General features: G+C 42.4%; 3 protein-coding genes across 3 annotated transcripts in view; 2 read left to right on the top strand and 1 right to left on the bottom strand.

The window, feature by feature from the left end:
- Positions 1-39,395: 39,395 nt before the first annotated feature.
- SRD5A3 (steroid 5 alpha-reductase 3) lies at positions 39,396-46,025 on the top strand. Its single transcript, XM_088524791.1, has 5 exons — positions 39,396-39,580; positions 43,071-43,226; positions 43,647-43,837; positions 45,073-45,195; positions 45,725-46,025. The coding sequence occupies exons 1-5, from the start codon at positions 39,396-39,398 to the stop codon at positions 45,982-45,984; spliced, it is 915 nt and encodes a 304-aa protein (XP_088380917.1). The 3' UTR covers positions 45,985-46,025.
- A 1,853-nt stretch (positions 46,026-47,878) lies between these two features.
- On the top strand, positions 47,879-58,696 carry TMEM165 (transmembrane protein 165). The gene is made up of 6 exons (XM_088524790.1): positions 47,879-48,061; positions 50,666-50,891; positions 53,446-53,621; positions 54,561-54,743; positions 57,215-57,320; positions 58,272-58,696. Exons 1-6 carry the CDS (start codon positions 47,879-47,881, stop codon positions 58,346-58,348), a joined length of 951 nt encoding a protein of 316 aa, XP_088380916.1. The 3' UTR covers positions 58,349-58,696.
- A 9,594-nt stretch (positions 58,697-68,290) lies between these two features.
- CLOCK (clock circadian regulator) overlaps positions 68,291-71,567 on the bottom strand; it is a 23,247-nt gene continuing 19,970 nt past the window's right edge. The window contains exons 19-21 of the mRNA XM_088524700.1: positions 69,921-70,129; positions 69,436-69,700; positions 68,291-68,539 (exon numbers count right to left, since the gene is read on the bottom strand). Coding sequence (XP_088380826.1) covers positions 68,360-68,539; positions 69,436-69,700; positions 69,921-70,129 — 654 coding nt within the window. The 3' untranslated portion in view covers positions 68,291-68,359. The remainder of the gene's footprint in view (positions 68,540-69,435; positions 69,701-69,920; positions 70,130-71,567) is intronic.

Here is a 71,567-nt window from a genome sequence, read left to right as displayed (position 1 = left end):
GCTGCAGGATGAGCCACTGGAACAGGGAATTTTGCCCAGTATTAGAAAGCTGGGAATTTACACAAGAGTCAGACTGCCCAGAAATGACTGGTGCCTTCCAGCAGCATATGGAAGCTACAGTTCTGGCATGAGGAGCCATGGATTAGGAGCAGAATTAGGCACCTTAGAGCTATGCAGTGAGGGGCGCAGAGTACCTGCCTAGAGGTGAGGGGTGCAAACTGGGTCGCAGAGACATTTGTGTCCCCAGGTCGGTCACACCAGTTTGGGGGGCTCTGTACTGTGCCCCTGGTGAGCACACAGTGGTCTCTGCGGTTTTGTAACATCCTTCCTTAAATGCCTTGCTAAGGTAAGCTGCTTTAGAAAGGAGCAAGAGTTCATTTAAAGAGGAGAAGTGGAAAAAGTCAGTGTAATTTCTCCAAAATTGCTAGAATTATCATCATTTCTACCAACTCATTTGGCCTTTCAGGGATAATAGATGTTAGCAATTAAGCAGCAGTTCAGTTAGAAGAACCCACCACTGCCAAGAGAACATACAAGAAGACTTAAAACCACATCTACCTGGTTGTGGAATAGCCATTTTATATGAGATTCTCCTAATGGTTTGTGAGCATCAATGAGAAATCCAGCACAAACTGACAGTGTTGACAGCTTTCCTTGGCCCTACCCATGCCATAACGCAGAAAGGCAGAGGCAAGCAAAGGCTGATGTTTCTGGTGCACAAGCCCCTGGAGAGCTCGGTCCAGGCTGAACCTCCTCCTTTACTCTGCAAGCCCTTTGCCAGTCAACAGGCATTTTGGAACTGCGCAGTTTGTTCATGCTAGAGAGGTGCAGATGCTCTGGTAGACACTTCATAAATATTTGGCATTTGAATTTGATAACCTTGGCTCCCCAAGCACCTTGGATCGTAAGTGCTATTCATAACGTTACTGTCCCCAAGTGAAACCGTAGCCTTCTTTAGAACAAGGTGTTGCTTTCATAGTTTTTTCTTCCACCTCCAGGAAAATAAGTTTGTGTTCAGTTGCACCAAAAAATAGCTGCTGTGTGGGTGATACTGCACCAAAGAAAAAGCCATTAAGCAGGACTCTGGAAAAGGCTATTACCAAAAGATTTTTATCTATCTATCTCCACTGCGTGCCCTTTTCCACAAGGGTCAGAGCTGCACACCGAGGGCTGGGGACACAGCGCAAGCCTCAGCAGAGTCTTCAGGCCCCTCACATTAATGCCTTGGTCTTTCCTACCAGCTATGTGCTTGCCTCTTGGATAACCCTAGCATCAGTGTAGGAGGAGAGGACACAGGAAATCACCCGGAGTCTGCTCCATCCAAGAGCAGCCCCGTCCTTGGCTGGCAATTTCTCTGGCTGGGTGGACGACCCTCCTGCCTTCCCCTGCCTGCCCTGGAGTTCTGCTCCAGCACCCCTTGCAGAATTATGCTCCATATGGGATCACTGAACTGAAGAATACAACAAAAGAAAAATCAGTATAAATCAAGTGAAAGGCACTGAGTTTTTCAAAAATCATTGCAAATTAAGCAAAAAATTCTTGCAGACAGAATGGAGTTGAGGTAGATTCATACCCCAAGGGGAGCCTGTGGCACTCATGATCAGTGTTTTGCTAACTTCTCTTATACAAACTACTGAAGCGAGAGCAGATTTTTTAATATATATTTCATCCTTCAAACTTTATAAAACAGAACAGTGCAGCAGTTATTCGATCAGCACCAGTTTGGCCATTAAGGTCACAGGCAGATTTTTCTCCCAAGGTTTCAGTGCAGATTGATGCCCTGAACTTAATCGGCTGGTGCTGTCCATCTTCTCATCAGACACTGAGCTGTGAGGAAGCAAAATAAAAAATAGGAAAAGATTCCTATCTAGCTCAGCAATTTCTGCTCTCAAGCATTTCCTACCCTCAAAGCTTCTCACTAGAAAATAAGATCTTGCACACACTCAGGAAAGCAAGCAAAAATGTCCTGTATTTTCTACAGACAATTACAACACCAGTTTTCGTGAGCACATCAAAAGCATTAGGCATCTTTCAGTTCAGTCTGTGCTAACTATCTATTAGAAAAAAAATAAACAGTCTGTTAGATTTCCAAGACAAAGAGCGGACATACATTTTTTCATGGTCATAGAATTCTGAACCACCTTTACTGCTTTTTCTCTTACCCATGTTTTTTAATTTTGGCCTGACTTCAGGCTAACTAATCTAGTCTTTAAAGTTAAGCACAGGTGTTAGTGCTTCTTTGGAGCAGGGACAGTGTGCTAAGCCCCTGGCATGATCAGACTTACAGTACAAAAAAATAGTAGCAAGTGAATATGGATTCTGTACGCACAGCAATTCCTACAAGGAAGAGTTTGAGGAGCTATATTCATCCAGCCAAGAAAGCAGAAATTTCTCAGGCAACCTATAGCAAATCATTAAAAATCTTCACTATTAAATGCAAACTATTTGCAAACACTCTGTAGCCAGAAATTATCTGCAGAAATCACTCAGAATCATTTATGCCAAGTAAAATTTGTTTACCAGTCATTTCTCTGAGAAAGAGGAGGCCAAGTTCAAGACGCCTCTCCTATGAATTCATCTAGCTTTGGTTCTGAACAAAGCTGTTTGCTGCCATTCTGGGAGCATTAGATTAGTACCTGGAGCAGTCAGCTACGCGCGGTTAACCACCCCTCTGCACAGACACAACTAGAAGTGTGGAAGAGCCCTTGACACTTAATAAAATTAACAAAAATTGAGTCAGGAAGAAAAGCCAAGACTTGGACTGACAAAACAAACTTGGATTTTCATATTTAAACTACTTCATCCTTTATGATGCCAAAAGAACCTTTTACTCAGCTGTCCTTAACTGATTAAACTTAAATTATTCCGATTAGGATCTCTGTCCCAGCACGTATTCTATTTTAAACTTCCACAGCAATGAATGTACCCAGGTTTGCCCAAATTTGCCTCGTGTCACTTTTGAAAAACACCACCTGTACCCTGGGCCGGAGATCCTGCTTTCCTTCTAATGCTTGCCGAATCCCAGCTTCCTGGTGCCAGTTCCCACACTCACAGAGCTCTCATGCCCTTGAGACTTTTTTCCTCACAAAAGCCACAATGATGCTGTGTCCAGCCCACAGCCAGTATCTGCTCCAGTCTGGAGAAAAAGAGGCCTTCAGGTTCCAGCATGGGCCCATTAAGCACTTAGCAAGATGATATTCTCCAGGCATACTGCCCGTAATCTCACATTTATTTTACTAAGTGAAAGCCGTGGATGCTTTTAGGCTCAGAGTGCAGGTCACCTGTGGTAAAGCTGCCTGAACCAAGGCCCAGATCACAGAGCGGCCTGGGACAAGGGATTGGCTTGCCGGCCGTGGCAGGCTCCAGCGCGCGTGCTGTGACCGGGGGGTTCTGCTGCTGCCCAAGAGCTGAGGTGAGAAGGCAGCAGGATGGGCCACGGAGGGGCTGTCTAAACCGCTCCACCAGTACGTCCAACAGGATTGATACGAAAGGCCCAGTTGTTTTTCCACTTCATCATTTGAAATGCAGTTGGGGAACAGCTGCACAGGTGACTTGGGCCATGTTGGGGGTATAATTTATTACTAAATAAACTATCTGCCCTTTACCAGCAACAACTGTGCATGCGGGCCTTGTAGTCACTTTTTCCTTCTTGGAATATGACGCGACATTTTAATAAATGCTGCAGAATTTCACCATCTTTCTCAGCAGCTGTCCTTAGGCTCAGCACAGACCCATTCTCCCGTTTGTCCATAAGTGACGTGGCTTATTGTCCAGCCACCGAGCGCTTGTTTAGTCATCACTTTGGTGACACTTTCAGGAAGGAGCTATTGTTCCTCTGCTTCCTAGCCCTTACCGAAGTTCCTGCCGTTCTACGTGCTGCCTATTAAAGAAAACAACTCTGAAGCAAGCAATTGGCTCTGATTCATGACTAGCCACATTTTCTGACTAAAATCAGTATGGATTTGTTTAACTTTGAGCTCACGGCTGCTGAAGAAGAAACAGGAGGTTAAGCCCACCTCTTTGCACAGGGTTGCAGTGCACTGCACAGAAAGAAATATGCCAAAGAAACAGCAACTGGCAGACCCATGTCACAACCCAGGGATTGCTGTTCAGCTGTAAGAAGTGTCTACCCCACATCAGTGTTTGGAAGAAGAGCGCAAGATGTTTGTTATGCGACATAATGGGATGTTTTCTTAATGCGGCCAGCAGTTTTATCAGTAAAGTTCATAGGAAAGCAACACGAGCAACAAATAGATCACGTTAATCAACCAAATCAGTAAACATTACGCTTCCTAGTTCAACATAATATGGGACATCAATCATTCAGCCACCAGACAGTACTCTTAGGTACTGTTGTCTTGTTAATAAGGCTATTGCTAGCATTGTATTTGCTAGCATTATATTAGCTATTGCTAGTTCAACTAGGAAGCAGAAGAGGGTACATCCTGGAAGTGAGCGATGAAAGATGAAGATAAAGGATGGATAGAAACCTAGGGGAGCATCACTCAGAAGCTCACAAGAATTCACAAAATTAGATAGCAACATGAAAAAGTGGAGCAAGAATGAATCATTTTTATAAAGCTAACAGAGTGCCACCTTCTTCAATATCTGTCAAGAATTTTTCTGCATGCTATACAGACTTTTAAGATACAATCAACATTAGAAAATGATGCGAACCAAAGCTAAATTACTCTTCTAATATTTGCACATCTCCAAGAACTTTTAAATAATAAGTAGCAGCTGAATGCTGTTAAATTGTTTGGTTGTTAAAATGTGATTTACATGACATCTACATGAACTTATAGACTCACATGCATTCCTGCCAAGCAAGAAACAGCAATAATATTATAAAATGGCTAGCTATTTTGGCAGTGCTTTGCGAGTTTTCTCTAATGTCGGTTAGCAGTTCCAGAGAAATGAAGATGTTACTATTATCCAGGTTCGTTATATTAAGACTTTTAGAGACGCTGGTCATGGTTCTGGATTATCCTCTCAGAGAGATAAACTGCCTCTGTACAGCCCTGTGCACACACAAATTGACAGCATAGCACAGACATGGTAGGGGTGGTGCAGACAGCACAACTTATCTGTGCATGTGCAATAGCCTTTCTCCAGACACGCATCTGCCTGGACTCCCAAGCATCAGGAAGAGGGACTGGTTACTACAAAAATACAGGAAAAGATATCCCATATGCTTGTCATATGGAGCATGGGATTTGGCCATGCAGTACAGGAAATCCTCTGCATTATAAGCAGTCCAGCAATCCTGACACTGGTTCATGAGTCCTGGGAGTGTGTTTGTATGGAGGGGGACTACTCCGAGTCCCAGTTGCCAGCCTGTGAGCTTTCAGATGGCACTGCCTCTGCCTGCTTGGGGTCTGGTCATACCAGGTCCCAAGCATCCTGCTCCCTGAGCCCGCAGTTTACTCCACCACTCTCGTTGACTTGAAAGAAGCTACTCATATGCTTAAAATTAACCCTGGATTTGGGCCAGACTTCTCAGCACATTATGGGACTGAGCTGTTGACAGATGATCTTAATCTCTGGCTTGTGAGAATTTTGTACACATATTCAGCTGAGTTGTAAGACCAAGGTCTTGGCCTCAAGTTCTTACTGAAGTGCCCATGGCACTTTTCACAAGAATAAAGGTATCAGGCTCATCAATCTGATCAAACGCCACCGCAAACAAAGCGGAGCAGAGGTCTCCCTTGAATTCCATGGCTCAGAATTTCCTCTGCATTTGTCCTCATTCCCTGTCCTATCATCCCTGAATACTTGTAAATAGCTGCAGTGAATGCTTTGTCTCTCCTCATCCCAAAGCTGCCTGACTTTAAAACAATCTGGCATTAATTTACTTTTAATACAGAAAAATCTAGCCATATGATCGATACTGCCATCTGCTATCTGAGTTTACACATTCTCCATTTGCATTGTAAGGACACAGGCTACAGAGTACAGCACTGGCATTTGTGTAAAACAAGTTGTTTATCTAATGTGATTATGCCAGCAAGCAAATAGTTGAGCTGGAGAGTTAAACAAACAGAGGTAATATTTCATGGATTGGTTGGCAGATCTTCTACTGTTATTAATTTGGGCTTAATGAGGAGAAGAAAAGCGGAGCGAAGAGAAGAGGAGAGCCAGGGCATTGGGGATTCTGCAAAATATGTGCAGAGCTGAGCTGTTGCAGCCACTCTTCGTGCAGAACCACCTTGCAAGTGGGATTTCAAAGTCTGTTTTATTCTTCTTCTTCAAGAATGCATCTTATATGTGGCTGCCAGAAAATTGATTCCTAAATGCTTCTCACAGATAGATGATAAGGCATTAAATGATATGGTATCTAGTGATATGGGAGAAAACATCGATGACAAAATGTGGGCCAACACATACAGCAGAATCTACATTTACCGGATCCAACACAGAAAGGGGAGAGCCTGAGCCAGTATCAGTCAAGAAAATAAGAATTTTGTCATATGGAAAACAGCAGATTGTACAGAAAGTAAGGACAGAAAGTAGTAAAGACAAGGAGAAAAATGTAAATAAGAAATATGAACCAGAAGCTTTGGCAATGAAAATTAGTGAAACCAGTTAAGCCATTTTATGCTGGCTGAAAAGAGGTGCCATTGAGTCAAACAAGAAGCTCCTTCTGGTGGAAATGTGCAGTTTTCATTTCCTTTGAGTAGAAATCAGCGAAGTGCTTATCTTGACATTACTTTTGCCAAGTCCATGATCCCCTGCAGTGTTATCCTGCTTCCATAGAGCTATGCTCCAGCTAGGAAATCTGTCTTGGGAAGACAAAAAAGCCAGCAGCTTCTCACCTGGGTACCCTTTCAGATTCACTACGACACAACAGCAAGCCGAGGCAGAAGCACTGCACAAGGCAGCCCTAAGAAATAAGGCTGTCTGAATTAGCAGTATGAGGAGGGCTTCGTTTCCTGGGCTGTTCGTTATCTGCATCTTACTGTTTTATTTTGATCTACAGCTGAGTGGGTCAGGAAGTGGCCTGCAGACACCCCTTCTCCCTCATGCGTGGAAATCCTCTAATTATAGGTCTGCATTGACAGGCTCCCACTCTTGTCATGACACTCCACGTTGTTTATGCAGTTTAAACAAAAGAAAGAAAGAATCCTCCTCTCAAAAACAGTGAAATAATGAGGAACAAAACACACTCTTTCATCTTTCTGTCAAGTGAGGCAAGTCTATTATCTGCTCCAGCCTGTGGCTGGAATCACTGTCTCCCCCAGACCACTTTTACAGTCTGATTAGTGTATAACTTCCTGTAGTAAACTACCAGCAGGAACCAGAACACAAAGGGGAAATATAAATTCAAGGACAAGATTTAAGCTCTGACCTTAGTTTTTATTGCCTTTACTGTATGTCAATACATATTTAACTGATAATCTACACATATTATATACTCACACCTACATGCAAACACAAGGTACCCTCCATGGGCCTCCAAAGCTCCAGTAGTCACTGCTAGCTTTGCACACAGAATTATACTAAATCAGGACAGATTGAAGCAGCTCACCTGAAACAAGGCACCCCTGGAGCATGGCCCAGGTTTTCTGCTTTGCCTCTTGGCTAGGCCAGTGGAAATACCAGATAAGTTTGTAGGATGGTGCTGGAGTTGTGTGGGCTCCAGGAGTTTCTGCTGCTCTAAGAAACAACAGCTTTAATATAGGACATTCTTCTTGACCAATTGTGCAGCTTCGATTTTGTACAGAATAACTTTGTTATTACTCTACTGGAAGTATCTGCTAGGTAATAGCTAGATGCAACGAGACAGACATATATGTGGTAACCAAAATCCATTTGCTAAGTATCTAATTCATATGACAGAGGGTTATTTGACAGTAATTTTCTTAAACCTCCAAACTGCTCCATTACACTTTCTCAGTCTTGGAGACTTCACATAGATTTTTTCAAGTAATTGCATTAAACTGAAAGCATCACCTGTAGATTTGGGGGATAAAATATCTGACTGTCTGCTAAGTAAGATAATACAGAGAACTGTCTGCACAAACGCCAGTCTGAAGTGGATAAGGGAGGACTCAATAAAGAGACAAGATGCTGGAATGATCATTTCTAAAGCTCACTTAACCCTGCCACTATAGGCAGATACAGAGACTGTATTGTGTAAGACAAGACAGAGTATAAAGCTCCTCAGATTCTTTCAGCTTGAAAACATGATTCTTTGACAGACTAGGAAACGATAGTCAGTGCCAGACTCCTGACTGCATGGGCGATATAAGCACCATCTAAAGAAGGAGTGAACCATCTAAAGAAGAGCTAGAAGGTGGCACTATTACCTAGAGAAAAAAAAATGAGTAAGCCTTAGCAATGGAAAAAAATGACTTGACTAGCAAATATCTCTGTGTATGAACCCTTGAAAAGCATGCTCAAATAAGCATTATTTTTGTGAACGCATCTTCTGCAAAGATTTAGCAGGAGATTTGGAAAAAAAAAAAAAGAAAAGAAAAGGCATCTAAAAATCTTCATTTTTTTTCTTCTGTGGCCACTAGGTGTCAGAGCGCTGTGCGTGGGGATGTCCCACGGGCTCTGCGGCAGGTGGGGTGTGAGCTCCTGCAACACAGGTACTGGGCAGCCGCTTTGAGCTGTGGTGACTAACAAGCAAAACCTGAGCAGAGTTAAAGAGAGGAGGTCTGGTACCTCCTGATAGCCGCGACCGTCTGTTCATGTCCCTGGCTCCAGAAGATCAGGTCCCACGGAGGTGTTGGCCTGCCTAACATTTTGCCAATTGCTGTGTACAATGGAAAGCACAATCCCCAACATCTTGTCTGATTCCAAATTCATGCTCAGAAATGCACACGTTTTTTTCTACCCAGGTGCTTACACTGACATCCATCAAGGTTGTAGTTAATTGTTGCTGTCCGCTTCACCTCTGCGTCATACTCCGTTTGGATTAGAAACTAGAAATGTTTTCTCAAGAAAATCCCTATCTTCATTGGGATTTCTGCCCTTTTGTCCTTCCTCTTTTTTTTTTTTTTTTTTGTAAACTGCTCTTATGCTTAGATCTGACAATGGGAAGGGTGCAGGATCCTTCTTAAAAAATAATAATAATAATTTAAGTCCAACACGAGGAGCTTAACTATTCAAGAGTCTGTATATGGGTGATTTTCCTTCTGTGTACAGCTGAGTGTACTTCCAGAGCTCTTGAGCGTCCATCACACTGAAGACAAATACAAAACGTATCCCACCTTGAAAGTCATTCCCAAGGCAGAAGGAAGGCAAGAAAAATATAAGTGGCTCAAACGATCACAAGACGCAGGGAGAGGGCTCTTCCTTCCACCGAATGCAAACGTGCATTGTTTCATAGCACTGCTGTGCATCTATTTCCAATATTTTCTGCAGCTGTTAAAACTAACCTACAGAAGCATGAAATCACAGAATAATTTGGGTTAGAAGGGACTTCTCAAGATCACCTAGTTTCCTGCTCAGAGTTTGGCCACCTTAAAGCTGGATCACATGTTGAGGTTGGATCAGATTGCTCAGGGCTTTTGCGGTTCAATTTTTAGTATCTCCAAGGATGGCAATTTCCTGGCCTTTCTGGAGAACTCGTTCCAGTGACCAAGAGGCCATGTAGTGAAAAACTGACTGCTTTTGCAAAGCATTTTCACTTGTATCAAAGCAAAGGTGTAACAGTGCAACAGCTGGAAAATATGGTTATTCATGTTATTAGTACAAATGAAATTAATATTATCAAGACACTTCATTATCATTTAGAAGGAGTTAAAGAACTTAGAGAGTTTTTTTTTATGCTCAAATGAAGTATAACAAAGAAAGACTGATTTAAATATAAATAAACCACTAAGTACCATATAGAAAAGAAGGGGTTTTTGCCTCCTCAAGAATGTAGCAATGCTAAGGACCTCCAAGAGGAAATTTAGTGTTGTCAGCAGCATGGAATTGTAACTTCTATAATATTAAAAAAAAAATCATTCAGCACATACTCATGTTTCTGTTCTTCTTGACTGCTCGCTCTTTTGATCCAGCCAAATAGTTCTAGAGAATGAAATTTAGAGTCTTCAGTGGTAATACTTTAAAAGTCCTAATGCCTTAACAAATCTTCCCATTCTCTTGAAAAAAAAATCACCCTTTAGAAAGCAATGTTCCAGAAAAGCAAAACAGTCCAACTTTGCTTAAATTGGTTCAATTTTAAGCTCTGATTTTAATTCTTGTCTTTGTGGCTATGGTTTTATATATGTCAAAGTGTAGTTGCTTGCGCAACAAACAGGAGGACACAGCAGAATATGTGTAAACCTTGGAGTTTATTATTTGAGATTTCCACGAGACCTTCAAAATCAGTCAAGCATCAAGTAAGAATATAAAATAGTATTACATTGACGAACGTATGAAAATCAGAGGCCAAAATATATTCATGCTGATCTTTAGATGAGTCTGGCCTCATTTAGAAAGTCATGCAACCTCTTAGCAGAGATGATGGAAACGATGAGATCACATCCAATTGCAGTGACCTCGCTGGGATGTTAAATATCATATTCCACATAATCTTATAATTTAACTGGTGCTTTCTTACCACTTATTGAGCTCTTTTTACTTGCATTGTGCAAGCATGCCTGTGCTTGGCCACAAATATGGCCAGATCTTCCTGACCATACCGAGATCTACCTGACTAGCAGCTCAAAAGCCTACAGCTAACATAAAACCCCAAAGGCCCCCTGGCACCAGCAGAGCCACAAGATTTACAGCAGCTGAGGATCTAGCTTCTACCTGAGGTGTTCAGCCTGTGTCCCTGTAGGCAAATGATCCAGAATGATCATGAAGTCCTGCCCAGGTGTCACAATTAGTTTGAGAAGGGATTTTTACACTGATCAAATGATGAGAAGCAAAAGCCCTTAGATGCAGCCCAAAAATTCCTGTCTGCTGTTTGTGGTTCCACGCTGTGTGTTCAGAAACGCATGGATGACACCCTGCTTCGTGAAATCCTTCCTTTCTCAGAAGGTGGAATCAATTAGCATTTAAGTTGTGTACTTAGAGAGAAAAGGCCTTGCTAAGAATACCCTACAAGAGAGGTATCAGCTGGGCTGTTTGCTCACATGGAACGTGTTAGTTACACAAACACAGGGAAAGAAGATAGTATTACAGGTGAAATCCTGCAGTTCTTCTAATGAAAGTGAATTCATTTCCCTTCCTGTTTTTTCTACTTACCCTAACTATTTGACCGTTGTTATACTTTGGCATGTATACTGGTTGAATGCCAGTTCTCTCCCTCACACTAGCACAGTACATTTTCTATCCCTCATACTGATTTTAACTCAAAGAAATTGCTAAAGCAGTCAATATTTTGAGTTTTCTAGCGAGCAACGCCCAAGGAAGCTGTCTTTGATCTGGATGAGGACTGCTTCAAGAAACAGCTGGAGAAAAGAAACTGAGAAATCAAACCAAAATGGCAATTAAAAAAAAAAAAAAACCCATGTTTTTTAGGTTGTGGTTTTTTTTTTTCCAGTGATCTTTGACCTCCACATTTACATTTAGCATCCAGAGTTTAAGAAGGAAGCAGTGTTATCAATACTTAAAAAGTAAAGCTTTTCAGCAAAGCTCCGAGAATATTAACCTCTGACATGTCTTACTCAGGAAAAAAAAAAAAGTGTAACCTGTACAGTAAACATTCAAAACATTCATCTTAAAGCTGAGGATAGAAATTCTCTTCCCTACGATGGAATCCCATGATGGAGCAGTCGGGATGACAGTCTACGCTACAAGTGAGACAGATGAAGTCAGCATTAAGTTCTTTTGCTTATTCAGAAGGCTCCTGTCTTTCAGGCAAAGTCCTTCCAGGCCTTAATGAAGAACAGGAGTATTTGCACTTCTTCAGATCACTGTATTGCTTCCTAACACATATTACCCTAAAATTCAGGGGTTGACAGCCTGTACCCATTTGACTCCTGCCATGTGACACAGGTGCTCAGTAGAGATGACATATGAAGGGTCTCCTCTCTGACAAGAGCTGAAATAGAGCTAATTCACTGACAAAATACTCTTCAACATCTTGTCAATAAAGATCTCAAATCTTAAATCATATGTTTAGATCATGCCAATTGAACATTTTTCAAACGATTTATAATTTGGTCAACAATATGCAGATTTTTTCACGACCAGGCACATCTCAAATTTAATTCTTTGCTAAATTAGAAGTGATAGCTTTCCAAAGAAAACCCCAGCATTTTAAGATTGGAAAGTAACATCATAGCCCTGAAAACAAGCGAACTGCTTCCAGCCAGACTTTAAAAAATACCCCAAGAAGACAATTAGCATGGGCAATATCAACTCAAAGAACTGACATTTACAACAAGAAACACCAAGCATCTTTAATAATAGCTAGTAGTACTAGGTAATTAAAACTGAATATCTGTAACTTGTAAAAGTCTGGGCGCAAGAATAGTAGAGAATCCTGGAATACTTCTCTCATCACAGAAATACAAACACTATTAGTTTGGTTGGATTTTTGTTCTGGGCCACTATACAAAGTCTGCTATAATCTGAAATCTAGAGGAAATTTTTCTCTGACTTAAAGCATACCAATACTGACCTTAGTACTAGTGCATTTACATTTAAATCTTTTAGAAAGCAAGGGAGTGAAAGAGAGTCTCTTGAACAAGATTTGAAAATTTCAGTGCAAAAGATTAATGCATTGAAGAATAAATCAAACAATGAATTTATAGCAAAATCCCTTTCAGTTCCGTAACATGCAGGTATGCTGAGACTTGGCTGAAATCAAACTGAAGATGAAGGACATAAGAACCACTTTTCTTTACATAGGATAAATGCACAAAATAATTAGTCTCTTGAAAGAACAGAATGGGGGAAAAATAGAAACTGTCTCTTAAAATAAAGACTACCTGCAAGGACTGGGATTGAACTGTATAACCCTACGTCTGAATGGGAGCTACAAAAGGAGAAGGAAGTACTTTGAAGCAAGGATGTTGCGAGCTTGTTTTGTTTTGTTTTGGGGTGGGGGGATAGGGGAAAGCATTGCTTGTATCTAAATGGACTGACCAAAAGTACCATGGATGACATAGAGCTGTAAGGAAACTCTGAAGACATCTAAGATACCTAATCTAAAGGCATATTATCCTTGTACATTACACATGTACTCTATCACCAGTTTCACCTTTCTCTGGAAACAATCCATCAAATCATAAAGATAAATCAACCATTTGGGTCAGAAGAAATACCACTAATGCTCCATACATGCTGCTGCTCCCTGAAATGAGGAACATCTTGGCCAACTGAAAACTAGTGTTGCTCCAAAGGATAAGACTACAAAGAATGAATTACCTGTAAGCAACCAAAGTGCAAGTTTATCCAGTAAGTAAAATTTCAATGGGTTACTCCACTGACAGCTCTTAGCATATAGAAATTATATAAGAAGAACTTTTCCCCTTCCTCCTACAGCTTTGAAACTGTTCTGTTCACTTGATGAAAATATGAATTGTGTTCTTCACAAGACAATGTAGGAGAAAGAAATGGGAAATGAAAAAATAATATCAACTCAGCACCATCATTTCAGAACATTTTGTCATATTTTATTGTTTCCTCTTAACTGTCCCTCCACTTCTTATCTCCTGCACGGACCTATCTACAGTGGTATTTTAAATGAAAAGCTTTCTGGTGAGCCAACTGCACCTTCTCCAAGGAGTTCCCATTGAAATTCCTGATAACGCCAAACAATGGATTTTTTTTTCAGAACAATAATAACAGCATAGTGAAAATGACATAAATTATCATTTAGAAATTTCGTGCCTTTGAGTGCATTTTTCCTTCATTATTCATAGTAATTTTTCTAGAAAAACAAGACATGATAGACTTTTACCAAAAGTATCTTAATTAAGGCAAAATATTAGCAGGAGAGGTGGGGTCCCTTAATTATCAACATTCTATATTTCTTTCTAAAATTACTGTCTTTAAAAGAATGAGTTAGGGAGATGAGTTTCTCAGAAACCAAGGCTTCCCGAGTCTTTAGAGCAATGAATTAAAACCACAGTCAAGAGGGCAGAGATTAAGTTACTGCAGGCTTGATTCACCTGTCCATAAATTGCATTTAGTACCTCTTGAGAGACTCTAGAACTTTTCACAGGGCTCTTCCAGAAAGGGGTGGGCATCTTGAAGGTCATCTGTTACGTCTGCCCACCCCATGTTTGTGCCGTGGTTATCCCAGAGCATTTCAAATGGCATCTGATATCCAAGCACAGGAAACTCAACCAAGCCATTAGTGTCCCCATTGCAATCATTTTATTGTGCAGACAAATCCATAAAGGAGAAACATACTCTAAACCAAAGCCTAATTTTTAAGAATTACAAAAAGTTAGACTTTATCTTATGAATGAAGAAGATCAGAGTGATAGAGAAACTGGTGTCAGAGTACCACGGCAATATTCCTCCTGTTGTGGAGGAAGTGTGGAATTACGTATATTTGGTAAAATCTGCCAAAGAGAAAATTGGCCTCCAAATTATAAATATTGAGCCTCGTCCATACAGATAAATCAATGTATGAAACAAACAGCTTCTTTTAGGTATAGGAGAAATGGGCGAGTGTAATTGCTCTAGCCTGTTCCTAGCTTTTCTTCAAAATGGTGCTGTGCATCATGAATGTGACTGGAGGCCCAAAGGGGACAAAGAGGACATCATTTGAGATGGGCATACTCTGTGTGGCACATCTTCACTAGGGAGTAAAGAGGGAGAGTTTGTCATGTTAGCTTAAACACTGTCTACCTCAGATATTTAGCTACCCAGTCACACAATCAACTCCTCTGAACTTCAGTTCCAAGTCTTACATATTACTCCACTTAAATTGTACATATGAAGAAAGAGTAGGTGATTTAGTCCTCCTAAAGTTCTCCGAGTCACTATAAAGGCAGTGGCAGGAGGAAAACCTCCAGGAAAAGACCTAGTCCATTGAACTGAACCCCGTTTCTCTGTGCATGGCCTGCAAGGCGAGAGTGCATGTGCCAGGAGAGCCATCCAGGCAGAGCACCCACCTCTGGTGTCTGTCTCGCAACACGGTGCTCAGGCAAGTGTGGGGAACTACTTTTTGCATGACACTGTGACTGTTTCTGGCATGAGGAGCCTCGTTCTAGGCCTTCCTTCGCTTGAGATTTTGAACCTCACTTTCAGGATAACGCCATACTAATCCAAGAGCTATTGTATATGGAAGTCTTTCCTACCCCTCCACAGAGGTACTGCAGAAAGGGGACTCGAGCCATGGCATCCAAGTGCCAGGAGGAAGAGGAGCCGCAGGCTGAGCACAGTGACGAAGCTGTTTGGCCGACAGGGGCCAGGAGCAGAGGCAGTCACAAGGCTGTGCGTAACTCCTCGTGGCCTCGTAGGAAGGGAGAGACCAGGGAGGCCCCCATTTTCCATGTCTGCTCTAGCAATTTGATTATTACAGCGAAGGGGTAAGCTTAAAGGCATGGGTGTGGGTTGCTAACCCTGTGCTTATGCTTCCTGGCTTCAGCAGAGAGATTAGCCAAGCCAGGAAAGCAGGATCAGCGTGAGATTTAGGGAGACCAAATCCTATCCTAGGTCTTATGCTATTTTGATTTCTTTAGTCTCCTGCCAGGCCAATACACAGATCTGCAGGAATCCCTCTTCTTCCAGCCTCGCACACACTCACAAATGCCAAAATTAACAAATCAAGATTGCATTTAATTCCAGATGAGCACAACTGAATTGCTCCATCTTATGATAATATTTTGTGTCTTGTTCAGAAGAAATACTTGCATACTTAAACACCTAAGAAAAACATTTGAAAAACAATTTGCAGCTCACATCTCTTCTGAATACAAAATTGTATGTGAGTTCTTCTTCTCTCTCCCCAGTCCCTGTTGTCTGGTGCTAGGGAAAACTAAGGACTTGGGGTTGAACTGCATCAAGCAATGGAAGAGACTGTGGGTCTCATATCCTGCAGACAGTGCTAATACGGAAAGAAAAAAAAAAGAAGTTTGTATCTTTTTGAATAAGGCTCCTGCTGTCTTGTACGGCACCCTGTCTAGAAAAAGTGCACTGTATATTCCCAGAAAACCTACTGGGTGAGACCAGCCCAGTGAAATAACATGTTTTTTTGAGCCTTGTAGGTGAGACATGGTGTCGTGCAGCTCAGACCTGGCAGCCTAGAGGCCCTACCAGCCACTTGCCGATGGAGCAGGAGGGCAGTGGGGGCATTGCAGTGCCAAAGCTGGGCGGTACGGGGGGCCTGGGCTCCACGCTGCTGGACTTTGGTGCCAGCAATAAGGCAGTGCAGTTCAGTGTCACTGCCCTGCTCCCCTTACACACTGCAGGCCAAGGGACTTGGCCACAGCTGCACAGGAAGGCTGCAGTGAAGAAGGTTATTGAACACATGGAGCCTGTGTTCAAGGATAGTTTCCTAACCATTACAACCTCATTTGTTGTTTTAATGCTCCTCTACCATGCAGATACTTTATTTTTCATAGTGAGGTGCAGCACGGGGTGTTCTCCCCAGAGGGAATAAGAGATGGCTGTTACTGAAGCTAAATCCTGAGCTGCACCAAGTCTAAGACAGTTCAAACAGACCCAAAAGGAAGACTTGGCAATGGTTCAATCAGTCTGAGTTCCTGGCTGTGGATTCCAGTGAGTCTGTAAAATTCCCCTTGAACATTTTGTTTAATCCCCCACCCTACCCCGCTCTTCCCTGTCCAACCATTATCAAGGAATAAGAAAGCTGAAACTAAAGATTTTCTTAAAAATAGCTCCCTTGTATCAGAGACTAGGAGAAATACTGGGCAAATCACCAAGTGATGAAGACCTAAATCCCTAACAGCTTATGCATATACATTAAGAAGAGGCGTTGAGTGTCAAAATAAATAAATATATATAAAGCAGATTTTACACTACAGGATTATGCTTGGGAGGCAAGGTCCTTCTCCTTTCTTACAGAACCAGACTTCAAAAGAAAAGGCTCTGTGAAACGCTGCTGGGTTTCTGCAGTAGTTCAGAAGATTTTGCTGAGCAGGACAGAGCTTTTCTCTATCCGAGGGACCAGCGCTGTTGAAGAGTTTTGGAACTAATTTCTGCTCTCAGTTTGCAAAGTGCAAATTAGGACAGTTTGTAACAACACAGAGCCATTGAGATGCGTGGAACTATTTACATAAGTAAGGTAAGCAGGATCTGACCCAGGCCGTGAGCCCTACAGATAGCATTGTCCTGTCAATTTTCACTCCCCACAGCAATGAAGCCAGATAAATGGCTTCCTGCCATATGGCATCACCTTTTTCACAAGAGATCATGTGGACATTGCCTTTAGATGCTTTGGAGGGAAGATCCCACATAGCTTCACAAAGGAAAATTCACATTTCTTTTACATTTGCCATAAAATATGAGTGACCTACTGAAATATATAATGATTAGTACCAGGTAGGTAAGGCAGCAGTAAAAAGAAGACTTTTGTGTGCTACCTGCAAGTCCAGGATCTTTAGCTCTCACCCCTGTGCAGGATGGAGCTCTATATAAGATCTGTTTGATGGCACTGGGTCACTATGGCCTCTATCCACTAGGCAAAAATCTATAAATAGTAATTTAAGGCATTTGCAATGACTTCAGTGAGAACCCATACCAGCCCTAGTTGTGAACAGCACCTTTCATTACAGCATTTACACCATCAAATATCCACAAAACAAAATTTGTTCATAACAGAGTTTAATCAGAGAAGATCTTCTCAGAACTTTACATTCAACGTTTCATCCATGGATTAGTTCTCTCATCCTCTGCTGCCCCCCAGTTATAAATTAGCTAGCTGTGGTGGTTTCATGATCATGTTACACCAAAAAAACCTAAGAGAAAATAAATAGAACTGTTTTTTCAAACTTAAAAGAAGAACAAATCTCTATGAAAAGCAAATTTTCCCTTTTATTTATGAAATAAAACCTTAGATTTTCACCCCTCAGGGAGGGACTGCTTTATATTCTCACTGTATATAAAATTTATCCTGCCACGAAGCAGCTGATAAACTCAAATCTCTCCTCACAGCGTGAGTTTCTTAATGCCTCTGCCTCATTTGTTCATCAGCACTTTATGAGAAAATAAACAAAAACACTGTCTGTTTGCCCATTGTCATCAAGGGCATCTGAACACTTCCTGCCGGGAGAGGTAGTTGTACCACCCTTGGAGCAGAGGCGATCGCATCTTTCTTCTGCCTCTGCATTTACAATGGCCAATCTACAAAGCCAGAATCCCAGGGAGCTTAATCAAAAACCAGAAGACGCCCCAGGGTACATGTTATTGTCTAATAACACTAATGCACATTGTTAGTACTAGCATCAGGCCAGCGTCAGCATTTCTGCATAGTCGGGCATTCCTTGGAGGAATCTTGCTGCTCTTACAAGGCAGGAATTGTTACAGATGTAAAAAATAGGCTATTGCAGTACTGCAGTGCACAGTTTTATTGAGGTTAAAAAATGAAAGCAGATCCTCAACGTACCCCTCTGCTAACAGTTTTCTCTCCCGTCATTTTAGAACATTTGGGACACCTGTATGATCAGCCTATCAGTTGCTATTCTGAACCAATACAACACTCCAGGAAAACATCCAAGTTGGGGACAGAGAGGATCACAGTAAAGTTTAGGTTGAAACCCACACGCTTCATCCAAAGTCCACTACATTGGATGATGTGCAATGTCCAACATTGTAATGCATTTTTAAAGTTCTGAGAAAGACTTCAAGTTGTCCTTACCATCTAGTCACTCAAACTGTGTAGCCTCGTATGTGCAATTTTTACATGATCAATCTGCTGGATTTTATTTTCAGACTGACATTTTCTCCGTTAGTGCTTTTCTGCAGTCTGTGGTATTTGTTTGCCTTTTTTTTTTTCTCTCACACCCACAGTTTTTTCTCCTCACTGGTCCAGTCCAGTGGTCTTTGATTTGTTTTTAGCTGTTTAACTGAGTACATTTGGATTCATTGATCCCTCGCCTGAAAATGTTCCTGTGCACCAGAAATGGGGCCCATTCTGCACTGAGCAGCAATTCTCCCCGGAGCAGCTTTCAGTCTCAGGTGCTGCAGCACATAGTCCTGCAGAGCTGCAGCCGGGCACTTCTCAGGGGGGACTGCAGCGATAAAACTGCTCATGGTCATTTCCTACATGCAGTTCTGTGAATGCTTTGCTCACCCTGATGTCTCTGAAAATGTGGAGGAATCTGATTTGCACGAAAGACAGCTAGTAATACTCCTACCACTCCAAACTTCATATAAGGGACAGTTTAGAAAAGGACCTGGCAGAGGGAGATATGCGTTAATATATTACAGTGCAATGTTCGTTCTTCTCCATAGTCACAGCATGACAAGACACATCGTGCACTAACCACCATTCTCACTGTCAGTCTCACAACGGCGCAGACCACAGTATATACATACGTTAGCAGATTAATATGTTTCAGTCTCCCAGAATTGATGGAGAATCTGATGCTGAAAGGACTCTTCCCAGCAGATAGGCCAGGTCAAAGCCACCTGTAGAGAAGGTCCTTTTTGTTTTGAAGTCATTCCTAAAATAATGTTTTTTAAAGGATTTTGCAATATAGGTCAGTGGCAAACTAGGAACCTTATGCATTTTCAAATGGTCCCAAAAGGTTGGGATTGCACCAAGTGCTTTTAACAAGAGATTTTTTCATTTCAACATTAACAAAAGTCCTTGAACTTTAAAATTCCTCCTGCTACCACCGACTAACAGCAAAATTTGCATAAGTACACACAGAGATACAAATAAATACAGAGTACTAACAAAACTAGCAAAAGCCAGACATAGCTCCATAATTTGTGCTAGCATGATCTCTTATACTTCCACAGACCATTTTAAAAGCCAAATTCTCATCAGATATTGGGGAGGGGAGGGAGGGAAGGGAAGGAAATTCATGACAGATTGTGCTGTGAATTCCTAAGCCTGAAGTTTTGTTTGTGATTTATCATTGCTAAACCTTATCAACCACTGATTGAGTCTTTCCTCTCTCAGCCCTTGAGGGTGGCAGTCTCTGGTCTCCTGCGGTTCCCTCCCGGCCGACCAGGTTCTCTAAATGCTAATCAGATGATACAGACCCTTCTGTGATCTTGCGAAGGGCTCTATCAGCAGTTTGGTAGAAACACCATAATGTAAAAATGATACTCCCTTGTCATCTCCGATAGGTGTCTGCCAGGAAGTCGGAGAGAAGCACAACATCAAATGGCTCCTCTATTGTCAGCTGCTACAGTTCTCTCCACGATGTGTTGAAATGTGGACAAATACTTACCTAACATGACTTGTGACAGATCTGAAGCTTCTCCAAAGAAAACAGATGTTTTATAACTCTTGAGGTTTCTTTGCTAATCTAAATTAAATTCAGACTAAATCTATGCTGTTTCCAGATGGGCTAAGGTTGGGGCCAAGGTCATAGCAACTTGATTTCTCTCCTGGAAGATAACTGTAAATATCTGCAGCCAACAGGGAGAGCAAGCAAGCAAGAGAGCAATGTCCCTACCACAAAAGTACATCTTGGAATAGCTGTACCTCAGCATGAACTGCCAGGGTAAGAGTCTTAGTGGAATTTTGCCTGTCCTCTTGCAGGGCAAAGCTCCTTGTGACTGGAATCTGGCTGGTACAGAGAGTGATGGATAGTACTCCCTTCCAGGTGATCCCTGATCAGGCTGAGTCACTGGAGTCTGGACTTTAGAAGTTTTAATTTAACTGGGTATCATATCTGAAAAATATCATCTCCCTTTTTAATGCACAGAGAAGCCCGTATGTTCCAGGCATCACACTCATGCCTGAAGCTTTGGAGAAATAACTGTTTGTTCTCCAGTTGCAGATTTCCCACACAATCTTGAGTGGATCATTTAGTGGAGAGATTCAGACCACACAGTTTTTAATCCACCTTAGCTGACTCAATCCCCCACGTAGATGAAGGCAAGGGCTTATTGTAATTGCCCGAAGGGTAAATCTGGAACAGAAATGAAGGGAAAGAGGGAGAGAAACATTAAATGTCACATACGTTGCTCCACATGGAGCTCCATACCTCACCATGAGAGCAAGTTCAGCCACTCCTTTCCCTCCTCCTTCCTTCCCATTTCCACACAGCAGCTCCTGCCTCCCTGCTGACCAGCAGTGCAGCCTCAGAGCGGAGCCCTTCGCACCCAGGACACAATCCAGGCTCGTGGCTGGGAGCTGTGTGCTCAAGCGTCCCATGCTTGGAGGGCCCCAGCTCCCTGTCACAGGTGTGTGCTCTGATCCCCTCCAGCCTCAGGAGGGGGACTGATTTCAGCTGCAAGCAAGCTGGATTGCGCTCTGGAGACAACTGGGATCGTGAGATGGTCAAGGCAGAGAAATGCACTTTTTAGGAGGACCAGGTGTCTCCCCCAGAGATCTTCAGACACCTCAGCTGCCCAACTAGCCAATGCAGGCACAGGCAAGACTGCCCTCGTGGTTGAGTACCTCAAACTGAAATGAAAAATTACCAACTTCTACTCTTAGGTTAGAGCAGCAGGGATCCACCTGTCTGTCCGTTCGCCCAGAAATGCTCTGAACTCAGATTCAACTGTCACAAGTACTTTCTGGAAAATAAGCAGCGTCGCTGCCCACATGGCCAAAGGCAGGAGATTGACCTCAGCTTTACACATTGCTTCTCTGCCTGAGCTAGAGCACAATCTTGAGCTGGTTACTTCCTCTTTCCTGCAGTGCCCTGGACCACCAATCCACAACTCTCCATGCTTTCTTGGTCCTCTCCATCTCCAGAACACTCAGTTCTCTTACAAAGCAAGCAAGCTTAACCAAGAACTTGTGATCAGCCTTGAGAGCCCAAAGATGTAGGCATCTTTCTGAGGGTGCAGGATACTCCTCCAAAACCTGCTGTTGTGAATGAAGCAGCCTCAGCAGGTCCTACCAAAGCCCACGGTCAGAGCTGCCAGTAGCTCAGAGCACAGGGCATCCCACAGAAGAGATTGGCTCTACCTGCAGCAGGCAGACAGGGGAACTGAACCCCAACTGCCCCTCCAAACACTTATCTCAACCAAGAGGTTACAAGAAAAATGTCTCTCCCGCTGGGTAGCACTAGTCTTTTGTTCAAACACAAAAAAAAAAAAAGGAAAAAGAAATTAATTTTTTGGTATTAACATTGACATTACAGATGAATTGGCTTGACTTACTGTACATGCCAAAAAGTTTGAACCTGGTATATCCATTGGCATATCCATAAGCACAGTGACAGCCTTCGTTTGAGGGAAAACAACAGCAACAGAAAATTACCCGACTGACAATATGTCAGAAATACCACCAAACAAGTTCATTACACTTAAGATATGCAAAGGGAGATTGTTTTCTAGAATAACTCAGTGCATCCAGAAGAGGTGTCCTACAAATGCACACACAGTCCCTCGCCCCAGGCCATGAAGAGTCCAATCCACAACAGCAATACCCAGCACCAATGTGAGAGTTCAGAGAGCTGCTCTGCTACCTGGGCACAGCACTTCCAGAGGCAGTGTTTATTTCTGCCCTTTCAGCTGTTTGTAGTATTGGATTGGGGTGATTTTAAGCTCACTATTGTAGGGCTGTTTTGATTCATCAGTGGAAAGGCAGTTTCAGATATTAATTACTGGTGGCACTGCAGGGCCAAGTTCAGTTCCCTGAGCTTTATCCAGAAGTGTAGGAGACTACGGAGATACAACCTGATATGTTTATCTTTGCAAAGCACGCTTTCTGCCTCAGTCGTGTGCCAGATGTAGCCACAGCTGCAGGAAGTTGTTTATCTGCCCTTTTGACCCTTCAGAAGTGTCGGGCGATGGTAAAATCATGTTTTTATTGAGCATCTCTTCTCTTTAACTTAAAACTCTACTTTATCAGTTAAAATATATTTTAAATTCTATAAGGAAGGCAAGCTCTGATATTGCAGAGCTCTGTAACCCAATGATAACCTTCACACTGTGCTCACTGTAAGAGTTTAATATGGAAAGCTTGCTTGAAAATGTTTGCCTCTGTAAAATTTAGACTGTTTGAACACCTGTGATATCTGCTGTTTTTGGTGCCCTTTTTAAATCTCATGAGCCTGTATATTAATTTTTACAGCTCTACTTTTTGTGAAAATTTACCCTATCATATTAGATGTGATATTTTACTTGAGCATAGCAAAGATCAGAATTGGCTTTTGCTGGGTTTCCCAGGACTTCTGGGGTTGTAGGCACTCAATGGCCACGGATTTTCAGTAAGTAGTAGTCCATAATTCTCCTAGGTCCATTTGCAAATTGCAATCTTTATAGTTTTTCTAACAACAAAAACAAGAAGAAGATACTGTGTGTTAGATAATTCTGCTGAAATATATTTGCAGCTGCAAATGACAGAGCAAGAACATTTGTCAGTATAGCTAGATACTAATATACATTGAATGATCAACACCGTGGTGTAAGTGATAGTCCTGACCATGGGAGAAAAAGGATTAAGCAAAATACAAGTGGTATGTATCCATCAACCTTATCACTCAGGAGAAAAAATAACAGTGTCATTAGCTAAGTTTCCAAAATAGCCCAGTTTCCTGCTTGAAAGTCAATCCTTCAGAAACAGGTTAAGCCTTCATTTTGTTATGACATGTTGGTAAAGTCACAAGGGTGCCTTTGGTCTTTTTCTGTCAACATTAACGTGCTAAGTGAAAATCATTGTTCAAATGGAAAATACTTGGTTGGCCCATAATACATTATAATTATCAATTTTCCTTTTAGTCAAACAGCAGCTGTATGACAGAAAAATTTGTTTATTAAAAAGAGTGAAGAAAAGAATCTGGTAATGCCTTGTTTTCATTTCTTCCTTCTGCTTTTAATCATTTCATTTGAGCTGAATTAACATATAAATTCTAGTAATTGTTTTAATTGTTTATCCTTTGCATTCTTTAGAATAAGCTATGCAATTAATATTAGTCTATTCATTTGACTATTCAATCTGCCAAACAACATTAAAATCCATGCACATTTATTAAGCCTGCTTGTGTTCTATTCAGTTAGCTACTTCTGCCTTAGCTGGTGACTTCCAGACATTCACAGTAGCTCTGTTTAGACACATTTACTATGTGTTCATGACAAAACCAAAGAGCCATAGATGTTTTAAAGCTTTGAGTTGATCCCTGTAAAGAGGAGGTTGCTCTTGAAGGTTTGTACTGACTAGAGGTCAAATTTGAGAATTACATAACTCTTCACCACAATCTCATTTGTTATGGCCCAGAGACTAATCTGTTTACATTTGGATTCAGACCCGATTTTCTTTTAAGTTAATTTAGTGTTCTTGAAAGGGACCAGCTCCACAGTGTCAAGAACAAATATTTAGCCACGGAGAAATGACAGTTTAGGTAGAAGCAGCAAAAATGCTCCAACTTTTCCTACTGAGGTACCCATTTCCCATACTGAGAGGCACCCTGATGAGATTAAATGGGTAGGTCTGCCCCTACAGGCATTCTAGCCTTGAAATGTCTACCCAGGCTTAAGGGAAGGTGCCTGCCAAGACTAGCTGTGGTGGCAGTACTCTGGTGTAGACATTTGCAGTATGAAGTAAAACCCAAGAATTTATTTCATAGAGGACATCAAATAACCGTTGCATGGTAAATAACTCTCACTTGCCAATAGCATGAGGTCAGAGTCAACCTACAACTGGATTCTATATCCAAGACCTTCTAGCTTCCAAGTGGAAGGTAATCTTACTTCATTTAGCTGAACTGTTAGATGACTGAATTAGATAGACCACACATTTTAAAAAACAAAAAATCATATTGAGGCTATACATTATGTGAATTTTTACTTCCTATGATTCACTTACAGAGGCACAAAAGCTCAACTTTAAGCAAAGAAATGCTAAGGGAAATGTAAGCCTAAAAGTGGACATACAACATAATTCAGTTCGTTGTCACAACAATTGAAATCCACTGACTTTGCAAAATGAACCTCACACATTTTTAGTGATGTAAGATGCTGACATGAAAAAGCTTTGAGGCTGGAATTCAACTACGAGGAAGTGAACCAAAAGTGAACCAAAAGAGCACATTTTCTCTTATTCAACCTTAACTGTAAGTGAGCAGAAATGGGGCACTCGCTGATTGTTGGTTAAATGCAAACTCCCTCAATAGTGGAATGGCTCATGGAATTCTTGCTCATATAGTTTAAGCTGAATAGGAAGATTATATTACTTCTGTTTCTGTCAAGGATGAAACTACTGCCAGAGTAGTGTGAATCATTGTGGTGCTCGCAAGCAAAGACCAATTCTGCTCAATTGAAGTAGATCCAAATCACAGCCATTCAGAAAGTATGTCTGACATGGAAAGACACAAGCAGGTCTCTCAACCAAAATAACAAATAAGAAGATGGATGATTTGACTACAGGCATTTGTGTTGAGTCTGCAAGATAGATTTTTAAAAGGGTTCCTTAGAGTGGGAGATGGAGATACAATTAAATTCCTGGAACCAGAAGCTGAAGCCACACAAATTGAGACTAGATAAAAAGTGCAAGTTCTTTACCTCTGAGGATAGCTTATCATTGGAACAATTTTCCAAATGTTGTGTCCAAATTTCCAAATGAGAATTCTCTACCAATTAAAATTTGTAAGTCAAGAGTAAATGTCCTTTTATTTGCTAAAATATATTCATTCTAGTTCAAACATTCGAAGAAATACCACATTTTGTTGAGGAAGAAGCAGGCCTTCATGTTCACTGCAGTTCAGAGTACATGATGCAGTCTAAACTGGAGTCTTAAAGGTCCTGTTTGCAGGCATAAATAGAGACTTCCACAGAGCCATAAGGCAACCTTCACCACTTTGACAGGAAATGAGAGTGAAGTACCCCATTCCAAAATGGAATATTTAAAAAAAAAAAAAACCCATGAAATACTGTTTCAAAGCAATCAAAGCCTTTTGCTTTATTCAAATATAAACTTGCCTTAAAATAATTAAAATTATTTTAAATTCACACTATATAAGCAAAGTATCATAGAATGCTTAGGGTTGGAAGGGACCTCTAGAGATCATCTAGTCCAACCCCCCTGCATACACAGGGTCACCTAGAGCACGTGGCACAGGACTGCGTCCAAGCGGGTTTGGAAGATCTCCAGAGAAGGAGACTCCACAACCTCTCTGGGCAGCCTGTTCCAGTGCTCTGTCACCCTCACTGTTAAGAAATTTTTCCTTAAGTTCCTGTGGAACTTTTGGTGCTTCAGTTTGTGGCCATTACCTCTAGTTCTGTCAGTGGCCACCAATTAAAAGAGGCCAGCACCATCCTCCTCACTGCCTCCCTTGAGGTACTTATAGACACTGATTAGATCCCCTCTCAGCCTTCTCTTCTCCAGGCTGAACAGGCCCAGCTCCCTCAGCCTCTCCTCGTAGGGCAGATGTTCCAGGCCCCTGATCATCCTTGTGGCCCTGCGCTGGACTCTCTCCAGGAGCTCCACATCCCTCTTGTACTGTGGGGCCCAGAACTGGACACAATACTCCAGATGCGGCCTCACCAGGGCTGAGTAGAGGGGCAGGATCACCTCCCTCGACCTGCTGGAGACGCTCTTCTTAATGCACCCCAGGATCCCATTGGCCTTCTTGGCCACGAGGGCACACTGCTGCCTCATGGTCAACTTGTCGTCCACCATGACACCCAGGTCCCTCTCTGCAGAGCTGCTCTCCAGAAGGTCAGTCCCCAGTCTGTACTGGTGTCTGGGGTTGTTTCTGCCTAGGTGCAGGACCTTGCACTTGGCCTTGTTGAATTGCATGAGGTTTTTCACTGCCCAGTTGTCCAGTCTGTCCAGGTCCCTCTGGATGGCAGCACATCTGGGGTATCAGCTCCTCTTCCCAGTTTCGTGTAATTCAGCAAACTTGCTGAGGGAGCACTCTGTGCCTTCATCCAGGTCACTGAAGAATAAATTGAACAGGACTGGACCAAGGACTGACCCCTGGGGGACCCCGCTAGCTACAGGCCTCCAACTAGATTCTGCACTGCTGATCACCACGCTCTGAGCTCTGCCATCCAGCCAGTTGCTATCTTGTATACTTGCTATCAATCTTATAGGTGCTTGCAGAGGGTTTTAACTACCCAACTTACATAGCTGATTCAGCGAGTGTTTATGGCATCCAAAATCAGCACAGAGCCTGTACGAGTATTCCTTAATCCCACAGGCAAAAGATCTGCATCCTCTTTCCCCTGACATCGAGAATCGGAATCGTGGACTGTAAAAACATCCAAGCTTATTTTTTCCTCCAAATACTCAGTTTCAATTAGAAGCTTCTGTACTTTCCCTGAACATTTAATTAATTTCAAATTACTAAATTCTCAGTGCAGACATTCGCACTTTGCTGAGTGCCGAGGGTCCAGGTCACTGATGAATAAATTGAACAGGACTGGACCAAGGACTGAACCCTGGGGGACACCGCTAGCAACAGGCCTCCAACTAGACTCGGCACCGCTGATCACCACCCTCAGAGTTCTGTCATCCAGCCAGTTCCTAATCCACCTCACTGTCCACTCATCTATCCCACACCTCCGGAGCTTGCCCAGGAGGATGTTTTGAGGGACGGTGTCAAAGCCTTGGTGAAGTCGAGATAGACGACATCCACTGCTCTCCCCTCATCTATCCAGCTGGTCATTCCATCATAGAAGGCTATCAGGTTAGTCAGGCAAGATTTCCCCTTGGTGAATCCATGCTGACTACTCTTGAGCACCTTCTTGTCCTCCACGTGCCTGGAGACAATGGCCAGTATGAGCCGTTCCATCACTTTTCCGGGGACGGAGGTGAGGCTGACTGGCCTGTAGTTGCCTGGATTCTCCTTCTTGCCTTTTTTGAAGACTGGCGTGACATTGGCCTTCTTCCAGTCCTCCGGCACCTCCCCCATTCTCCAGGATCTTTCAAAGATGATGGAGAGCGGCTTAGCTATGACATCCACCAGCTCATGCGGAACTCTGGGGTGCATCCCATCAGAGCCCATGGATTTGTGGGTATCGAGGTTCCTTAGGTGCTCTCTGACGCAATCTTCCTCTACCCAGGGCAAGTCTTCCTCTCTCCAGGCTTCTTCTCTTGTCCCTAAGGCCTGGGACTCTAAAGGGCTGCCCTTGGTAAACACCGAAGCAAAAAAGGCATTGAGCAACTCTGCTTTTTCTGTGTTATTTGTAACCAGGGTGCCCATCCTGTTCACCAGCAGACCCACGTTTTCCCTGGTCTTCCTTTTGCTGTTAATATATTTGAAGAAGTTTTTCTTGTTATTTTTATCGTCCCTTGCCAGCTTGCGTTCCAAACACGCCTTAGCTTTCCTTGTCACATCTCTGCATTCCCTGACTACGTTCCTGTATTTCTCCCAGGGGGCCTGTCCTTTTTTCCACATTCTGTATACCAGCTTCTTCTGCTTGAGCACTGCCACAAGCTCCTTGCTCATCCACGCAGGTCTCCTGCCCCCTCTGCCTGACTTCTTACACGCTTACTTACACAAAGTAGTACTGCTCTTTTTCATTACAAAACTCCAGTTGAGGGCAACACAAATTGTGACGCTACAAAAAGCTCATGACTAGACTCTAGACACAATTCTGACTCAGACATAAACCAACAGAGATGATATTTTATATGGAGCATCCCTAATGCTCAACAGTTTCTTTAAACAAGATTTTTTAAAAAAATTAGTGTTCTGATCTTTTTGTTATTTTGCTCCATTAAGAACCAGTTTAAAAGTTGAAAAAAGTCTTTTATGTCTCCTCCTGAGATTTATCTTTACATGTCTCTAAGGTCTATATTTCTTTTGTTCACACCATAAATCTAGGTTCCAAGCCAGATATTTGTAATAAGTCTATAAAGAAAACAGAAGGAGGTGTGGTAAGTTTATCAGCTTGAACCACACATTTAAGTTTCTGGTGTGCATAAAAATTCCAGACTTAAGTCTCTTGACTCTCCCTTCAAAAACATTTCCTGCATGGTTTGGAAAAAAAAAAAAAGAGAGAGAGAGAGAGAAAGATTTTGCATAGGAAAGAAATCAAATACAATTCATTTTTTTAAAGGTGCAATAACAGAGTTTGTGAGATCCTCAATAACTTTTATTCAGTCTAACTTCACTGAAGTTCTGTGCGAGCCAGGCTAGCTGCAGGTCTATCGACTGTGTTTTATTTCTGTGTGACAGAACACATAGAGATAAATTCTTCTACTGTATTCTCTGTGTATTTCTTACTGAGATTTAGGCTTGTTTTTCATTCCCACCAAGATCTTTATTTTGTTTCTCAAGAAGCTTACAGGGGTTTCAGTACAGATTAGACTTGAGCTCCTGTAACATTAGGCGTAATGAGCCCGACCCTGCTGCACAAGGGTTCAGCACTCAGGATGAGCAGTGGCAGGACAGCTCTGTGTCAGTCACATACACAAGAATCCAAAGCCCCAGGATGGAAAAATTACTGCTCCACATAAACCCCTTGTTTTTCCCTCTGTGGTATCTGTAGCCATTTAGTACTAATCAGAGAAAGACATGAAAAACGAGAGAGAAGAACAAAGAGTTCATTTCTTCCCAAATTCTAGTTTTTCATCAGGTCAGTTCCAATCTCCTCAGATGCAAGTGGAAACAAATACCACACGCAGACCAGAGAAAAGAACTGTCAAGAAGAATGCACCCATTGATACAGTAGTTCTAGGTGCGACCAACAGAAGCAGCCTCTCAACACAGACATTGGTAGCCAAAAATTGAACTATTTTTTTTCTTACAGGCCCTGAACAACTTCAAGGATATATATTCCACTATCAGGGGAATTAGGCAGGACAAGGGGCTAAAATGGTCAGGATTAAAAATCAGAAATTAGATCCTTCACTCGTATGAATTTTCAGAAGAGCTCCTCAAGCAGATTGGGGCTTGAATCACTAAGATTTGGTCTTGCCAGAAGACCCAGAATTTGAAGATTTCCATCTGACTCTGATCACTGAGCACTGGGAGGCAGGTACTCCTAAAACCAATTTTTCCAGAGGCAGCAAACAAGCAAAACCATTGTCCCAGAGACTCCCAGGGTAGCCACTTGCTGACCACAGCCAGAGGGATTTGTTATGAGCATCACAGGCTTCCTGGAGATTGTTATACTGTCACATCAAAATATGGGAATGGTAAGCATTATGTTGGCCAGCCGGTGGAGTGTGACAATTCTTACACATACTGCTCAGGATGGTCAGACTTCTGCCTACTGTGCTAATAAAGACTAGTACAGTCCTGAGCTTAACTCTATCCCTATTCAGTAAAGCCACTTAAGCATGGGTTTAATCCTTTGCTGACCAGGGACAAGTACCTGAAAGAACAGCTAAGTCAGCCGCAAGATAACTGAATCTGAAGGATCAGGGAAAGTCACTCTCCCACTTGGAGCCGCCACGTTCCATGCGCCATCCCGCTGACCAGCAGTGGTCATGCAGCTCACAGGGACAGTTCACCAGTCACGTACCCACCGCAGGTGAAGCTCCCCACTTCAGTCTGCTTCCCTGGCAGGTGGAGCACGAAGTAAGGCCACTTACCCTTTGAAATGGTCTAAATGTCTCGTAATACACTAGAAGTCTTTATCACACACTGTCTTGTGCCCTATTTTCCCTGAACGTTGCCTTGGACAAAGCAATCTAGAATTTTTAGTGATCCTAGTGTGGTAGTATTTCATTTCGCATCCATTGCCTGCAGGATAGGAAAGGAAAAAAAAAAGTTTAATACTGGCCCAGGTTACTGCCTTTTTCATCTCTCCTTTTTTCTTCCTTTAGCTACTTTAGGATTGGGAGCGATTTCAATAGGAACAGAATTCTGTATGTAAGACAGAGCACTGCTACTTATGCTAGGCTGAACAGCACTGTGGTTTAGAGAGACACAAAAGACAGGACACTTTAGATGCTAAGGGTGCAAATCTGTCCTTAATTCACCTGTTTTGTCCCCTTTGCTTCTGTATGGCTTAGGCTTTCTACAATGCCTAGGTGCAAAGCAGAGATGCTGTATGAGAGGCAGGGCATTGCTCCTGACATGAAGGGCAGAGACGCATGCAAGCAACTAACACTCGCACTAACATGTCAGCCCTCGTTACGCTCCTTCCAAGAGTCTTGAATCCTGTCATTTTGGCTTCACTATTCCTGGCAGCATTATAACAGCCAAAGAAAATTGGAATTCTGGAGAACACAGCCTGTGTCTCCTCCTGGCTAACAGTGCCAACCCTGAATGACGTTAACCTTTGTTGTGAGTCCAGACATTGCGGATATTTATTAAATGCTGTCTTGAGCACTCTGACTGCTGAATGGCACACAATGAGTTTGGCAAGTAAGACGTGACATTAGCCAAAGCCGCTTTCAGAATCTGAACACAAAGGCTCAGATTATTTATTGTCAGAGACCCCACACGCCTCAGTCATATCTCCTCTTTTATAATGGTTTATTTTTCTAGCCTCTAGTTCAGAGAACCATGAAGTAGTTTATATTAGTGCAAATTTTTAGGTAAGGTGCTACAAGTACTGAACTTGCATATGATCTTTTATTTGTTTTTACCTCTTCTAGACTTTTTTTTACCATTTTGCCCAACCACACATACAGATGAAGTGGATGCTGACTTCCTTGCCTCACTACATAGCAAAGATCTCTTCTGGACTCTCACATGTGTATCAAACCAAGCAGAGTATTTCCGCTAGAAAAAGCTACAGCACCTTTTAAAAGTGCATCCAAAAGGTGAGCTTGCGCAAAACTACTAAATGTTGGCGTGTCCCAGCTTCCTCAGCTCATGTGGTTCTAGTCCTTGTCAGTATTACTGAGAATTACACACTAAAGTCTCCTCTTTTTCCTGATTCCCTGGGCTTTATAGGGTTTCTGTGAAGTGGGATATATTTAAAAACTTAAAAATGATTTAACTTGAGGTATTTAGAAGGACAGATGTAAATATTTAGTAAGGATAGTAATACAAAGGACCTCGGTAAATAGCCACTCACCAGTCCAAACAGCAAAAAATACCATGGAAGAGGAACACTGCTGTACAAAATACACTCCACTGATTCGACTGCTGTTGTTTTACACCAGTTGAAGATTTGCTACTTAATTCTGTGCTCACAAGTCACGAGCTAGTCCTGTGCCATTATGCATATACCAGGTCTGGTAAGTAAGAAAAGCTAAACGCTACTACCTAAAACTTACCATAGAGAATTTTATCACCAATTAGTCACATCTTAGCATGTTTGTGGTATGCAATATTCTTCAGACATAGTTTCGGTCATGGTTGTAGCCCATATTTGTCCCAGGTCTACAGGGCTTTGCAGTCTTAAGCCTCTAATAAATATTTATTGACAAAATTACTAATATAACAATTTCCTGATAAATATTTATTACAGATTTTCTGACAGGAAGCACATCGGCAAAAATCTCTTAAAATGTTTTGTAAACAAAAATCAATTAGAAAAGCAAGCCAAGACAAAAATTAATTAAATAGCTAGCCAAAATGAGTATAAAAAAAAATAAGCAAATGCCAGCAAGGGAACTAGTATGCAGGACAGTCAGAATTTGCCAGAATAAAACAAGCCATAGAGAGATGAAACTACTTGATTCTGAAGTGGAGCTGACTCTTTCCCCACTGCTGATTTTATTCAGAACTAGATTGGGATTTCTAACTGAAAGTTACTGATAAAATTAGTTTCCTTTGAATATAATCACATTATTTTAGAGACAGACACCTTAATTTGGAAACATAGCAAAGACCTTCTCTTTATCTTGCAGCTATCTGTAGTTTGTGAAATTTCCAACCTATATTGTCAAACTGAAGGCTTGAGGTCAGACATAATTAGGATCAGCTTTTGGTAAGGTAACTTAGCCTTTTGAAGCACAAACAATACATTACTAGCACAAATCTAATGAACTATCCATGTTGACACTTTTATGCTCTGTATAATGCTGTGTGAATAGTTATATGAATGAGAAACAAAGATGATAAAATATCTTTCAGATATTGCTCTGAGTTAATCAGCAGTTCATTTGCCAGAATATTTATACATTAAGGATAAATGAAAAAAATGAATATTCATAAACATCTTTCAGCTACCCTGTGAGCTGAAGTTTAAGTTTAGTAACATGAATGATTTTCTACAGCTGTTTTTACAGCTGTTAACTCTACCTAGTAGTTGAAAACATGTACTTAGTACTCACTGATATTGGACAGTAAAGGTTCATTCAGTCTCTGTACAGTCTTTCCCATAGCAGGAACACCTGTAAGTATGAGCAGAAAAATGAATGAAAAACATATCTTGATGTTATGGCACAACACAGCACAATATTGATAGAAAAAAATGCACATCTGCATTCCAGAATTGGGATATAGCCAGGCATTTTCAAACCTATTTCTTAGCCTTGTTGAAGCAGGCATTTTTCATCTTTGGACTGCAGGCCAAGGCATACCCAGTATCCACTGAGATGTAGATCATGCTACTGAAATGTGTAGGACTTCAGATGTAGCCTGGGTATCTAAATTAATTCAGCTGAATTCACTATTCTTTGTGTTCATAATATGGGAATACAAAGTAGGTCATTGCCTCTTTCCAAGTGAGTCCATCTGAGATGTGGTAACATTGATGGTCACATCTTGAACCTGCTTCTATCCAGAGACACCATAGCGCTGAGACTTTTCTCTCCCCATCTTTTCTCATGGGAGACGAGAACTCAGAAGTTAAAACACTTTAATTGAATGTTCTGCATAAGAGAGAGTCAATTTATAGTAAAGTTGATTCTACAACACAAAAAAAAGGCAGCTACCAGCACTGTGTTCTCCGTAACCGATATGCACTGTCCGCAGGTTCCTTGGGACAGCCCCAGTAGAGCTTCTGGAGGCTACCAAGTGCTGTCAGCCATGCTTAGTCACTTTGCGGCCCGCATGCTCTGGAAGGCAGCTACACAGCAGGCTGTGTTTTCAGGCTAGTTCTCCAAATGAAAAGTGACCTTAGAACTCAAAGGAGACATTCAGTGGTCCTCAAAATGTGGTGCAGACAGAGTCTTTCTCTTCACATTTTACGAGGTACCTTCTATTCTTCTAGGACAACTTCCATAGCTGCTGGAGAACACCTGCCATGCCCCACACTCCCTTCCATTTCCCGGAGGACTCTTAGGAAAGAACCACCAGCACTACAACAGTGTGGGAAAGGCCCACTAACTACAGAATCACAGAGCAGGTGAGGTTGGCAGGGACCTGGCAGATCCCCTGGTTCAAACCCCAGCTCAAGCAGGGTCAGCTAGAGCAGGTTGCCTGGGCCTGTGGCCAGGCAGGTTTGGAGGGAGACTTCATAGCCCCTCTGGGCAACCTGTTTCAGTGCTCAGTCATTCTCACAGTAACTATTTTTTTCTTATACTCAGGCGGATCTTCCTGCATTCCAGTTTCCATCCAAATGTCCTCTATTTCCATGGAGTGCCTAAAGTCCCATACACAGAAGGTCTTTGTTTCCTTGAGGAATTCTTGACCCTTCTCAATTCTGAGCTATAAATGTTGATATTACCTTTCTCCTTGCCTGCCAAGTGTACTTAAAGCTTTCCTTCTGCAGCTGACAGCCCTGTTAAAACTAACTGTTCTCCACTGCTTTTATCAACATTGGTCTTTCTCCTCTGGCAGGCAGCAAGTGGCCATGAACTCTCAACTCTCTTTTTAGACGCTGAAAGTTTCAACAAGAATTTCAGGAGGAAAAAAGAAAAAAAAAAAAACCTTTACTTTCTAATTCATGTCTGAATGCCCTCTGTCTATTCCAGGACAATCACTATCATTTTGAACACATATGCATTCTAGCATATTTCTAAAATAACATAAAATATGATACAAAATACAGAGACTAGTGATAATTGTTAGCTTTAGGGATCTTTTTTCTCCCATGTATATATGCTATATGTTTATATATGTATATAAAATACAAATCATAAAGCTGAAAACTCAGGTTCTTACAGCAAACAACAACTTGCCCAGTCTTGGCCTTCACAGTATGTGGCTAGCCCTGGATCAGTACTGTATCATACATCCTCAAACCAGTAATAAAGCTGATTTTGTTCCCAGATTGACACACCAAACTCCAAATTTACTGTGTCAGTGAGATATTTACTAGTTGTGATCAATGAATCTATTGAAAATTTGGGAACAACGTAACTGAATAGCAAGAAAGTCACATATGTTAGTGCAATAGCCTGAAGAGTTGTAGAAACCCCTCAAAATCCTTGGATTCATGTGTGTGAATTATGCATTAATAGCTATGTAAACATAACACTACAGCTCTTTCCAAGTTCAAGGGTGATTAATTTATAGCACCCTGCTGAATCTATCATGTTGTACGTGCTATGGAAGTGGCAGATTTTGCATCTGCCCACCATGCTGTTTATGCAGGAGTCTAGCATTAATCTGGCTCTTTGGAACCGTGTGACGTACATGCTGCTTCCTGGCCTTCTAGGAGCACGACAGCACTCGTGCGCAGGCGTTGTGGTCTTATCAGAGAGTAATTCCTGCTTTCTACCAAAAAAAACTATTGGAAATAGCTTTCTACCAGCTATTCACATTTTCTGATTTGAAAGCCAGGGACATGCAGCGATCCTTGAATTACGGGAAGTGCATTTCAGTGAAGTTTCTCACATCTCTGGCCTTTCTTTGTTGTGCTTTGGGTTTTACATTTTCTTGGCCCCCAGGCTTCTCAGTATAATCTTCCAACAGTTAAACCCAGTAGAGAACAAGCTAGTATTTTTAACCTGCAAAATCTAAGACTCAGTTGGGTTTCAGATTTATTTTCTCAAAAAACACAGAAGTGTGTTACTTTACTCCACTATGCTAATTACCTGCATCGAGGAATGTTTCACTAACATACTCAGACCTGATGGTACTAGCCAATTTAATTAACACAGATTATCATGCCCCATATCTGAATATCTAGATTCTGAGGTCCCCGCATTGCTCTATCTATATTGTCTTCAAACATAGAAGCCTGAAGGACAGTGGTCTCAATTTGCAATTTCAAGGCTTGCCTTTTCCTAAATTCAAACAGAATTATGTCTTACAAAGACTTTCAAGAAATCCACCTGTAGCTGTTTCACTAGCAAAGCTTGTCAGGCTTCGTTGCCAAATTAAATCCTTATTGAAAAAAGAAATACTTGAATAAACCAAAGAACAAAAAATATCAATCATTTCACTATTCTGCCTTAAAAAAAAACTCAAAAAGACACATAAACAGCAATTTTTCTTTAATAGGCAAAAATTCCCATGTGATTTTCTTGCATGTCCTCAATCTTTGGGGAAAAAAAAGGATTTTTCCTACTCAGTGAAAGCTTCTTTAGATGGTACATTCTAAATTAACTCTAGATTCATCAGTGTAAATAATTTATACACATTTTTTATTCTGAATCCTTGGAAACTTTTCATCAGGAAGATTTTTATGTAACTAAGTCTGGTGGAATTGGAGTTGGAGATCCACCTCAGCTTTAGCCTGCTAAAAGTTGAATTCCTACTGTCACTAAGGTGTATATAGTAATCCCCAGTAAATAATTCCCAGTGGGGAATTCGGTCTTCCAGCTGAGATGCATCTTCATTTAGAAGGAACAAACCTTAGAGTACCCAGGACCCAGCCAACTAATTTGGGCTAAATCCCTAGTTTAAGGGGGTAGATTTAGGTAAGTTGAACCCCTCTCATTATGCCAAAAGCAGTGTCATGAAGTTGACAACAAATATTTAACATGAAAAGCCAACCTGTGGGTATATTTGTAGCTGCCAAAAGCTTATAAATATTAAGTGCATGTAAATATTCGGATTTCAAGCCTCAGAGCTGCGAGCCTCTACAGAGCTGCTGGTCAGGTTATGGCTAATGATACACATCCAGAACTCAGCCCTCACACGGGGGAGGGATGTTAGGAACTGCAGAGTGTTGGTGCCACCTAGAGGGACCTTCTCACATCAAAAAGTATGGAAATCCTGATTGCCCGCGGGTGCAAAAAGGTACGTAAGATATACAATGCTAAAGGTAAAAAATCCTGGAGAAAAATGGCTGCGACTCCTATATGAAAATCACACAGTTATGAAAGTTAACACATTACAAGTTACACTAAAAAACTACCACTATCCTCAACAAAACTCATAAATATAGCACCTATATTTAAGGCAAGCAACTGCAAATTCCTCTCCTTCAAACCATTTCCACCATCACAGCTGTATTCCTTCCCTCCTTCCTCCTATTATCTAGCATCTGAGGAAATAACCAGCAATGGGAATATATTTGAGGTCAGATCCTGGCTCCCTGTATTGCTCCAGTACTGTAACAGTGGGAGCCAGCTGGCCGGGAATGCCTTGGACCTCCAGGAAGCTCCGAACCCCTAGTCAAGACACCCTCAGGGCTGCAACTCCGCATTCTTCTGCTAATCACCAGCTTTGCTGAATGGTCCTTTGAACACCAGTATAAGTCAATGTAGCTTAAAACTGCTCATGGAGGGAGGAGACCCCATATCCACAAGCAAAGGAATAAGTAGTGCCTATTGATAAGCGTGTTTCTTTCCTCCTAAATCTACCACATGCAACCTCTGATTCACCATGGTAACTCCAACAGAAATGGTGACTCACTGTGATGCTGTGGCTTTCAGGATTTTTTGCTCATGGGTAGAATCTCTCTCTTCTTTTGACACATAATTTTGGGGCATGTGTTTAGTAAAATGTTGTGGACTTTCTCACCCTTCACTGTTGCAGAGTGATGATTCCTGCTGTGTGTCACCATGGGGGCACTGGTTTCATGCCATGGCTCTTATTTGCCCCCAGAAAACCCTGTGTGGCGGCGGGGCTGGATCTAGCAAATAACAGACATGAGGAGAATGTGCTCTGCCTGCTTCGGGTGTACTTTTCCTCAGGCAGACAAAAAGTCTTCTCCTCCCTTCCCACATGTTCAGCAAAGTGGGGCCTTGGCTCATGCCTATTACATCTCTCCCTATTCATCTTGGTTGCTACCACAGTAACACAAAGATATTAGCTCGTATGTAGGCACTAACTAGCCCAGGTCATGGTGTATGAATCAAACATTTCCATTTGTAGGAAAAGCCTGGACACAGGACAGAGAATAGAGTACACCACAGTAACAACCTCTGCTAGAGCACAGATGTAGCATCAGTGTCTGCTCCCATCAGCTCCAAAGCCCCAGCAGTGTGTCCCTGTGACTTTCACAGTCTCAAACAGCACCAAAACAGCCACAATCCTTATCCTTCAATGTATAAACACCCCAAAGTCCTCTCAGCTAAGTATTTCTGCATAATGTCCCCTGGAGTCTGCCCTCACAGGCTACATACAACGGCGGTGGCAGAGGTGCTTGGTGTTGAGCTCCTGGCCACGATCCCGGGGAAGCAGCAATTGGGACACAGCTCGCTCCTCCGCAGCACTGCCCGGGCTCACTCTCCCTTCCCGGCACCCCTCGGAGCTGTGGGATTATTGGGACGTCGCTGCCCCTCCCTCCCACTCCAAAAACTTGGTATATTGTCCTTATGCATTTATTGCAATGCACTGTGTGGACATAACTATGGAGATGCCAAAGGGTTTTACCAGAAAATGAGAGCTCCAGTGGTTTTTCCTCACAACGCAGTATTACTGATGTCATGAGGGCTTCAGCTGTGCCTGTGCTGTTTTGTAGGGTTGGATGGATTAACATGGTTATAAAATCAGCCTTGGAATAATTTAGCCAGGGTTTATGCCTCCATTTAGCAAAGTATGTTTGTAACATTTAAAATCTTTTTTTCTATCAAGCCTGATCTACACACACAAAATAAAATAAAATAAAATAAAATAAAATAAAATAAAATAAAATAAAATAAAATAAAATAAAATAAAATAAAATAAAATAAAGCAAAACAAGGGACTGGTACACCTGCATGTTAACTGCTTATAAAGACATAATAAATCCCATAGGGCGGTGGAGTTGCTGAGATTTTTAAAAATACCTTCACAGATAGTGCTGTAAGTGCACCCCCACCAGTACTGTGAAAACACAACTGCATCAGTATAAGCTCCGCTCTTAAGTCAAAAATCTACATGCATTTCAGGCTTGAATTTTAGCGAGCCAGCTGATATTATAGAACATAATTGACATTGTTTTTTTTCTCTCTCTCTTAAAGTATGACTTTATGAAGGCTTAAATATCACTACAGGCCAATAAAATTGAAGTTGTTCTCTGTTTAGTTGCTCTATATTATCTGAGAATTCTGACCTCAGAAAAATTGCTTTGCTCTCATGGCTAGTCAGCCCTGTATGACTACGCCCACGCCGCACACCACACGTGCGGTGAAACGGGGCCGTACCTTTCACGGGCCGCTCGGCAACCGGGAGGGCTAACGCAGGCCCTGGGCGGCCCTGCCACGGGAGGCGGCGGCGGAGGCAGAGCCTGCCCGGGGCCCCGCTCCGCTGCGGGGCGGAGCGCGGGGCGGGCGGGCGGCCATGGCGGCCGCGCTGTGGGCGCTGCTTGCTGCCGCCTTCCTGGCGGCGCTGCTGCTGCAGCGGGCCCGGGCGCGGCGGCCCGGCGGCAGCAGCGGCCTCTTCGAGGAGCTCACGCGCTACGGGAAGACCAAGAGCGGCAGCGAGAAGGGTCTCGCCTCGCTCCGGCTCCTCCATGTGCCCAAGAGGTGACGCGCGGCGACCGCGTGGGCGCCCCTGGGCGCGGCGGGCGGTTAAGGGCCGTTAACGGCCTCCGAGGGGAGCGCGGCTCGGTCTCGTTAGGCAGGCGGGGGAGCCCCTTTCTTCTCCTCCGTTAGTCCTGCTGAGGTAGGAGAGCTGGTCAGTGTGCATCCCCAGGCAACTCGGGGATTTATCACTTCATGGGGAAAAGAAAAATCTTCTTACACTATAAATTCAGGTTCAGCGTCTTTTTATTTCTCTTGCACGTACTCCCTTGCACATACTACCTTTTAAGTGAAAGAACAGTGGAAGACAGCTTCTTACTGGGAATGTTGTTCCTAACCTCTTTTTTAAAGTCTTATTTTATATTAATTTTGGAAATTAGAGCCTGAAAACCTGATGGTGTATGCTGTTTAGTTGCAAGGAAAGTCACGCTGCTTTGTTGGAGCAAGTCAGAATTAAATGCATGCATGCAATTTGTACAATGAGCTTTTGCAGACGTCTTCAGTGTTATTTGTAATGTGGGTAATAGTTAAACCTACCCTAAGTGGTGCAGAGAGCCAAAACACTGGAGCATTAGGCCTGTCAGGAAAGATAAGAGCTCAAACTTGGGGATGTAGACCCATGTACTGTGTGACTGTATGTGAAGTAATTAAATATTGTGATTTCTGTATCTGAAGACTAGTTAAAATAGCCTATACCACTGATATATTACATCTTGAATATTTATTAAGTGCTCATGGTAAGGAAGTGGCATGTGTTCTTATGCAACAGTAGGGAAAATAAATGTTTCAATGATAAAACGTAGAAAATAAAAAGCATGTGAAAATAGATTATTAACACTCACTGTACTATTAGAAACACATGGTTCTTCATGTCCTTTTCAGGCCTACTGGGAATTTACCCATTGAAATTATAATATGGTTAAGTGTTTGGTTCCTATGAGCCAGAATGATTTTCTGGAAGATTCTCAAAAATTTTCACTGTATAGCAGAGCCTGTTGACAAATTGGCCGTTAAAAGGAGCATATTGTAACAATACAAAGTTGGAAAGTATGTTGAACTGGAAAATGTATAAAATACTGTTTCAAATGAGACTTGTAATCTCCACGACAAACAAAGGATTCTGAAATTCTATGTGCTTACTCTGTCTCTTCTATTTTAAAATGTCATCAAACAAACTTGCATAGTTAGCCTCAAGTTTTGTTTTGTGACAAAGTGTTACTCTGTTTTTACACATGGGGAATTGAGGAACAAGCTTCCGTCATGCACACTTTACATCCCCAAAGCTGAAATAAAAACCTAATATCTTGAATCCCAGTCCTGCCCAGTATCTGTAAAACAAAGCTTCCTGAAAGACAAGAACAGGGAGCTGAGAATGTGGATTCCAAAGTCCATGCAAAAATACTGTGGGTTTGCTTTCTTAAATCCATTTGCCATCTTCATCACCTTCCTCCTGCTGCTTTTTTTAAAATGCAGCACAAGATGCTAATAAGAGACTAGCTGAATCCTGCATGAAGGACAATAACCCAGAACAAATGTTGGGTTACCCACACACATTTCTTTTGCTAAAATACTCATTGAAACAACCAAATTGCTATGAAAACCTGGGATACAACTTAACCCCCAAAATGTGATCATCCCTAATTTAATCATCTGGCCTGCAAAGATAACAGTAAGCTATATTCCTGCTTGTCACTGACATTTTTAAATGTGTAGCTTTCAAGCCACACATTAATAAAAGTTATGTAACCTGGCATACTTTTCATGGAAAAATTATAATGTGGTATCTTGGTTATCAAGCTTGTAGTCACAGGAAATTCCAGCGATCCATTTAAACTCTGTGGTATCCTTGGCAAAAGGAAGGGTTTGTAAACATGGCTTTAATTGCAGTGCATTGCAAAAGACACCTTCTTGAGGTGGTTTTCCTTTGAATAGACCTTTCTGCAGCAGAAGTTTTCTACAACCCTTTCTTAGTGAAGATGGTGTCTGAAGAAGGTGGCTTTTTTGGTGGTTTGGCCCTCAGAACTCAGCATCTTCAAAATCATCCTGTTACTAGAGTAGTCAATGCTGCGTGCTAAGAGAACACAGAACATCCTGGAGGTAGCTGTTGCAGCATTTTTTGTTTCCATTTTACTTGTATTTTTTTTCCAAACAAGCATTGTATTTTTACTACCCTAGACTTGTTCTCAACTTTGCCATTCCATCTTGTGTAATACTATAATTAACTTAAGGTTGTTTTGGCAGATACCAAACACTCCTCTCCTTGAAGGATTACACATGTATTTACTGTAATGTTGGCATGGTCTTCGTATCAGATACGTGCTCTGTATAGCAGGGATTGCTAAAAGCTCTCGGTGCTTTTCAGCTTTGCTGGCAGAGTTTTTTTGGTGGTAACAAAAGTAACTCGCTGGGGAGAGTTCCCTGGCGAACAGTGGGATGGAGACCTACAAATAACAAGACACAAAGGAACCTGAAACTTGGAATTGGAGATACAGTTTTATCCGTATACAGATTGTGTTCGGCTTTTAAATGTAAAATGGTGGAAGGTTGATTTTAGTTGTACTGTTGGAAATCAGCAAAGCAAACCTTGCAGTTCCTGTTTGCTTATTAGGAGAGAGCTGAGAAGTTGTTACCCACCTGAAGGTGACATGATACATGCTAACATGTTTATCTCTGCATGTGTTGCTGGAGGTCCTGAGTTTTGTTCATAGTCACAGAGATTTCCTCGTTAACATCAAAAGGAAATACTGTATCGCCTAGTCTGAACTGGTTATTAAAGGCTATTTAATTCCATCCAGTTACCTATCTTGATCATATTATCTTTTATTTTAATGATGCATAATGTACTTACCTAAGTGTATAATGGGGCTGGGAGTTCTTTGCCTTCAGAGCTAAAGAAATCTAGTCTTGCCTTGTAATTACCGAGCAATCCTGATGATCTGTCCTGTTTTCTGTATGATTCTTGCATACTTTTCTTTGGAAATTCAAGAATTTCCAAATACCTGCAAATAGCAAATATTCAAATAGCACACAGCCTGAGTAATTATGTCTATGTCATTTTACCATCTACATTTGTCATTCATGAACTTTAAATACATCATGTAATACATCCATGAGAACTGAAGAATGTGGGAATGCTGCTAGGTCCAACAGCATGGAAATGCCCAAGTACTTTTCAGCTATGTCCACTGTAATTATTTGTAAGCATTAAATAATACTTTTGTTATGTGTGGTTACCACTCTCCCTCTTTAATGCAGCAACTGTTAGAAAGGTTGGCAGAGTCAGAGGTACCACTGCTTGCTGTCCCAGACTACATTTCACAGGGAAAGAGGGTGCTAGAGCCATTGCTTTTGGCTATTGCTTATTTCTCTAATTATTGATGTGTGGGCCAAAAGGGATTCTTCTCCCCATCAGATAAACATATCCTGTAGTTATGTATCCAGCTAAGGAATAATGAAAGCAATAAGCTAATGAAGATACTTTTTGCTCCCACAGGTGGTTTACTCACTTTTATGCGGTTTCTGTGCTCTGGAATGGCCTTTTGCTGATCTGGCTTCTCAAAACTCAGTTCCTCCCAGGATCTCTCTCATCCTGGCTTCAACACCTGCACCATGCTCTTGACAGAGCTTCACAGAACGAGTACATGGGCAAGTATTCCAGACACCAAGAGGCAGCCATATGAATATTAGAAAGCAGCACCACCATCCTTTGCTGAATTTGTGCTCTTCGTGTGCTACTTCATCAGCTTCTCCTAAACTAGGCTCCAAATGACTTTCCTGGAATAACAGCTCCCTTTGTCATTATTCAAGGTAGAAATCATTCTCATTTATGAATACAATAGCTTCCAGCAGTGCTATAGTAGACAGGGCACCTTCTAGAGGTAATCTTGCTCAGCCAGTGTGGTCAGTGTGCCTCAAATGTGTACATTTTTCCTGGTGGGTAAACTTGGGGTAAAATTCGGGTAGGATTTTGCTGTGAGAAGGGGGGAAAGTCAGCCCTTTTGGGGCATTGCTGGTGTTGGATTTGTACCTATCTATCCCTGAGTCACTGTTTTTACCTGCAAGTAGGTAGTGAATACTTCTCTGCGCTCTTGGTCCTCCTGCTCCTTTGGCTGCACAGCTTTCGGAGACTTGCAGAGTGCCTCTGTACCAGTGTATTTTCAGATGGCGTCATTCATATCGTGCACTATTGCTTCGGACTTGGCTACTACATTGCTCTTGGCTTAACTGTGCTATGCCAAGTGCCTGCTAATTTCCGGAATGGTAAGTACCTGCTTAGTTATTACCAAAGGTGCATTTTTGCTCCCATTTGTTTCCGTCATAGTAAATGCGGTTTTGTAGAAGGCTTGTGTGGCAAGTATGTTAATTGATGAGATATAAAAATATGTACTGGCATATTTCAAATCAACTAGATCTCAGTATAAGGGATAATGAACCAGGTGTGTTTCCCTGCATTCCTGATAGAGACAAAAATACACAGACCTGTGTAATTTTGTATTTAGAACCACCATTATTCCCAGAAAAAATATTCCACTCTAGATACTTTCAGGATCCTTATAGATAAGTTTTGCCATTGAAATACTTCTGCTTTATGAAGGGAAATAATAGATACCATTTCCTAAATGCTGCAGTTTTTACTGGAGTGCACTGTGGAGTCCGCAACTATGGCGTTCAGTTGGAGGTTCAACTGAACTAGACCTCTCTCTGCCAACCCTCTTTACTGTCTCACAATTGAGCTGCTATGTCTTCTCTGCACAGATGAACCATGAGCTGAAACATTTTGTCTGGTTGTAGTACTTCTCCTTTCTTTTTTGAGGTGATCATTACTAAGTATGTAATTTTAGTAAAGTTTTTAACCACGTCCAAGCATCTTACATCAGTTCTAATATTCTACAGTGATTTTAAAACAGACTTCAGATGTCCTGTCTGTAGATAAAGCCTGCCTTTTTTTTTTAACCTAGACCTGCTTTCTCCTTTCTTAATTTTCTATATTCTCAGAAATGTTATTTATTGACTTGCACTTTGGAACCAATCCTTAATACAAAAAGTTTTCTTAAAGACCAAAATGATTCAGTGTGTGTGTGTGCACATGTGCACTTGCATGCACATGCATTTCGCTTACTGTGAACAAGATAAATGGCATGAGTTTATATGAGTAGTTCTGTGGTTATATGAGACATGGTAGCATCTTCTTAGGGTGTTTTAAAGACTGTTAAATATTGAGGTATGTATCTGTTATATGTTTGTTACACTTCACAGTGTACCTCAAACTGCTGGACTGGAAACATTTAGTTTAGTCTGACATTACTATAGAGCAGTTTAAGAATTATCAGTTAAGCATTTAAGTCACACAGGATTTAAAAGCATCTTTCAAAGGATTAAATACTCACTAGTGGAGGTTTTAAGGCAATAACATTTGTAGTATACGTACAGTGTTTTGGGATGGTGCTTGGGAGGGTATTTCTTGATCCTTCTATTAATGAAATATTTAAATTCAGGAGAAGAACTTTCTGTGCAGATCTGCTGGTATCACATAGTGGGAATTGTGATGTACATTTGGGCCTCGCTTCACCAACACAGATGTTTTGTGATTCTAGCTAATCTTAGAAAAAACAAATCAGGTAAGGTGTTTCATTTCTGTGAGCTGTTTACTGAGGTAAATTTTCCAATTTTAAAAATGGCTGTTGCAGTAGACTTCTGTAGCATGTAATAACTTAAAAAAAAAAAAAAAAAAGTATTTTTCAGTTACTGAAGTTTAGTTCTCTGTAAGACTTTCAGTAAATTAAATGAGTGTTTTTGGCAAAGAGATTAGATGTCTGAATGAAATGTGTGTGTGTGCATGTGTGTTTTCATGTATAGTTAGTTTTCCAGAACCTTTATATATTAAAAATAAAGATCTCACTTCCAGTATCTAAAGTATCCAAAGACAAATAGTAATTCTTAGGAATTATGTCACTCCGCCACTGAGAATTCTCTTCTCTATGTGGACTAGAAATGATTTCTTTGATCTTTATTGAGTGCAAAGCTGCCAAATCAGATGTAGGTGGATCATGATTATAATTTTAATGAGGGTGCTGTTCTGTAATTATAGATAGAAAAGTTTGCATCCCATGCTATTCTGAACTAGCCTATTTTTCTGTTTGCTTGCAGGAAAGGTCATAAATCTGAGCCACAGTGTACCTTACGGAGACTGGTTTGAGAGTGTTTCTTGCCCTCATTATTTTGCAGAACTCCTCATATATGTATCCATGGCCATCACACTTGGATTTCACAATGTGACGTGGTGGTTTGTAGTGTTGTATGTCCTTTTTAACCAGGCACTGGCTGCTGTTTTATGCCATGAGTTCTATCAAAACAAATTTAGCTCCTACCCAAAACATCGAAAAGCATTTATACCATTTGTTTACTAGAGTATTTCTTTTACATATCTTTACAACAAGCTCAGATTTTTTTTTTTTGGTAAGAGATTGACACTTTCCTAAAGCCAAGAGAAATTAACAGCTTATTTCTAATTCTAGCTTATGGCTTTGATGATAAATCTCATCTGGTTTCCTCTTGTAGAGAAATGTAAGGTCTCCCTAAGCAAAGGTCAGATGATACTGAAGATCTTAAAATTGAAGGGATGCTAACTGGCATTTTTTTATAATCACATTTTAAGTGTAAAACACTTCCATTACACAGCAGGCCAAAATATGTATGCATGAAATCTGGGTAAGGAAAGGCAGCTGGAGGGAATCATTTGAATTACTGTATTTCATGTCTTGTCTAATATTAAAGTGTATTTTTTCCTGTTCTCTTTGGACCATTTCAGATGGAGGCAAATTGTGTACTGTCTTTCTTTGTCTCCCTGTTGGTGATTATAAAGCAGTGGCTGTTCTTATCTGCAAGCCAAAAAGATGAAGAGAGCTGTAATGAAGGAATGACTCATTCTCAGCATCAGAGAGAAACAACAGACCAGTCCTCTGCATTACCTCTTCTGCATAAAATTCAGTATTCATAGGTGGAGCTTCTTATTTGTCCATGAACTTGGAAAATCATGGAAGGTACTCTTTCTAGAGAGAAGAGTAGAGAATTTGCAGAAGAATAATATTCTTGGTTATAATTCTGTCATTCTTATTTAAGGTTATTGGAATCCCTCCCTCCCTGTGTTACAAAGGGCAGTTTTGCGTGACAGTAACCATGGCTACACTGTTTTTTAAATAACCCATGAGAGCAGATGTAATTAAATGCCAAGCAGTAAACACACAGAATCACAGAATAGTTGAGGTTGGAAGGGACTTCTGGAGATCATCTAAGCCACCCCCCTGCTCTAGCAGGGACATCCAGAGCACAGGGCACAGTTGCGTCCAGGCGGCTTTTGAAGATCTCCAGAGACAGTGAGGGTGTCAAGAGCCCAGGAACAAGTTGTCCAGAGAGGTTGTAGAGTCTTCTCTCTCCTGAATGTTAATCCTGTGCAGTATCTTCCAGGTGACCCTGCTTGTGCAGGGTGGGTTGGACTAGATGATCTCCAAAGGTCCCTTCCATCCATAATCATTCTGTGAGTCTGTGAAGGAGAATCCAGAAGCTCTCTGGAGAACCTGTGCCAGGGCTCTGTCACCTTCACAGGAGAAAAATAATAATAATAAATAAATGCATATTAAAAGAATAGGTATTGTAAAGAAATTCTTCATGGGGGACATTGTATCCCGTAGCATGGCAGTCCTTTGCATATACCACTGAACATTTTGGGCTTTTCTCAGAGTACTGGAGTGAATGTGCAGTTTACCTAATACAGCGGATGGATGTTGCTGTTTCAGCTGTTTGTCTACTCTCCGTTTGTATACTTAACCATTCTTTTGTATGCAAGGATATTTTACAGAAACTGAAGTACCTCTGGTGTTAGGGGGATATCTGTTTAAAAGGGCGCTGGTACTTTGCTGTGTGTGTGTGTGTGTGTGTGTGTGTGTGTGTGTGTGTGTGTGTGTGTGTGTGTGTGTGTGTGTGCGTGTGTGTGTGTGTGTGTGCGCGCGCGTGTCTCCGTTCCGGAGGGAGAGGCGCGCGCAAAGCGCCGCGCGGCTCGTTGGCTTGCGCTGCCCTTCCGCGCGCCCCGACGCGCCACGTGCAGCCGCGGGGGCGGAGCGCCGCGCCACGTGACGGCCCCGGCGGCGCAGCAGCCAATGAGCGCGCCCCGCGGCGGCGGCCGTTGGGACGGTTGCGGGGCAGCGCGGCGGCGGGAGGGGCCATGAGGCCGCGCCCTTAAGACGGCGGCGCCGCCGGGCCGCTCCGGGGCCTTCGCCGCTTCCTTCCTTGCTGCCGCCGGCCGCCATGGGGTCGCCGCCGCCGCTGCAGGGCGGCCGCCGCGACCCGGCCTCGGCCGCGCTGCTTCTGGCGCTGCTGCTGGCGGCGCCGGTGGCGCTGCGCGCCGCGCCCGAGGAAGAGCCCGGCCATAACAAGCTGCCGCCGGCTGCGCCGCAGCTCGCGGGGCAGGGCGCCGAGCCGCGCGCTGAGGTGAGGCCGCGGGCCTACGCTGTGCGGGAGGCCGCCCGGCCCCGCCGCGGCGGCCGAGGGAGCCGGCGGGCGGGAGGGACGAGAGGCAACCCGGGCCGCGCGGCTTCCTGCGCCGAGCAGGCGGCGGGGCTGCCTCGCTGCCCTTCCGTGTCACGAGCGGGATGGGCCGAGGCCTCTCCCGGTGCTTGCGTTGCGCGCGGAGCATCGGGCGCTGTCGCATGTGAGCGCCCGTGTCCGTGTCCCGGTGCCTTTCCCTGCTCCTTCCGCCGTCAGCAGTGCTCTCTGCTGCGCTGGATCCCTCCGAAGGGCCCTTTGCACCCGTGGGATATGCTGCACGTCAGTAGCAGGACTTTGCAGGGAGTACTGCAAGAGAGGGAAATTAGAACAGATATATTTAGCATTAAAGCTGGTTAATGTCCCAGAAGCACCCTCGTTCCACAAGACATCAGACGTAGTTTTCATTCAGCATATTTTTTTTTTTTGCTGGAGATGTCGTAAAGAGCCACGTTCAGCTGCCGTTGCTTTTCGCGGAGAGGAACTTCCTGCCGCTCCTAGCCAGGCTCCCAGGTACTGCTCAGCCCTTGGTAACTGCTGGCCAGGGCCTGACAAGCAGAGACATGTAGTGTATGGCAAAGTGAAACATGCACAGGAAGACAGCCCTCAGGTTACAAAACATCTTACCATAGGCATCACTGGTGTTTCAATTAAAAATGTGAATTCCCACAGGGTGTGCATCTTGTGCTGATGAACACTGGAGTGAAAGGGGAATACTCCTTTTTGTAAGGACTAGCAAATGATGGCAGAAAAGGCAGGAATTTCAGAATTTCAAAAGTGAGCTCCACCAGCAGCGATCTCTAGCAGGCTGCCCCGTTCGCTTTGGGGAAGAGGGTACCAAGTGTTGAGTTGTTTGTGTTTCTTCAAGTCAAGCATTGGCAGGTTGCGCTAATGCGAGCATGAGCTGGGGCTGAACGTCTCAGGCTGCTCCACACCCCCGGCTAAGCGTTCCCAGCAACCCAAGAAAGGCAGCGGGAACACGCAGCCAGCCAAGGGGTGTGTAACTGCCTGGGGACAGCCAGGACCCCGGCACGTGCTGATGGTGAAACTGTCAGCGTGCTGGTTGCTTGGCCTGGAAGGCTGCTCACCCGCAGGGTGCTTTGAAGGTGCCAGCATCCCTGTGCAAGCGTCCCTGTTGTCCCAGCGCAGCCCCCAAACGGCAATGGTAGAACAGAGGTGGCAGTTAAAGACCAAAGAGAGTGCAGTAGCTTCTTTGTTATGCTGCTGATAATAAAATGATTATAAATGTGAGGTGAAAGTTGGCAATTAGTTTTTTTCCGTTTTTTAAGTCCGAAAACTTCATGTAACTTCATGATAATCTTTTCTGCTGAAAAAAGAAATGTGGGGATTCATTATGAAAAATGGAGTTGAGACATCATCTAACTCAAATTATTTTCTAATGATAGTCCAGATGCTCACTCGTAGAAAGTTAAGTGGGGATATGATATTTGATACTATTTTGAACAATAAAGCTTGACCAAATGAACTAATGTTTTTACTGGATAAATATTTTTGTACTGAGCCATGTTTGCTTACGTGCTGGTGGGGGGGAGCTGAGCTCTCCTGGTCTTTCTGATGTTATAAACAAATGAGGGAATATTTTGTTACAACTTGGAACCCATCAGTTATTCTCAGTATTTAAGGTTAATTTATTTGTTGAAAACTATTTTAATTTTGTTGTTGGGTTAGAGGCATCTATTGTCAGAGGATCACACTGAGGACAGGGATCATTAACATACCACTTTACGAATCCTATAGAACTTTAAAAAGGAGTAATTTAAAAAAATCATGATACTTTTTAAAACGAGGAAGTTCTGTGAAGAGGGTCACTTTACAAAGCATGTTGCAATCTGTATTAAAACTAACTTCGCAGCCAGTTCCGGTCACCTTGTTTTGGGTCTTGCTTTTGATAGTAGGTTTCTTTAGCTTTGTAAAAGTAAACACTTTGATTGATAAATGATAGTTGTGCTGGAGTGATTGGACTGCTGGAAAGTCTTTATGGTGATTCAAAACTATAAGCGCGTGTCAAGAAGGCTTAAGAATACTTGCATACAGTTTTAGTGCGACTCAGATGCTGAGATTCTGAGAGGGAAGAAAGTGATGGTGATGCTTTTCAAAGACTTCACATTTCTGCTAAGCTATTATAAATGCCCCATTTTAGTTTGAAGAGTTTAATTCTCAGTCACTATCAGAAAATTGCTTGTTTGGTTGCTACCAGTATTGTGACGTAAATAGCCAAGGACTGTACATACAGCAGTGCTGGAACTGAGCTGATGTTGTTTCTTCCATTTCAGTGTAATAGTGACTCTCATACTGTAGCAATAACTTGCATGAGGAAGTTATTACTTTAGTAATCGGGGTAGGATATTCTGTTTAAGGGACTGGAAGTTTGCAGTGGCAGCTAATACTACATGAAATGTATGCATTTAAAACACTGCACTGGGCTATATGGTAAAACAAGAGAATTACAGAGCTCACTACTTGCAGGAAATTAACACCCAAGCCTAAGTCTTTTTTTTTTTTTTTTTTTTTCCCTCCCCTTTCTTACAGAAGGGGTCTTCGCCAGTTGCTCCAGTTCATATTGTCAGTGAAGAGTCCCCTGACAAGACAAATTTGGGCTTCATTCATGCGTTTGTGGCTGCGATATCAGTCATCATTGTATCAGAGCTGGGGGACAAGACCTTCTTTATTGCGGCCATCATGGCAATGCGATACAACCGTTTGACCGTACTGGCTGGTGCTATGCTCGCCTTGGGACTCATGACATGCTTATCAGGTCAGCACTCACTTTTCATTACATAGGCTTTTTAAATAAGTGTGTATTATTATGAAATTAAATGGAAAGCAATAGTAGAACATGCAGTTTCCTGTTTGAAGGAGAATGTGAAAGGCAGAGGGGACAGATCCAGCATTTGTACTCTTACTTCTGACTAGGTGTTTACACTCACTAGACTTCAGTAGGAGTTTACGGGGAAACACTGGAGTTAGAAGCATAAACACCTCCATGGATTTTGGACTACTAGATCCCTTTTCTTTTTTTTCTATTTGTAGTCCCTATTAAGGTGCCTAAAGAGAACATAGGGATGATTGCTTCCTAAAATGAAGGAGTCTTTCTAAGACAACAAATTTCCCTTGACTGACTTGCATCCAAGTATGTGGTGTTTTTAACATGCACGAAGGCAGTTTGGCTTTTTTTTGGAGAATGTGTAAGTGAAAAAAGACATTCTGTTATGATCCTTTGAGATCCAGAGTCTTGACAGAGGCAAGAGCTTGGAGAGAGGTGTCAGATAGCCCTTGAGGGCCCTGCAGCTTTGGATGCTTATACAGCCTTAATTGTAGAATGGGGCAGCCTTCAGGTATATACATTGGATGCCACGTAAATTTTATGGTATACATGCTCATTTCTTACCATGACTATTCAAGAAATATTTGCAATAGTATTTAGTGACTTGTATGCACTGGAATCGGCAGATTAACTGGCTTCCGGCTTCTTAGTGTTTTCCCGAATGTTCTCTGGGTGTGTAGCAGTAATATCAGTTGTAGAACAGGTTCCATTTGTGGTGGATTTAATGAAAGCCTTGTAAGAGTGTTTTCTGTCACTCAATGTAACATTCGTTGGATCTTGTTTCACTTTTGTGCTGCTTGCTTCAGTTAACTTTCTTTAGTATGGTAAAGGATGCTGTGCTCTGCACGTCTTGCTTTCTTTTGTTCCCCTTCTGCCCTTTGCAGTTTGCTCTCTTCTTAATAGGTTTAATAGGATTTCTTCCTTCAAATCTTTCTTTCTTATTTTTTTTTCATAAAAGTTTTCTAATTTAACCCCTAGTTAGAGGCTCCCAACTATTTCTCCTGTTCAGGAAGAAGAGCCTTTTTTTTTTTTTCTTTTCTTTTTTTTTTTTTTTTTTCCCTTCGGCCCTTGTTTTGTACAAGCTATCTATGGAACTGGGGACTATTTTTCTTCTTTTTTTTTTCTCCCACTTCAATTTTATGAAATCTTTCTCACTTAAACTCACTGGCTCCAAAAATACTTTTTTTTTTTTTTTGATCTGTGTTCAGAAACAGTTTTATCATCATGACAAAAGAAGTTGCTTCACCACTCTGATCATTTTACTTCTATGCTTTGGATATGGCAACACTAGAAAGAAAAGATCTTTCCAAAAACATTATCTTTCATTGCTTTACTATGTGCTTAATATTTAAAAACAACTTAAGGTAAATTATTTGATGCTATTTGACTGTTATTATTCATGTGTGCATGTACCATGTTTACTAATATTACAGCCTAATTTATTCCTGGTTTGATAGTTTCACTTTTGGCAGTGGCAGTATAGATAAACTTCTGGATATTGTAGTAACTTCTGAGCCCAATTTGAGCTGAGAAAGTGATGTGAGAAAGCACATATGTGTTAATATGCTTCCCCTCAGCTAACTGTTCGTGTAGTAAAACAGCTGGGACAGCTGAGTTCATGGTATAAACAGCCTTGAATTTTAGGTGTGGGGTTTTAATTTCTCTTATTTATACAGATTTTTTTTTCAAAATGCTAACTAATTCAATTTGTGAAGAAATGTGTATTTCTTTTTGTTTGAGCACTAATTCTAGTCTAAATAGACCACGTTCAGTACCTGTAAAAGTAGATGAAAAGCAGAGACTGAGAATGGGAAGTTAAACTTTTATGCCTCTACCTGATCAATGCTTCTAAATTAGAGAAAGACCAAAAATGATGGCCTTGTATGTTTTTTGGGAGTATGGGGGAGAGATGAATTTTAATTTGTGGGTATTTACACTTGGCAGAAGGACATGGATTCAGGCCACTAGTGGGTACTGCTAGTAAGTTAGTCTTGTGGAAAATAGTATTCTAACTTTATCTGTTCATATGTTTGACATATGAAGTAAATGGAAAAAAAGTTGGAAAGAGATGCTTTCCAACATGTAGTCATCAGTGTAAATGGAATTAACTGATACAGACAGTGACTAATCTTAGAGGGTTTGCTAATCTAACTTGGCATGCTTGAAGAAAGGCAAGACCTGCCATCCTTGATTGGAAAGATAACTTTGCTTTGACTTTTCAGAATAGCAGCACATCAGCTTTGCCTGGCTATTCTTGGTCTGTGCTAACAGACCTCAGTTTCTGGTATGACCAGGAATGTTTGAAGTTGCTAGAATGTTGTTATTGCAAAAATGTAAAATTATATGAAACTAAGTGAAAGTGGTGTATTTAAACAACAGTGGGCATTTGAATTGTAAACTTTACTAGTGAGCATTTTCTAGGTATGGGAAAAATAATTGTGATCCTCATGATTATATTTGAAGTGACACATTTGCTTTTTTTCAGTTTTGTTCGGCTATGCCACCACAGTTATTCCCCGTGTGTATACATACTATGTGTCAACCGCACTCTTTGCAATTTTTGGCATCAGAATGCTTCGAGAAGGCCTGAAAATGAGCCCAGATGAGGGTCAGGAGGAACTGGAGGAAGTTCAAGCAGAAATTAAAAAAAAAGATGAGGAAGTAAGTCAAATTTCTGTGAATTAGAGTTAAGGAAAGAGTTAAAGCCATGAAGCTGCAGAACTGTGTTATGTTTCATGCCCAGGCTTCTCTGCGGTGTGTGTGACTGATAAGAATCTAATAGAGCAAATGTGTGATAAACTAGGCAGAGGTGGCTGCTGGAGACTGTTGCAGCAGATGACTCCAGTTCTGTTGTATGGCTGTCTTGCCAGGAGAAGTGAGATTTTTCTCCATAGAATCCAGTTTTATGCTAATAAAACTATTTATTAGCATAAAAGACATTAACAGTTATTCTTTTCTCTTCTTTAATTTCTCTTATGGTCAGGTAGAACGACATTAAGATTTGTGCCGTTGCAGCCAAGGTCTCTGTCATTATAGCCTTCCAAACAGACTGGTCCACTTTCAAGAAGTAGTGTATAACATTAATCTTATTTCTTCTTTTTTTTTTAATTCATTTTACCAATCCTCATTTGAAAGTCAGCACTTAAGACTGTCAAGATCTTAATTGACCTTAGAAAGGCATAAACTTATAAGGAACAGCTTTTTATTGGTTGGTTGGTTGTTGTTTTTGTTCTGTTTTATTTTTTGCCTCCTTGGGGAAGGGAGAGGGAAACCCTGCTTTAAAAATAGGAGGGAATCTGTAGTTTGAAACCAATAATCATTCCTGCATGTAAATGCAAGCTTTCAGAGGGGCAGCACCTGGAAGCTGGAGGTTATTACAAATAGAATATACATCTCATCATCTCAAATGCTGTCTAATATAAATAATATGCAGATGGTGAAGTGTTTGGAGGCTAATAACATTTCGGATATCAATGACTGGCTTTGCATTGAAGCATTTATTTGGTTTGTTTAGATGACATTTCTAATCTTATGGGTTTTTTTGTTTGTTTTTTGTTTTTGTTTTCCTTTTTCCTTTTTTTTTATGCTTATCTTCTACAGCTTCAGAGAACTAAACTCTTAAATGGGCCAGGAGATGTGGAAACAGGGCCAGGCACCACTATACCCCAGAAGAGATGGCTACACTTTATTTCTCCAATCTTTGTTCAAGCCTTTACTCTAACGTTTTTAGCAGAATGGGGTGACCGGTCCCAACTAACCACCATAGTCTTGGCAGCGAGGGAGGTGAGTGTTTCCCAATGCCCACTGGGCTTTTGCCCTCTTCCGCTTACAGATAAGACAGGGGGGCAAAATAACCCTGTCTGAGGTATCAGATTAACACCGGCAGCCTTGCTTTGCCTTAGTTAATGTTACAGCTACACTGAGGCTTGAAAATAAATGCTCTGAGGCTCTGTGTATTATTAAAACTATTCCATGATTAGAACTGTACTAGCATTTCTGAAAAGAGTTGTTCTATATCATACAGTTGAATACAATTGGTTTTTGTTACAATGTTAAGACATGTTACAGAACCTTGTTTCCTTTTTAACATGTGAGGTAGATAGTTTTAAACACAGTAGCCCTATAAAGAAACTTTAATCTTAAGAAACTTTGCTGTTAAAGGTAGCTCTTTTTAAAAATCTAAATGCACGTTTGCAGTGTAGAGAGCACAATAAATTCCGAACTGTTGTGCAGTAGTGCCATAAATGAAACCATCACCTTCATCTCAAAAGTAAGGAGGGGAAGAAAGACAGAGGACATACATACTCCCTAGTCAGTAGGATGACCAAAATACATGCAACAGTAATATATTTAGTTGAAAATTAAAGCTTATTCAGTAAGCAGAAGCAGCCTGCTTGCACACTTTGTGTGTATTGAGATCATTTACATTTTGTTCTAGGACTTACACTTGGTGCCCTCTAGACCTTCTGTAGGAATAAATGAGGGCTGTGTAGTGCAAGAGGCTCTAGAGGCTCTGCTCTGTGGGAACCTCCTGCCTCTATTACAGAATAGAAAAAGCGCTTGGAGCAAGTGAGGCCGGGAGCAGCAGAAAGAGCCAGAATGATCTCATTGTTCAGGCAGTTAAGAGCCAGCTCGGAAAACTAGGGAATACTGCTGCCTTTGCCAGAGCTTTGGTAAGGTGCAAGGCAAGTTGCTGATTTGCACAGGTAGTTGCTGGCTTCTGTGCAGCATTTTCAGAGTGTCCCATCAGAAAGTGTCCATGGGACCCTGGAGTCTGATTTGCAAGTTGTTAAATGTTGCAAGCAAACACTGTGGGGGCTGTACCTTTAGTGTGTGTACATGCTCAGTACTGCCCAAAAAAAAAAAAAAAACTATAAATGCAATATGTTTTATCTTGGCTTTCCAAATCGGTGAATGATTTGACGTGAATACTTCCTTCATTTTATCTGTGAGATTAATTTGTACTCCTTTGTTTCATAATTTATTAAGATAAATTCCTGTTTGTGAAATACAGATACCTATCAAGAATATTGCAGAAATGCTATGAGGAAAGAAATGAGCTTCCTGCTCTGATTTGAATAGTGAGTAAATCACTGACCACACATATTTCAGTGAAGAGAAGATGAAACAGAAGATGCACTCTTTGCCAGTGCCAGGGCTTTATGTGTAGCTCCTGACCAGGCACAAACGAGCAGGCTCAGGAGTCTCTTGCTTGAGTCTCTTCCAGATTCTGGAGGTGAATGTGCTCTGCTAGGCCCAGCTCTACTGGTGGTTGTGCTGTTCCGTGAGCCTGCCCCAGATGTGAGCTTCCCAGACAGTGATTTGCTGGTTGTCACTTCTTTGTTCACACTTGCCAGCTGTTTTGCCTTGTAGCTTGGGTTGTCTTGACCAGCTGGTGTTATCCATGTCATTTTGGAATCAGAGCAGTCCCCAAGTACAATTTTTGCTTGGCTCTTAGAGACTTTATGCATTCCTCATGTGAAAGCAGCAGCTTTACTTCTCTGAAATAAAAATCTAACCCTGTTTCCTGAAGGAGGGATTTGCAGGGGACTCCACTCCTTAGTTTATCTCTGTGCAACAGAAAACAATGCTTTGCTTACCTTGCCTTTTTTGTCTTTTGTTTTTATGAGGCATTTAATTCATACACTGCTCCAAAATGCATAGCTTATAAGCAGATCTGAGGAGCTTGTTTAAATAGTAGACTTGGTAATGTATCAAGTAGCAATTCTTTACATAATGATGCAAAAGCTGTTGTTGGCAATAACTTTTGAAAGCAGTTTACTGTCTTCTGGAATTAATTTTTCTCTTTCATTCTTCCCCTTTTGGTTGATATTTTGGGGTAGAAGACAAGTTTGTGGAGATGGACAGAGGAGCTGAATGTCTTGGCTACTGAATCTTGCATTTGCAGATCGCGGGGTTTTTAAATTGTAATAGTTGGTTAGCGTTTCTCCAGCAGACATGTACTTTTGTTGCTCAACAGCCACCACCTTTCCTCTAGAGGCTGTATGCTTGCTTACATTCAGCAGAGTGATTTCTGAATCTATATTTAACCATGTTAAGATGCTTCTTGCCTGAAACATGCCATATGTTCCTGTATTAATAAGATTCAGGTCTCTCTCACAAAGTAAACACCAAAGAATATTAAGCATGCTTGGCAGGCTATAAAATGATGGAGTCTGTGCAGTGATGGGGGTTGTTGAAAGATGAACAGGTTTTCAGCTGTGCTGATGTTTTTTTCCTGTGCTTTTTTGCAGGACCCCTATGGTGTGGCAGTAGGGGGAACAGTTGGGCACTGCCTGTGCACTGGCTTGGCAGTCATTGGAGGGAGGATGATAGCACAGAAGATCTCTGTTAGGACTGGTAAGTGAACATTCCTTCAAGGCAAAGCTTGCATTCATGCCAGTAACGCCTGCGATGCAGATAGCAGTGTGCTGGCAACAGTTACATGTGGTGACTGCAGTACTAGTAGTGTAAAGAAGCTTGAGAGTTGGGTGTTCCTTGAAGCTTTTGGAAATTCAGTTGCATTTTTCAGTGTGTGATCTCCTGCCCCCTCGCTGCCCATCAGGAAGTGGAGACTTTGTGCTTTGCCCAGGGCTGCTGGCACCCACCCTGAGAGGGGGCCCTCCCTGCACTGCTGCTCCCCACTGCTGAGGCTGAGGAGAGGCCAGGGGTTCAGCCATTCCTAAAGCTGACACGTTACTCGCCTTACTGTAACTTAGAACTCAAATGCTGACAGCAAGCCCAGCACAGGCCTCTGGCCACAGCAATAACCTTATTGTGGCAGAGCAAAGACCTCCCCCCACAGGTATTAGAGAAGAGTAAACGAATGGGGCAAACACAGCTCTGCTTTCCCAGAACATTGCCCACCCATTGCAGCCCTGCAAGCAGTGGACACTTCTGATGTTGCGTTTTTTATTACTTCAGTTAGTTACTTTAAACACCAACAAATGCAAAGCAGTGTGTCCCTGCAACTGATGAGCTGCTTCAGCACAAGAATATTATATTTATATTTACTGCCATATAGTGAAATATCCAATGGCAAGAATTAGCTCCATTTTTTCAGTAGCTAAATCAGTACAAGTGAAAACTGAGTTTCCTTGAAGGACCAAAATACATTCTTGTAAGTATAGCTAGACGGTAGTATTACATTGAAAGCCTTACACTGTTTGAGCGAGAAATAACATCCAGGGTTCAGAGTGAAAATCAAATCATTTGGGAATCACACATGGCTGCAATGGACCTGTGGGATGAAAGATATTTAACCTGCTCAGTATCTAATTGTTTGTTGGTTTGTGTTCTTTTCTTTTTCAGTGACAATCATAGGAGGCATCGTCTTCTTAGCGTTTGCATTTTCTGCACTATTTATAAGTCCAGACTCTGGTTTTTAAACTTTTTGTTTTTCATCATTGTGAAAGAACAAGGAGTGGAAGCGCTATGCAGCTATCCTTGTACGTCGCTGTATATAATGTACAGGATTATAGTTAAACACATCCTGAAGATGAGACACTGTACTTTTTATAGCAAATGATCTGTGGCATTGACACGTTTATGGACAGCTTCTGCAGTGGAGCTCTGTTCATGGTCTGGGCTGTGCGATCTGTGGGACTGGCTCCCTTGGAGGGATTGGAGCAGTTTTCTTGTTTGTGGAACCTGGCTCAGTTGAGTTTTAAGGATCTACATTCGTAAATGTTGAAGCTTCCTGTCTTCTTCCTCTGTTACACGTGGCTACCTTTCCTGTTTCCTCAAGAGCTTATTCTTATGGTGGCTTAAAGAGCCTGCTCCGAAGAGACCCTAAGTGTTTGTTGCTCAACAGCAAGTGCTAAGTGGAAAACTGCTGCCTCCCGCCTCCACGTTCTCCAGGAGCTGGGGTGGGTACCCAAGGCAGGATAACGGGAGCACCGAGAAATCTGGGAGCTGCTCTTGTCCCAGCAAGTGGCTGTGCCACCAACGGGGCCTTTTATAAGTTTAAAGGAGAGAGCAAACTTCTTAATCAGGGATTTTTATCAGGAAATTGATGAGTGGTGATTGCCAGCCAGCAGTGTTCAATATGCAATCTGTCTGGAGCTAATATTATTTGACTTTTTTTTTCCATTTTTTTTTTAAATTTGAAAACAGTGAAGTATATGGAAAGTAATAAAGTGGTTCATTCCGAAGACTTGAACAATAACAGAATTCTTTAGCTGTGTTTATATTTTTCTTTTTAGAAATAGAAATGTAATCTGGAGAAGTATTAATAAAGCATAGTGTCTCCATTTGAGTTATTTTTCAGTATTGTTTTTGATAATTTTTGTCTTGTGGATTGAAATAACGATTTTCTTCTTAAGGTGAAGAAAATTTGCTCAATTTATTTCAGGTATTGTTACAAATACCACTCCTAAAGACTTTGGGAACTGATAAAATATTGACAGCTTAGGCTACATGGGTTACTGAAATACCTGCCTCTCTGTTGTTCCCTGAGGACTTGAGTTCTGAGCTAATAGGTCAAACAACCCCCTGAGATATCACTAGCAGGCTTGTAAAGTGGAAGATAGGGTTGTTGGAATTTTGTATTTGCCTCACTGACCCCCATGCAAGGGTTACAGATAGGCTGGTTCAATCCACAGCTCGTTTGCCTTCCCTAGCCCCTCTCTTTCTCTGCCACGAGCAGCTGCTGCCCCAGCCTTCCTGCTCAAAAGACCTTATGTGCACTTACAGGTGTCTGCTGCTACTCATAATTGTTTTATTTTCAAAAATGAAAGTATGTAATGTGTTGTATGTGAATATGGGATGAATGTGAAGGTGCAGAACAATCTACACTGCTAGTATTTGGCATCAAGTTTAAGCTTGTAATACTACTGAGCAATCACTGCACTGTGTTTGCCTGCTGCCTAGTTATGACTGGGGGGAGTAAGGTAGGTTGAAGGGTGGGCTTAAACCAGGGGGTTTCAAACTTGTTTCCTTGGACATCTGCACATCACAGAAAAGGGTTTTGCTTATGTATTATAAAATCATCAGCAGAAGTTTTAGCAGGCTTGTCAGTAGTTGCTACAAAGGGTAGTGGTTGAATTTTGTTGGCATTTTTCAGTCTTTAAAGGGTCTGGTTTGGTCTGGGCTGGTGGTGACGCAAGTGAAGCGGGTGATGAGCAAGGACGCTGCGGATGTATTTTTAGCAGCGCTGGTTGCTGTGCTCCAAAGCGGCCTTGGAGCCCTGCTCCACTCCGCTCCGCATGGTGATGGGGAAAGGAAGGCAAAGAGGGGAGGGGGCAGTGACGGTGGCCACGGCCTCTGCCGTCGGCCTTCAGCTGGAAGGAGCAAGTGGTTGTAATAGCCAGCTAAAGCCCTGCAGCTTTTCAGGAACAGACAGAAAAACTTGTAACTACTAATGTTCCTTCCTTGCTTTCAAGTAGGTTTTCCCTCACATATTAGAATAGGAAACAAATACTTAAGGTAACTGGCTGATGTTCTAACCATCACAGTATGCAATTTCTTGTTCTGTTGTAGCTACAGAAGGTTAAATCAAGCAAGCAAATGTTTAAGTGTGGAAGAGAAGGCTGCTTCATCTGCACCATGAAACATGTGCCCCTGTCTAGCACGAATTCCCCTCTGTCTTGCAAGTAAACGTCACTTCAGAAGGCAGTTTCAGGCCTGAGTGCTCCGCAGGATCTCCCAAAGCAGAAACGAGCCCCTCACTGCCCATGCACACGCGCCAGGAGGTAAAGGCCTCCCTGCCACTCGGACGTGAGGAAACAGAAACAAACTTGGTTGAAGTGATGCTGAGGCTCAGCTCCATGGGGATGAAAAATACGCACAGCAGCTGAGATGCTTAAAGTGAGGGGAAGCCCGTGCTTGCTGCTATTTTTAGAGGTGCATAATTCATTTGCGAGTGCAAGGAAAAGCCTGGCTCATTATAGTTTACGTGACAAAGTGCAATATGCAAAGATTAAGATATATCTATACCCTGACAGTGCAAAGTTTTCTGAAGAAACTTAGTGAGCCAAAGTACAAGTGCAGTTCACAACACGGGAAAGCAAGCCCGTTCTTAAAGCAACATGAACCAGCAGGCGGGCGCTGGGCTGGGCTAACATCCATACAGGTTAAATTTAGCCCATAGTATTTTCATAATGGCTGCACCTACGTATAGTATGTACTACAGATATGTAATCTGGGTGGTTTAAACCTACTTCCTAAGGGGAAACATAAGCACTAAGCAAGTATAACTAATAAAGACCATGTTACAGAGAATGCTGTTAAGCCTGCAAATTCTTGTGTCCTTGCCCTACACCTCCTTCCGCCAGCCAACAGCTCCTGGAATAGGCGTTCCTGATGCCGGAGGCCCCGGCAGCTTGTGGAGGGCTGAGCTAACCAACCTTTGGCTCCTGATCTGTACACGGGCCTCAGTGCTGCGCTCCCCTCCAAGCACAGTCCCGGTGTCCGAGTTTGCGCAACACCCAAGTGTTCGCGTACAGTATTGCTCCTTCAGGGCGAGCAGCTGCAATTACAGCTCCCAGTAACTTTATGGAAAAATACTTCCGAAGTTTAATTTTAAGAAAAGTGATAATCTTGCTTCCTACTTGAATCATAGAATGCTTAAGGTTGGAAGGGACCTCTAGAGATCATCTAGTCCAACCCCCCTGCACACGCAGGGTCACCTAGAGCACGTGGCACAGGACTGCGTCCAAGCGGCTTTTGAAGATCTCCAGAGAAGGAGACTCCACAACCTCTCTGGGCAGCCTGTTCCAGTGCTCTGTCACCCTCACTGTTAAAAAATTTTTCCTTAAGTTCCTGTGGAACTTTCGGTGCTTCGATTTGTGGCCAGTACCTCTAGTTCTGTCGGTGGCCACCAATGAAAAGAGGCCAGCACCATCCTCCTCACTCCCTCCCTTGAGGTACTTATATACACTGATTAGATCCCCTCTCAGCCTTCTCTTCTCCAGGCTGAACAGGCCCAGCTCCCTCAGCCTCTCCTCATAGGGCAGATGTTCCAGGCCCCTGATCATCCTTGTAGCCCTGCACTGGACTCTCTCCAGCAGCTCCACATCCCTCTTGTACTGTGGAGCCCAGAACTGGACACAATACTCCAGATGCGGCCTCACCAGGGCTGAGTAGAGGGGCAGGATCACCTCCCTCGACCTGCTGGAGACGCTCTTCTTAATGCAGCCCAGGATTCCATTGGCCTTCTTGGCCACAAGAGCACACTGCTGCCTCATGGTCAACTTGTCGTCCACCATGACATCCAGGCCCCTCTCTGCAGAGCTGCTCTCCACAAGGTTGGTCCCCAGCCTGTACTGGTGTCTGGGGTTGTTTCTGCCTAGGTGCAGGACCTTGCACTTGGCCTTGTTGAATTGCATGAGGTTTTTCACCGCCCAGTTGTCCAGTCTGTCCAGGTCCCTCTGGATGGCAGCACAGCCCTCTGGGGTATCAGCTACTCCTCCCAGTTTGGTATCATCAGCAAACTTGCTGAGGGAGCACTCTGTGCCTTCATCCAGGTCATTGATGAATAAATTGAACAGGACTGGACCAAGGACTGACCCCTGGGGGACCCTGCTAGCTACAGGCCTCCAACTAGACTCTGCACTGCTGATCACCACGCTCTGAGCTCTGCCATCCAGCCAGTTGCTATCTTGTATACTTGCTATCAATCTTATAGGTGCTTGCAGAGGGTTTTAACTACCCAACTTACATAGCTGATTCAGCGAGTGTTTATGGCATCCAAAATCAGCACAGAGCCTGTACGAGTATTCCTTAATCCTACAGGCAAAAGATCTGCATCCTCTTTCCCCTGACATCGAGAATCGGAATCGTGGACTGTAAAAACATCCAAGCTTATTTTTTCCTCCAAATACTCAGTTTCAATTAGAAGCTTCTGTACTTTCCCTGAACATTTAATTAATTTCAAATTACTAAATTCTCAGTGCAGACATTCGCACTTTGCTGAGTGCCGAGGGTCTGGTCCAAAGGGAAGGGGCACCGTGCCCTGCACGTCACCTCAGGGCTCTGAGGCGGCGGCACTGCGAGCTCCGAGGGGGCTGCAGCCTCTGCCTCCCTCCCCAGGGCGCTTCACAAACGGCTTCCGAAGGGCTCCCCGCAGCGACTCCGCCAGAGCAGGGGAGAGGAGCCAGGGCGCTGCGCCCAGCCGGCGGGTGAGGAGGAGGACGGGCGGCTGCTCCAAACCCCCCGAGGCAGCGCCACAGGGCACCTTGGGCACACGCGCCCCCACGGCTGCCTCACGCCGAGGCAGTCACGCAACCCCACAAATCAAAGCGCTCCAGACTTCAGAGTGGGCCATCAGTTTATGAAGAGATACAGAGAAAAGACGAGAAAAATACAGTGTGCATTTAGAGCAGAGTCTCACACGTCATGTGTCTGGGTAGGGGAGGAGAGAGGAGACTGACATCAAGCAACTCGTCACAAGTCATCTGTCAGGGGAGGGAAAGGGCCCCCGTACAGTTGTGAAAATGGGAAGAGCTCTGCACCCTGGAGCTTTCTGGTAAATTTGACACCAAGCAACTCAGAAAAATTTCTAGAGCCTTTAAGCTACAAAAAGCAAACTTTTAAATGAGTTACATTTATTCAGTTAAAAAATTGACAGGTAGTAATGGTCACATGAACACCAGGGAACCATATCTACATCTCCTGACGTCAATGAGTGGCATTTTTTTTTTTTAAAACGTATACAACTCTAATGCCATTTAAAAAATACAAAACAAAACTGAAACTCAAGACACTGTGAAATCAACACTGCTTAAAAACTCCAAGTTCAGTCTCATATATTCTTAAAATAAATACTTTTCACCTTTCTTGTTTTAAAAAAAAATAACCCACCATCTGCTTTCAAAGCAGTAACATCTTTAAGACCATTCCCAAAAGTGTTTCATAAATAATTTCCCATTGATTGTCTATTAGTGCAGCATCTCTCAGGCTTAGCCAGGGTCTCTAACATTAGGCCATACAGACACAGTGTTTTGTTTTGTGTTTCCCCTCCTGCCTCCTTTTTATTTAGGTACAATTTCTTTGAATATAGCATTTTATACTGGCAAAATTCATGCAGATGACATGGCATGAAACATGGCAGAACCTAAAATTGCCTGTTTAAGAAAAAAGAAAAATAAGAGAAAGAGAGAAGGAATGTAGTGTTAAAAATCATGATATTGAACAAGCAACTACCCAGCTCATGGCCAACCAAGACAATTTCAAACATTCTCACAGTTGTCTCAACTACTATGATTTGTTTAAATATGTCTTTTTTTTTATCCAAATTTACTTCAATTTCTTTTCAACTTTTTCCACCAGGGATATGTAAAAAAATAAAAAATATTAAAACTAGTCTTTTTTCTTTCCCTTTTAATCAAAATAACCATTTTTGCAACGCTCTGACTGTACATCATTTTAATAATTTCAAATAGAGAAAATTACAACTCTGACATGTTTGACATCTCCCGATGCCGAGACATTTAAAACACTCATAACAATACCTGGGTTAAATCTCCAAAAATATAAACAGTTCTTGAATCGACTTCAACACTCAGAAAGGCCACATCTGTAAACCTCCGGTACATTCTCACACAAATAATAACCCTAAGCAGCACTTAGGATTTGAACAGGCAAACGAGCCTCTCTCAGGCAACGGTGCAACTTAAGAGAGTCTCCTCCAAAGGAAGCCGCTCTCCTCAGGCCTTTCCTCTTAGCCATATGAAAACACAAAGCCAACCAGGTTTAGAAGCCTTTAATCTTGCACTTCGAGCCTCAAGCGATCAACCGTATTAAAGAAACATTTTCCAGAAATGTCTCCTTTGATAGTTTTATGCATGTTATGCCTTGACACCCACCCCTCTTTTTAACAGTTTCATTGACTAAAGAAATAAACTGTTTTCAAATAGTCTTTTCAGTAAAGTGCTTGTTATTACTCAAAAAAAAAAAAAAAGGAAAAGAAAGTGCTATTTGATTCTTTAGAGAATTTCTGTGACAAAAATGCCTGATAGATCTTTATTTATTTATACATAAAGCTGTAACGAGACCCTATGTGTCATAAGGATGTCGGGTTTCTGATTTTGGTGTTTGGCAGCAGGCGCGATGCCCACGGGTGGTGGAGACGCACGGGGACCGTAGTGCACAAGCTAAACCCTCTCGGTGAAATGGAAGGCATATGCAGAGCTCCTACTAGAATCCTTTCATATTTACATACAAATATAATATATATTAAATATAATATAAAAATAGCTATACTCTTTTTCTCTGAAATTCTCCTAGAAGTTTTTCTCCAAATCCTCCCTCCGCGCAGGCCGTTTCTGCCTCCTCATGGCGGCTGCGCCTCGCGACGCGTCGCCGGAGCGTTTCCTCCGCGCGACCCTCTCCCTTCCCCAGCGCTCACCCGCTGCCCTCGCCGCCCCGCGAGCAGCTCCGCGGCTGCGATGCCGGAGCTGGGCAGGGGCAAAAGGCTGCTCCGAAAGGGGAAGGTGCCCAGGTGTCTTCCCACAAAAAAAAATCAAGGACAGGTTAGCAACTGACTGGCAGTGGAATCCCTCCGGATAAAACTTTTAGCCAACAAGGCATGTGCATCCTTGCAGGGAATCCGGGTGAGGGCCTACGCGCTCAGTTCTCATTCTGTTTCTTAATCGAGTTTTTCCCTGATTCCTGGCAGGAACGTTCCCAACGCACGCTGTTGTTCCAGTTTCCCTGTAGTCCCCCATCCTCTACGCTCTGTCAGCCGGCAGGTTTACAACCAGCGGACAGACCCTGCCTGAGGCAGCGCCACGCCCCGAGCGGCCGCCTGCGCCGTCACCCGCGCGTCCTCTCACCCAGCTGAGCCTCGCGCCCCGGAGCGCTGCGGCGGGCGGGCAGGGAGAGCCGCTTCGGGCGACGCTGCAGGTACAACGCTGCATTACTCAACTGTATGGCTGCTAGATTTTTTTTTTTCTCCTGCCTTTTTTTCCACAATTCTCATGTAATAGCTTATTCAACCTATTTTACCACTATTCCAACAGTTCTGAAAGCACTGTTAAACCTCTCCCAGTTTTCTTCTTTAGTACTAGATTATTACTGTAATCAGCTAGAAGTTCTACCTAACCTGTTTTTTTATCAAGCAAAGGTACTGCTAGCACAGACCCCTAGTTAATGCAGCCCAATTCAGACACAGGTGGAATGGAGGGATAGGCAAAGTAGAGCAAGGCAAGATTTCTTCAGGTAAGACTTCACGGAAATGGGTTTCCGACAATTACTCCTGCTCAGAACATGCCAGAAATCCCTTTAAAGAACTGGGATTTTTCCTTGCTATGTTTGGTATTGGCAACTCGTTCTTGCTCTAGATTTTCTTTGGTTCTCTATTTCTCACGCTCTCCTTCCTTGTTCACTACTGGGCTTTTTGGTGCCAAACTGTTGCTTTACAGCTGGGGAATAACCAAGGTCTAGGAGGGACAAGGGCAGCAGCCAAGCAGGGCCTGGAAGGAAACCACCCTCACCAGGCACTTGCTCAGCTCCTGTTACCTTCCTGGGGGTTTGGTTCATCCTATAATACAATCAATCTGTTCCACAATATAAAATATTCCATTGCCACTTGATTACATTCATTCAACTTCTCCTCAGTATTCAAGATCAATCCAGCTTTCTCTCTCTAGTACTAATTTCAACTTTTTTTTTCCTCAATTACCAGATTTACCTTCATTTATTCATTTTCCTCTGAAGCTGTCCTTTTCATAAATTAGTACCATAAAATTCTACTTAACATTTACTTAAAATAGCACATCTTATCTGTTGGATCTTTTTATTATCTTTATAAAGTGAAGTTACCTTCTGAAGTCTTAGTTCAGTGATATCTCTTAAATCAATAGCCTGGTAGTGTTAAGTGCAATCATGATCTCCCCCAACATATAATTTAAACACACACACAAAAAAAAATTTTTTTTTTTATAAAATCAGATTACTATTCCTACTCCTACAAAAGGAGTAATGTCTATTTAAGATCTACTAAAAGATCTATCCCCCAAGGTCCAAAGATCTGAGGGACTATTTTGTTCCAGATTAGTGTTTGAGGGGGAGGGCCACTCAAAAATGCTCAGGATCTCAGCTCAGACCATTACTAAAACAAACACAATAGAGAAATCGCTATGAAGCAGATACACGAGTTAGCTTGACAATGTACTAAGACTTCAAAATTGAAAATGGTCACAGATTCAAGACATTTGTAATTCAAGATGTTCAACATTATCACCTGAATTAAAATCAAGGCACTATGGGGTTTTATTTTGTTGTTAAAATGACCCTGAATCAGTTCCAACTAAAGAAAGGTCTTATTTTTGAAGGAGAATAAAAAGATTCCAACATATTTTAACAAGTTACAATTCTCACCACAGATAAAGTGGTTAAAAAGTGCCCAAAAGGTTATTAAATGTAAAGATACTCTTGTGCAAATTACTCCTATAACTGAAACATTCTTGAAAATTACTTGTCATTTTTTTAAACCTTTTACATAAATATTTCCAACTATGAACTATATCAAAAGATAGCTTTGGGGAGTAAAATTCCAAACCATCCGCAGGAAAGCAGTGCAAATTCCTATTTTCCAAATAAAATGATGAATCGATTATGAAGTGATTGATGATATTCACGAATCTGAACGTCCTGAACCCTGACGCGTGATCACCAGTTCAAGCAGCTTCATCAATAACTTAACCTCGCCAAGTCACCTAACGGACACACTGCACCTCACCCAACGACCGCGACGCCACACGCAAAGCACAAACAGGAGACTTGTGCCCACACTACAGGTGAAGGTAACGATGCACCGTGTTGTAAACGCAGGGCTAGAACAGAGGAAAACATTAGTCCGAGTATGGCGTGAGAATTTAGGGGAACAGATTCAAACCTACAAATAACAGATTACGTTTTCATGCATCATATAAAATATTTCGCTCTTTCTCCTTTTATGCAGACATATACACAATATTTTACAGCATCTGTACAACAGAGAACTGGATTTCACACAACATTTTGAAAAAATTTACTGTCCCATGGTTATCTGAAAAAAAAAAAAAAAAAAAAAGATTTTTTTTTGACTATATTCCTGGCATTGTCAGCTAATTCAAACAAGTGCTCCGTGTCCATTTTAACACTTTAAAAATGTACAGGACTGATAAAAAATACCAATATCTTCAGCATCCCTCCCATTTCAGTCATGTCTTGAGATTTCACCTGAATGAATTAGCACGTGGCAGCACATCCTGTCGAGCACAGGAGTGGGGCCGCCGCTCGGAGCTGGCTGTGTCCCCTTGGCTTGTGGCTTTTCCTTAGCGGATCCCAGGAGTTGGAGCAGCTCCACAGCGCGGTGTTGAGAAGCCTTTGCGCTTGTCGCTTCGCAGCCTCAGTGCGAGCGCTCAGGGACAGCAGCCCCGCCTGGGCGTTCGCTTCGGAAGGGAGCGGAGCCCCTGCTACTGCGGTGGCACTTTAGAAGGATCCGGGATCTTGTCAGTTCTGTGCCGGGAAAGCTGCTGCTGCTGCTGGGACTGGTGCTGCTGGTGGTGGGACTGTGTGAAAGTGCTCTGTTGTAGTGGGAAAGCAGCAGAGAGGATGAGCTGAGCTGACTGGTTTCCATGAAGCAGCCTGGATGTCTAGAGCATGCAAACAGAAAGGGATTATTTATCCTGGGAAACACAGGCCTGGCTGCTTCCTAACTGTGTTTAGTGCCACAAACACAAACTTCTGCTCTGGTCACTCAATAAAACAATGAAAAGTTTAACTCATACTAATAGAGCTGATCAGAGAAAACAGTATTTTGGGCATCTAACCAGTTGGTTTTTGTTATTTTTAGTGACAATGGGCAGGAACACATGGCAGCTTTATCTCCATTTAAAATCTCAAGAACCTAACTGGGCTTAGGGAATCAGATCTAACATGCCCAAGGGGGCTGCCACTGCACTCAAATGGAAAAGCCGTGTACAACTATCCTCCAAAGCCAAGGTCAACAATTAAAGAAAATCTGCCACATTTGCAGACTCAAACCACCATTCTGAAAGCAATCAAATATTATTCTCAGTAATACTTATTCTTAATTTTAAATTTTAATTTAATACTTTTGCAATTAAAAGAGATATAGACACCACCTACCTCTAATTAGCCTGCTTATTACAGTATGTATTGTGAGAGATCATGTTCAGTTCTGTGCTCTGGTTCAACTCAGCATAAAGGGGCCCAAACACAAATCCAAGGGAAACACCTGCCCCTTTGCCTAGTGCTCAGCAAAGGGCAACACTGGAAGCAGGAATGGGGAGGATAGAGAGGAGCTATGGGAAGGGCTACCTCACTCCAAACGCAGGAGGATTTTCCAGAACATCTATAAGTTTATCTTATATCAGGCTCGTTCCGTGTTTTCTGACGAAGCGCCGTGTTTTGAGCGACGCGTTTGAGCGCCGCGTTTTCCGACGAAGCGCCCCTAGGACACGGTGGCGATGCTGGGAGCATTGGGAGCGTCGGCGCTGTGGAAAGCGCCTGGGGAAGGCGGCCTTACCTGCAGGAACTGCTGGGGGTGCTGGCTCAGCTGCGGCGGGGCCGGCTGCTGGGCTGCGGCGAGCGGCGCCTCCGGCTGAGGCGGCGCCTGAGGTGGCGCCGGCGGCTGCGTCACCGACAGAGTCTGCGGCGGCTGCTGCTGGGCAGCAAACGTGGGATAAGCCGTCACCACCTGCCCCATGAACATGGTACTCGGCACCATCACCGCTCCGCACGCCACCGGGGCCGTGACAAGCTTTGTTACGAGCTGCTGACCTTGAGAAAATCTGATAAAGGAAAGAGTTGGGAAGTTCTTTAGGAGAAAAATAAAATCAAGTATCAGTTGCAACTGAAAAAGATTTAGTTTAACAGCTTTGTCAATATACTGTACATATAGTAAAAAGAAGAAAGTCTAATTCCGTCAAAGTCACTTCTGGCATTTTTTAATATAACTATTTAAGCACATGACCATAGTAAGTCAACTGAGTATCAGTCTTCAAGATTTACCTGATCTGTCTGTCCTGTGTAAAAGTGGTTACTGCAGCAGCATTCTGGCTATTGTTCTGGGGTACACTTGAGGGAATCTGGACCACGTTTCCTGCTGTTGGCTGAGAAATCACCATAGTGTTATAGAGCGGGGCCGAGAGCGCGCTCTGCGACTGACTGCCGAGAGATGGCTGTTGACTGTGCCCACCAGCTACACTTTGCTGATTATGCTGAAAATAAGAAGTATTTTACAAATTAGTCATTTGAAAATAGCTACAAATACACAAAAAGACATACCATTACGATGATAAAGTTTTATTCTGAAGTATCACTGTGGCATAATTTTATTCGCATGTCTAAAATCATAGACATTCATGTCCCTTCACTTTTTATCTATTCACTAACAGGAAGGACACACAAAGTTCTTACACCTAGAAAAGGTTCTTCCCCCCACCCTAAAACTGACACCATTAATTTTAAGCACAGTTATTTTTATAAAAGAGCTAAAAATATCAGCAGGTATTATAGCTGTTCTCCTTCACATTGCCCATACTTTACAACTGTAAATGTTTTCCTGTTACAAATGGACACCTAATTTAAAGCAAGACTGGTACTTCTACTGTTTGCTAATTTGGAAGGGGGACAGATCTGGATGTCTAAAAACCTGTTTAGGTGAACTTTTCTGTCCTCTTCAGAGATTGAAGTCAATCAGCAATTTAACACTAACGCTGAGTACACAGACCCTGCCACTGGTGAAACAATGTTATATGTTAAGGAAAGGGAAGAGTCACACTGACAAAGTAACTACATTAAATAAAGCTAGAATCCTCATGGATTGAAATTCAGAAGGCATCTCTGTTGATAAACTGATAATAGTCTTTATACAGACTTGTTAAGTCTCAAGTAGTATATTTTTTTTCTAAAGGAGTAAAAAAAAAAGGGCACATGAACAAGGGAAATAACTGTGATACCTGCAATAAGCTTTCTAAACTGAAGCAAGATGTAACGTATGCACAGATGGTGAGAATAGAGTACAAATGGGGTGGTGAACAAAACAGCACTAAAGCTGCCACCTGTAAAGCCCGCCTTGAGCCCCAGTACTGGCAAGGCAGTTCTGCACTCCCCAGGTCTCAAGAGGATGCTGTGGACAAAGAGGCCTGTGACAAAGACCCTTAGCATGAACAGCCTACAAAATCAAACTCACCAAGCCAGTCAGAGCTCTTTGGCTTGCAGTAAGAGCCTTCTAATGCAGATACATACAACAGAGGCCTTTGAAATGGCAAACAGCACACAGAAGGTGAAAAATGAACGCTACTCAGTGCATTTTCCAGTTTAAGAGTTGAATGGCAGGTTCAAAAACCAACAAACAAAAAACAAAAACATAAAAATCACCACAATCAAACCTCAACCATATAGTTCTGCAAGCAACAAGTAAAACTACATAGCTCACTACAAGATACTGTGGATTTCAAAAGTTCACATGGAATCAAAAGAGAAGTTGGATAAACTTGTAGAGGAAAAATCCAAAGGCAGTACTGTCACCTATAGCATCTGACCAAAATTGCTGATGAGTAGAGAGTGAACTGCAGCAGGATCACTGTATGCTTGCCCTGTTCCTATGCTTTTCTAGGCATATGGGGCCAAACTCTTCTCGTTGGTGGCCAGTGA

The sequence above is a fragment of the Tinamus guttatus genome, unplaced genomic scaffold (assembly GCF_059628265.1).
Source record: "Tinamus guttatus ecotype Peru unplaced genomic scaffold, ASM5962826v1 Tinamus_guttatus_pri_ptg000213l, whole genome shotgun sequence".
In the NCBI taxonomy this organism is placed as follows: Eukaryota; Metazoa; Chordata; class Aves; order Tinamiformes; family Tinamidae; genus Tinamus; species Tinamus guttatus.
This window is presented reverse-complemented; position numbering and strand designations above follow the sequence as displayed.

Coding starts and splice junctions, on each gene's coding strand:
- SRD5A3 (XM_088524791.1), top strand. CDS start 39,396: ATGGCGGCCGCGCTGTGGGCGCTGCTTGCTGCCGCCTTCCTGGCGGCG. Junction 43,227..43,646: donor CAGAACGAGTACATGGGCAA/GTATTCCAGACA, acceptor GCAAGTAGGTAG/TGAATACTTCTCTGCGCTCT. Junction 43,838..45,072: donor GCCTGCTAATTTCCGGAATG/GTAAGTACCTGC, acceptor ATTTAAATTCAG/GAGAAGAACTTTCTGTGCAG.
- TMEM165 (XM_088524790.1), top strand. CDS start 47,879: ATGGGGTCGCCGCCGCCGCTGCAGGGCGGCCGCCGCGACCCGGCCTCG. Junction 50,892..53,445: donor ACTCATGACATGCTTATCAG/GTCAGCACTCAC, acceptor GCTTTTTTTCAG/TTTTGTTCGGCTATGCCACC. Junction 54,744..57,214: donor TAGTCTTGGCAGCGAGGGAG/GTGAGTGTTTCC, acceptor GCTTTTTTGCAG/GACCCCTATGGTGTGGCAGT.